This window comes from Lycium ferocissimum, chromosome 5, assembly GCF_029784015.1.
Source record: "Lycium ferocissimum isolate CSIRO_LF1 chromosome 5, AGI_CSIRO_Lferr_CH_V1, whole genome shotgun sequence".
Taxonomy (NCBI): Eukaryota; Viridiplantae; Streptophyta; class Magnoliopsida; order Solanales; family Solanaceae; genus Lycium; species Lycium ferocissimum.
In genome coordinates this window covers 13,641,082-13,706,852 of record NC_081346.1, presented here as the reverse complement: position 1 = coordinate 13,706,852, position 65,771 = coordinate 13,641,082, and the positions used below count along the sequence as shown (strand labels likewise).

The 65,771-nt window shown below is 35.3% G+C and overlaps 1 long non-coding RNA gene and 1 pseudogene across 1 annotated transcript; one reads left to right on the top strand and one right to left on the bottom strand.

The window, feature by feature from the left end:
* Positions 1-10,395: 10,395 nt before the first annotated feature.
* LOC132057577 (ABC transporter G family member 11-like) lies at positions 10,396-17,284 on the bottom strand (annotated as a pseudogene).
* Positions 17,285-22,236: 4,952 nt separating this feature from the next.
* On the top strand, positions 22,237-22,957 carry LOC132058232 (uncharacterized). The gene is made up of 2 exons (XR_009415227.1): positions 22,237-22,467; positions 22,572-22,957. It is a non-coding gene; the product is annotated as an uncharacterized LOC132058232 (long non-coding RNA).
* The last annotated feature ends 42,814 nt before the right edge of the window (positions 22,958-65,771 follow it).

Here is a 65,771-nt window from a genome sequence, read left to right as displayed (position 1 = left end):
ACCCGGGCCCCTTCGAAGGGGGGAGCCCCCGCCGGTCCACTCGAGAGTTGTAGGTCTCGACCCTTTTCTCGGTTGAGTCTACCCGCTTTGCCAATGTCTCCGCATCCTCAACACCTCGGTAGACGAACCGCCCTCCGGACCATTACTTTCAACCATTTGGGCTTCTTCTCGGGGGTTCGGCAACACCCTACCCTTTCCGTGAGCCGAATCTTCCTTCATGTTTTTGCAATTGCGCTATCGCAACTCCTTGCTCGGAAGAATAGTCGCTCTTTGTTCCTGCGTAACATTTCAAAAAAATAAGACGCAAATTAATGTCATCCGGAGATCCGGCCTTGTACCCGGTCAGTAATTGAAACTAAAAGTATTTAAGGGATCGTGGCCGGCCGAGCGTTCTCACGGTTGACGGTATTTTGTCGGTTGAGGCCCTCCCTTGAATTGACAGGGTCGATAGCCGGGATTCGCCGGCAACCCCCGCAACCCGATGTTATCATTTTCGGCCACAATTTCGTTGTTGACGTGACCCGCATTCTCCGACGTGGGGCCATTTCGTCCGTTTTCGCAGTGACGAACAGTAGAACTGAAATCTTTGTATGAACGAGTAGAGCGAGATCAAGGACCACAATAATCCTAGCCCCACGGTGGGCACCAAACTGTTTTCCCCGAAATCGGATAATAAGTTGAATTTGTAAATGAGGTATAGGGTATGTGGCACTTTAATCTATTTTTTGGTGAACAAAGATGTATATGTATATTTTGCTTATGAAATGACCTAAATATGAGTTCGTATGCTAAAGACTGGATAATGATATTGGAAATTATATGCTTAAGTTAAGATCTTATGTATATTCCAAGCAATGTTTGAATGAAGTGATTCAATGAATTGTTCAAGCTGTAAAACCGGACCAAAGCCTCAGAAAACCAAAGAGAGAGAGGTTTTATATATATATATTCAAAGTACAAAGTTCTTGGATCTGAAAAGCCAACCCTAAAAAATGAGAGAATGCGCCCTATTTATAGTTTTTCTCTATGGGCCTTCTATACATCATGGGCCCTTTTTAGGATAAAGAAAACCTAATATGGATAAGGTTAGGTCGTACGGCCCCCCGACACCCGTACGACCGTCGAGAAACCGTGTGGCGATTCCACACGTGGCGGGCAAATAACCGATTATCCAGACCAACGGCCACGATCAGAATGGTCATGAAGAAATCGGGCTAACGGCCACGATCGATTTCGCTATATTCGAGCCGGGAAAACGGCCACAATCAACTCGGCCATATAAGGATCGGACACCGGACCAACCACGATAAGGAGTTATCTCCGGATACAACGAATTCATGCAAAGCTTCTTCGGATCAGACACTACCTTCCTTTTTACCGATCCCGAGTTGCACCGGACAACTTTACCCGATTTTTACCGTATACAATGTTAGCTATAGTGGATTGCAATTAGGGTGCTTTCTCATCGTTCTTCAATAATAACTGTGTATTTGCAAGTTGCAACTTGCAAAGAAGAAAAAAGATACATTCAATTGGTAATTGGCTGCAAATTAAAGTAGACAAGTATCTCTACGGCAGGAGTACCGGTCTTAAAAGCTAGTGAGAATGGTCAATGGATTCTCGAGAAATTAATACTAGCGACATCGAAAATTGGCTTTCTTGGTTACACAAGATTACTTTTTTTTTTTTTTAAAGCAACCACTAAGGAAACTTAGTGGAGGGATATTATTAAAATATAATAGTTCAACAAAAATAAAAACCAAGACAAAAAAAAATAGCTGGAACAAGTCCAGCCCAAATGAAGTTCAACAAAAACAAATAGTAGCCGACATATACCCTCTCCTCTCACACAAATTAGGAATGTTCTAGAGTGGGTGGCTTCACCGGAGTAAAAGCCACTGCACTTTCACCACGGCTGTGCGATCTGGTTTTCCGATTTGGATTTACGTCATCTTCGCACCCAAGCTCTCACCGGTGCAGCAAATTCATATACAAGGAGTTATAATCTCGGAACAAACAGATCGTCTTCCTTCAGGTAAGAGGTGCTCCCAAACTTTAATTTCCTTCATCTGAGTGAGAAAACGCATGCTATGTTCGCTATCTTCTACTGTATTCTCCAATGTGATGGAAATGACCTGTTATATTCTTGGAGATTGTTGATCTGTTATAAGTGTTGGGATTTGTGCTGCAAACGATCTCTATAATCCTAATCACTTAGGTGGATTGTAGTCCTCAACTTGCGATTGAAAAGAAACATCTTTGAAAATTCACTGATTTAACTCAATTTAGCTAGAATATGTTTGTTACTAGCTACAACTAAGTCTCCTCCATTTAACCCAGATGGTTAATTTCAGATCCAAAGTAGTAGCTTGGTAGTGACCCACATACCCAATAAACTAAAGAGTTAAATATGTCAATGACATTCCCATCTTACTCTTGTAATAACTGTACTTTTGCTGCTGCACATTTATTGACTCAACTTCAATGGGATGAGCCAAAGCTAATACCACTATTAGAAGTTTTATCAATATTTGTGTCACAGAGTCAAAGTACATCAATGCCTCTTGAGTTCTTAGCATTCCTAATCCTGAGGTTTGAGACTTGATGTTTATCCAAATTTAGGATCTTCCTTCCTGCACTAGGTAAATCAGTAAATGAATTAAAGCTTACTGTACCTGCAAAATCAAAAGCTAGGTTAGTTAAAAAATCTGCCAATGTATTCCCCTCCCTGTATACATGCTGTATTAGTACATTGAATTCAGCCTTCATTCTTCTAATTCTCTCCACCTCTGTGATAATACACCATGGTATCTCCCATATTCCATCAACCACATTCTTCATTAGTAAAGAGTCCGTTTCGAGAATCAGTGGGTGAAATTCATGATTTACACAATATACCAGACCCTCCATCATTGCTTTTGCCTCTGCAACCACATTAGAATTAAGTCCCAATTCCTTGCATTCTGCATATATCAGATCTCCATGCCAATCTCTCACACAAAAACTATAAGAACTAGGACCAGGGTTGCCCTTTGATGCTCCATCGGTATTACATTTATACCATCTCTCATAAGGCAACCTTTAATAGACAATCTTAGAAATCAAAATAGGTTTATATCCTTCAAGAAATACCACCAGTTCAGGCCAAAGAAACGGAATGTTTTTCAACCATGGATATCTGCTCTTTGTTAAGTAGTACAAGTTCCTATTTATCTCATGAATAACTCTATTGAAACTCATCCGTCCTCCATGTTTAATAGTGTTTCTTCTCTTCCACAACTCCCATGTGATCATAGCAGGCACAACATGTAGGATAGGTCTGAATTTCTCTGCACACTTAATCTTCCACCAAGTTCTGATAACTTGATGGATCGGAATGAGATTCATTTGAATTCCCACTGCCTGTTTAAAAAAATTCCACACATCTATTGCAAACTTACTTGTTAAAAAGAGATGTTGCATAGTCTCCTGCTGTGAATTAGTACAACAATAGCATCTTGACACAACAGGAATTCTTATCCTCCTTAGAGTATCATCTGTAGGAAGGACAGCTTTCCATAATCTCCATAGAAAAAAAGATATTTTGAAAGGCACCCCCTTAATCCACAAATGCTTAAAGTCTGCTTCTTCATGCTTCCTCTGCCTCAAAATGTTCCATGCACTATTTACAGCAAACTTTCCTGTACTAGTAGGCATCCACCAAGGTATGTCCCAATTTCCTTCCAGTTCCCCTATTTGAATTTCTGATTTGATGTGCTCCACTATATCTGTTGGAAAAGATTGTATAAGCAATTGACCTTTCCAATCTCCCCCATCTATAAGATCTGCCACATCTTCTAGTTCTTCATTTAAAGGGAAATCAATGGGAATTACATAGTGTAAGGCACCCAACTTAGTCCAATTCTCATACCAAACATTGGAAGTACCTCCTTTAATCTGCCACCAGATCTCGTGCTCAATTGCCTCCCTTACTTGAATCATTTTCTTCCAAACTTGTGTCCCCCCTCTCCATTGAACCAATGTAGGTATCACCTTCTTACAATACTTATTCCACATGTAATTTGCCCACACAGAAGATGTGGTTCTGAATCTCCACCATAGCTTAGCAAATAGGGCATTAGATACATCAAAGAGAGATTTAAATCCTAGTCCACCTTCCAAAGTTGGAAGACATACATCCTTCCAAGATACCCAATGTCTACTCCTCCCTTCTTCCTTTCTAATCCAAAAGAATCTAGCAAAGATCCTATGAAGTTCCTTTATTACACACTTAGGAGGTGCAATCACTGAGAGAATATGAATTGGCATGCTTTGAAGAACACTGTTGATCAGTACAGCTTTTCCTCCAACAGAAAGTAGCTTTCCTTTCCAAGAGTGCAATTTCCCTTTCACTTTCTTGAATAGATCAGCATAAAAAATCTTCTTCTTTCTGGAATGGCAGATAGGGCAACCTAGATAAGTAAAGGGGAATTGCCCCTTAGTAAAACCAGTGATGTTCTCAACTGCCTGCAACAAGTTACTTCCCACCTTAGAGTACATAAAGAATGAACTCTTGGATTTATTAATTAATTGCCCAGATGTTTGTTCATATTGCTTCAAAACCTGCATAATTCTCCCTAGTGAATATGGATCAGCAGAAGCAAAAATGATTGTGTCATCAGCATATGCCTTTGTTTTTTCATCTTTCCTAAATCGATCGATCAAATTCTTCATATCCGAAGCGCAGGAAGGATCTGACTAGAAAGTCATCTTGCTGATGCGATAGTGAACCTATTCGTCGCAGACCCAAAACCAAAATAACCCCCCTAATTTTTCTCGGTTGTGAGACACATTAAATTTGAATCTACAGGTGATTCAGAGGATTTGTCCACTTTGGCATCCCATACCTAACATACTTATCATCATCAAATAAAGCATTAAGAGCCCTTGACAGTACTTTTGCTGAGAGTAGGAATAAAACAGGAGAAAGTGGATCCCCTTGTTTCACTCCTCTTGAGGAATGAAAAAATCCAGTAGCTTGCCCATTTAATAACACAGAGTACCAATTGATCTCTATCAGCCTTCTGATCAAATTAATAAGATGTTCTGCAAAACCCATCTTTCTTAAAACATGCATTAAATATTTCCAAGATACCCTGTCATAAGCCTTGACCATATCCAATTTAATAACCATATTTGCAGGCTTACCCCTAATCCTGATATCTGAGACTATTTCCTGAGTGAGTAGGATATTCTCAAATATACTCCTCCCTTTTACAAATCCAGATTGATTTGACGAAATCAATGTAGGGAGAATGCTTTCCAATATGTCATGTAAGACCCTTGATATCACCTTATTAATGAAATTAGATAAGCTGATAGGTCTCATATCTGAAAAAGTGTGAACTGATTGTTTCTTAGGAATTAGAACCAGTTTAGTGTGGGTAATAGATTTAGGAAGCTCTTTGCCATCAAAGAAGGCCAGAACTATAGCATGGACATCATTTCCTACTATTTCCCAACACTGTTGATAAAATAAGCCTGTAAAACCATCTGGTCCACTAGCACTGTCTCCCCCCAAAGCAAAGACTGCCTTTTTTACCTCCTCCTTAGAGGGATAAGAACATAATGCAACATTTTGGTCATGTGATACCATTGCTGGGACATGTTGGAGAATTTCAAAGTCTACAGTATCACCCTCTTGTTTAAATTGATTGTTGAAAAACTTAACTGCTTCCTCTGAGATCTGTTCCACTGATTCCAGCCACACCCCATTGCTATCTTGAATTCTATTTAACTGTAACTTCTTCCTCTTACCATTAACATGATTATAGAAGAAATTTGTGTTTCTGTCCCCTTCAATGAACCAACTAACACCAGCCTTCTGCTTCCAATATTGTTCTTCAATATTTAAATACTTTTTCAATTCAGCTTGTGCCTTCCGAAGCACAATTCCATTGATTATGCTAGGATCTTCTTCAAACAAATGCTCCTTCACCTTGACCATCTCTTCTCTGATAGATAATTGTTTGAATATATCCCCATAAGTCTCGTTACTCCACTTAGATAATGCCCTCTTAACATTCTTCAATCTCTGTTTAAATGCTAAGAAAAGAGTCCCAACAAATTCTGTCTGCCAGTGCAACTTGACTACCTCCTGAAATGACTCATGTTGAGTCCAAAAATTCAAAAGGCTAAAAGGTTTCATCAGATTGATATCTTCTTCACCACATGAGAACAACAGGGGGGAGTGATCAGATCCTGTTCTGGTTAAATGTTCCACTTCAATCTGGGGAAATATTTCCTGATATAAAGTATTTACCATTATTCTATCCAACCTTTTGAAAATACAGTCCTCAGCAGCCCTACCATTCCACCAAGTGTATGGACTTCCTTTAAATCCCATGTCAAATAGGCCACAAGAATTTACACAAAATGCAAAATCTTCACATTCAGTTAGAGTGACAGGTGAACCCCCTAGTTTCTCATCTTCTGATAAAATGACATTAAAATCTCCTCCAATCATCCATGGCAAGTTCATAGAACTTGCAATTTGGTACATGTCATCTCACAATGCTAGCCTCTCTCCCTCGTCACATTTAGCATAGACAAAGGTAGCAATGATATCCTTACCTATGTCTTGGTGATGAATTTTCAAAGTAATTTGCTATTCTTCATCCATTAAGACTTCCCATTGTACTGCAGCCTTCACAAAAACCCAAATTTTATCATTTTTATTAGCAATAGCAGCCTCCATGCCAAGTCTTCTTTTGTATTTTTGCAAATGCCTACAGTTCTGAAAAGGTTCCAATAGAGCAACTATGAAACATTTGTATTGATTCTGTAGCTTGATGAGCCTCTGAAAAGCCTGTTGAGTTTTAACAGACCTAATGTTCCAAATTAAAGCTTTAATCATCATTTAATTTTTGAAGAGCCTGTCCTCCTTGAAGTTCTCTTGGTTTGAGTTACCTCCTGAACTTTATGTTTCTTCCCACGTTTAGCTAAGGCCTTTGGTGATAAACCAGCTGTTCTAGCTACTTCATGGATGTTGTTGGCCCTGTCTTCCATCCCTTTATCCTCTTCTATATGCTGCATCCTCGCTGAAGCTTCTTGAATTTTAGTTTGTAAACTTTATGAGAGACAATATCTTGGAGATTAGCATTAGGATGTGGGCTATTATGTTTTATTGCTGACAAATTCAGATTTTTGGTTTCAGGCACATAATTCTCCTTTTCAAAGCATTTAACCAACAATTTGTAATGAAGAAGACTATCAACCTTTTTTCATTCAAATCAATCTTCATATGTTTTTGTGCTTTATCATTTGCATTTGACTGTGTGACCTTTGTATTATTGTTTGGTAGATTAATGCATTTTGAACTAGTATGTACCATGACTACTTCCTGATTGCTATGCTGAAAATTATTATCTGTATCTTCAGTCTCATCTACTTTAATTTCCTCTGACCTACTGATGGGTAACTCTGATTCATCATCAGGAGGTTTCTTTTCAAGTTCTTGAATTCTCCCTGTATTGATCTCCTGACTATGCTCCCTTTCATTTTTCTCTACATATTGCCCTTCTATACTATCTGAAGAAGATGCACATGTGGAAATCTCCTCTCTATGTTGTGAAGAGTTACCCTCTATCTCTGTCCTCTTCTCTATACTTAAATCATTTTGCTCTGATGAAGAAACATCTTGTGAAATGCTCTCTGTTTCCTCATCTTCAATACACTCAGGTTCCTCCACCCTATCACCCCATTTAGTCTGCTTTTTCCCATCTTCAGAAATTGAGTCAGTCACATTAACCTTGTCAACAGTATTTCCATTCCCCTGCTTCCCATTTGTTGTCTCTTGTACTTGCCCTTGCTTTTGTACCTGCCCGTGATCCACTACACCTTTGTTTTCACTAACCTTTGTAGTATCCACATTTTTTTTTAAAATTATCTCTAGCTTCAGCTTCCTTCTCTATCAACCCATTATTTTCAGTGTGTTCCTCCTTGTTCTCCTCTGTACCGTCAGTCAATGCATCAAATTTATTATGAGTTTGAATGGTATTTTTTGTCTGAGTTGCAGGTGTGACAGTCTTCTTCCCATTATTCCCTTCCTCTCGTATCCTCAACCTTGTTCCTCATATCATTCTTTGCAGTCTAACTTTGCAATTTTCCAACTGTTCTTCCACTTGACAAAATTTTAGCAGGATAGTTCTTCATGTACCTTGATGATGTTTCACCTTTTGTTCTGCAACTTTTATGCTAACTGATTCCTCAGGCTTGGCTTTCTCTATTGGTGCATCTTTCATGTGTTCACTGCAGATTCTTTTTTTTCCCCCTCATCAAACCTTAATTCAGGATTTAAGATTCTATATTCCTTCTCATCATGTCCTTGCAATCTGCATTCAAAACAGTATTTAGGTAGATGATCATACCTAATGGCTACTGTTATAATTCTCTCCTGTCCAGTGTCCTCATTAACAATAACCATCTGAACATACTCGGGAAGTTCATCATTTAGATCAACAAGAACCTTTACCCTAGCACAACTAGGGCATGTTTTATTAATCGTTGCCATATCCAAGTGTAATGGTTTACCCACTCCTGAGGCCAAGGAAAATAGGGATTCCTTGACAAAATATGTGGGTAAGAGATTAGGAAAAGAGATCCGCGCCATTACTTTGGTAGTTTCTTCCTCAACTTTGAAACTAGGGTCATATATTAGAGGCCTCATTTGATAATAATAACCATCTCTCGAATTGATAAAATATGATCCTTTAGATGTAAATTTTATAAAAACCTCTCTTGATGAAAGTCATATTAAAACATGTCGAAATCTAAACACTCCAATCCTGCATTCTCCTTGATACCACCTTTGTGCTGGTATTGCTGTTCTTAGTTCCTCAATATCGGGCCATCCATAGGAGAATTTTCCTACAACGACATCTTGCGCAATTTTTCAATGACATTCATTCTTGCAACTTCACCCTCCATCCATTGAACCCTTGGTATCCCAATAACATATGTAACGGGCTTTTGTTCAATGGGATCAACTTTAACAACAGTCTGAATAATATCCTTCAATAGCGCAGGTTTTTGAGTATTGTCCTGACCTATTGTCAATTGATTGGCATTATGGGTATTCAGCAAAGGAAACTCTGATGTAGAATCCAAATTCAGTGGCTGATCAGTCCCCGGAGGAAGCTGGCCGCTGGCCATGTTGGCCATATTGACGGCAATTAGTTGCTAGGATTAGGGTTTTGGTGCATTAGTTTAGAGAGCACAAGATTACTTTTAAATACTCGACGTCGATGTAAAAGAAATTGCAAAAATTAAATTCATTTTCTAAATAAAAGTGATTTTGTTCACCTACTTCTTAAGTAATGAATTCAAATGAGTACAAGACACTTAGTAAGCGTTTGGACATGCGATTTCATCTCATGAGATGAAATTAGCCTTTGGACATGCGATTTCATCTCTGAGATGAAATCAGCCTTTGGATGTGCGATTTCATCTCTGATTTCACCTCATCAGATGAAATCTCAAATCATTCAAAAAGGCATGATTTGGGATTTAAAATCATGATTTCAAAAAATATAAATGTAAAATTTGACCCATACATTTATATTTTATAAAAAAGACCCATAAATTGGTAGATATATTTACCAATCATGATTACCAACCATTTGTATTAAACATTAATCAGCAAGTTGGTAAAATATATTTACCAATCATGTTTACCATGTGGGAGGATTATATTAAACAGTAGTTACATTACTATTCATGTTAAATTTTCCTTTTTATTGAACTAAAGTTTGATCAATTGATGTTGTAGTTTTTAGAAATGCCTTCTAGTAGCGTATTAATTTTATTATGAACTATGATTTACTCATTTGGTAAGATTGTATAAGAATTGGGAAAATTTTGATGGTTTTCACAACTTGTGGGGTTTTTATGTTTATAAAAAAAAAAAACTACAACTTAAGAAATCCAAATTGCATGTCCAAACATGATTTGAGATGAAATCATGTCCAAACGGCTCCTTAGTTAAACATAAAAGCCGAACTTAGATTAGACAAAATGACTAGCCAGACGTATACATAGAACTTGAAAACAACAGCAAATGCCAGTAGAAATGGGGAGCAGCGATGTTTTTAATATCCACACATAGACACGAAAAAAAAAAAAAAAAAAAAAACACACCTCTTCACATATAAAATGAAGAAAAGATACCACAATGTGGTATAATGAAAATAACACCCAACAGGGGTGTGTGTGCCATGAATTCACACCCACAATGGGTGTGTTAGCATTCCAACAATTTGGACATCTCCTGAGTTTGAAATTCTGGCTGCGCACTCAAATTGCCCATCCACCATGGGTGGGCTTATTTTAAAAAAAAAAAAAGGAAAAAAAAAAAAATGAAGAAAAGATTTCTCTTGCATAACCCGAAAAAGAAAAAGCAACATTTGGCAGCTGATAATTCATACTAGAACATATATTTAAAGCACTAAGCTGAAGAATGGCTAAGAAGTGGCAAAAATACTACCATCATCTCGTATACAATTTGGTACAAATTTCTTGGAATTAACCACTCGTCAAAAGAGGTTTTAACAAATATTAAGCCTTCATATTTTTTCTTTGACTTTATTAACATTGTTATGTCTTGATTTACCTATTGCTATTTGGTCCATTGTTTCCAACATAGGCCCTGAGAGAGCGTGATTGAGTTAGACCATAAGGAGAAATAGTCTGTTTTTGATTCCCATTCTTCTGCTGCATTTTTCTTCTGGCAATGTAACCTCTGACCCAAGGTGTGACATCCTCGTTGATCTTGATCACGAAAAAGAAGATAATCCGGTAGGCATCATCACGAATAGCACACTTACGTCCACCCATTTTGATCTGTTCAGATCGATCTGGAATATCTGGTCTAGTATGAATTCACCCGGGATTTTGGGAAGATCAGGACTCGTGTTATCAAACATCAACCCCATCAAATCGTTTTGATATTGCCCCTGCACCATCAACAATTCAAATAAGACGTGCTAGTGACACTGTCGGTGTAAATAAGTTAAACGCTTCTTACCTGTAGGGCCCAAAAGTGGAAACTGAGGTATGACATAGGGTAACGCCAGAAAGGCTTTGGGATGTCATTGGGGAGTCTAAAGTATCCAGAGACTAGCATAAATATTCCCTAGCACCAAGATGAAAACACAACACAAGTTAATTAAGACTATTGGAATTAAATTGATCATTTGGTTGTAGTTTTGGACTAATTGAAGGGGAACTGATGAAATTTATATATTACCTGAATTCCAGCACCAATAATGATACCCATGAGGAAATTAGGGACAACACTAGCAATGACCATCATCAAGCTTTCGACAACAATAACACTGCCATAGAGGCGGATCACAAAGAACAAATAGTGTGTGAAGCCCGGGTGTAACCAGACCATGAAATAGCGAGACGAGTGCCAGAAAGAAACGTGATCAGTATTAGAAATGGCATTGCGGATAAGGTATTGCTCACTACAAATGCACAAACACCATAATGCCCATTCATCCTCTCCCTTTGAAAAACCTGTTCTCAATCGGGAAAAATTGAAGTTCAGGTTGTTATATTGCGTTGTAAGAAAATTGGGTAGCTTTTTCAAGATTATGATACGAGGGGGAAAACTTTCATATCTTCAGCAAAAGAAGGGAATCCTCCAATTGACATGAATGTCACAAATCCAAAGACGAAAGACGCACATGCTCCTCTTGCCTATTTCATAGCAGTTGAACATATAGCAAATGGGAGGTTAATTTCTTCTCATTTATCACAAAGGAACAAGTTAAAATCTTTCAACTCTGTGGTTATGTTGCTTATGATGTGTAAAAGAGTGTATTTTAACCTGTCTCTGGTTATCTTTTAGATGACCTGATAGTACTATCAGTATCTAAAAGTTAAACGCTTAATTACATTAAATACCATGATGGAACTATAACCGGTTCCGACATTAAGATAGATAGTTCCAATGCAGATAGTAACCACCAAGTAGATAACAAGCCTGAACCAGTAATAACCGAAGTCTCTTGACATGTTAATAAAGGAACGTTTGGTTAAGGTGCAAGACTGCATGAAGAAACTAGCCTGACTTCCTCCAGAATCTAGCACTGTTCCTTTCTGTTATACACCAAAAAAAACATAATGAACAATCATGTTTGATAACAGAACATGATTAGACGATGACATTAGTAATGAATATTGATCAAAGTTGGAATATTAGAACTACCAACTTTTGACATTTCTTCAACCCTTGCGTTAGCTGAGTAACTGTACAGAGATCGACGATAACAGTCTACTAGGATGCGCATATCTTCAGCAGTCGTCATTGTGTCAAGAGGATCCTCATTGGACTCAAACTGATTAGACTGTTAAAAAAATACAAAGTTAAATGAAGTAAACAATGCTAATATTGCTTAAAAGTACGTTACTTTGGTTAAAAGAAACTAAGAATTGGCCACTGGGTTAAAGAACAGAAAGGTGCAGTTTATTAGTATATAGTTTATTGATTATTATATTGCACTTTATCGGAAACAAAAGCACATGGTACGCATACTTCAATTGTTCCCCTCCGTGGAACAGGGCAACAATTGCAATTGAAAAAACATATTTTGTAAAACACTAAGCTAACAGTGATTTGGAATTTTGAAGGGAAACAACATGATCAAAGGTGAAAATTTACCCGTAGCTTCATTGACCCTTTCAGAGTTGCCTTAAGTTTGTCGAAATTAGAATTGATACATCGTAAGAAATGATCCGATGGGTTTCTCAGAGCAGGACAGTGAAATCCAGCTTGTTCAAAGAATTGCAAACACAAACAAATTTTTTTAGACTTTTCCGGTTCTTGATCGAGTGTTATCAAAATTCAAAAATCTTTATATTATAAGAAATAAGAGTTTAACTGCTATATGATGTCATTGTTTTCGCGAATTTTTTTTTCGCGAAAATTGTATTTCTAGAAAATATTTTCCATAAAAAAATGTTTTTATAGAAAATATACCCTTCAAAAAAATTGGGTTAAAATTGGGGGGGTCGCGGCCTAAAAAACTTTGAGGCAATGTTATCAGCGAATTGCCCTTCTTTTGGGGTGGTCTTTAAATTTTTGCCTTTCATATTTGAAATCTTTAAATTTTGCCTTTGGCTAAAACATGGGTTCCGAGTTCAAATCTTACTCAGTCAAAAAATTTAAAAAAAAATCGCAAGGCAGAGTTTGAATTTCGCTCTGCCCATAAACTTGTGAAGGAATTATCAAAGTTATGCCGGACGTCCTTATGCCTTATGGGCAGACTTGGTATAAGTATGCGGGTCGGACTTTGATAATTCCCAAACTACACCATCTTATGGGCAAACTTTTAATGGGCAAACTTTTAGTTAAGCCTTAACTAAAACTCTTTTCCTAGTTATGCTTTATGGGGCAAACTTTTAGTTAAGGCATAACTAAAAGTATGCCCCATAAGGCATAACTTTTCCTCAAGACATAGACTTTATCTTATAACGCAAATTTTTAGTTATGCCTTAAGGAAAAGTTCCGCCTTAAGGGGCATACTTTTAGGTATGTCTTATGAGGCATATTTTTAATTAGTTGTGCCTTAACTAAAAGTCTGCCCTATAAGGTATAACTAGGAAAAAACTTTAAGTTAAGGCTTAATTAAAAGTTTGCCCATTAAAAGTTTGCTCATAAGTATGCCGGACCGGGCATAAACTTGTTAAGGATTTACCAAAGTTATGTCGGCTACTTGCCAAATAAGGCATGAGTATCATGTGCATAACTTTGATGTAACAAATGTATCTTGAGTCCGGCATACACGCGACAAAACCTTGCCTTGTAATTTTTTTTAAAATTTTATGCTTAGCGGGGTTCGAACCAAATATTTACGCGTGAACGCTCTTTACGACACGAAGGGGCAAAAATTAAAATGACAATATGAGATTTAAAGACCACAAATATGAGGAGCAAAATTTAAAGACCACCTCAAAGAAGGCAATCGCGCAAAAAAATGACCGATTTATTCAATTTTGATTTAATTTAACAACTATTTCTAGTCATGCCAGTTATCAGTGAAACTAAAAGAAACTCAAGAAGGAAATAGAATTTGGTGTATAATCATCTTTATCATGCACACATCGAGCCACTCCTTTGAAGTGCACCAAGCAACATCGGACAGATTCCCAAAACACAAAAAACAGAAAAATTCGATACAGAACCATCATCCATAAGATAAAGGTCATAAGAATTTTGTAAGGTACAATAAAATCAACGTTTTTCCCTTCTACAAGCTCATGAAGGAACACTCATCCAATTGAAATGTCAATTAACAGCTTTCTATGCATCCCAAAGTTTTGCTAATGCCAAAGACCATGTGATGGATAGTTTTTAATAATCAAAATGTTTCATTAATAGTACAAATATTGTGTCATAATTCTTTACGAAATGAATAAATGGAGAGATTTCACGCCTCTGTCCGAGCTACCTATACAAATTTAATTAACAGCCAAAGTTTTGCAAACTTAGATGTCACATCTGCTGAAACGATCACTTTTTCCATCTTAAACCTAAGTTACAGCACAAGATTACCTAAGAAGCTATAGTAGAGAGAATTTTAACAATGTAAAGGGAAAAGAACAAAGTTAAGAGGTAATCTGAATGCTTAGAAAAGCACACAAGAGATTATGAGCTTGTGGTTACTCTCTTCTGTTTTCTCTACATCTACTGCTCCTTTCAAAGAATAAAAGATAATTGTAATATCATATATATGCATAATTAAGATCTAGAAAAAACCCAACTCTTTTGATTGTACTCTTTAGAGCTTCATTCTTATTTTCCTTTGTGGTAAAAAATTAAGTGGGGATTAAAACGTCAATCCGATCCCTCCTTCATTAGCAATTTTTTTTTTTTTTTATATAGTTTTTCTCCTGCTCTTTGCTCTTCAATACCTTCTACGCATTCATATTGTCTTTTGCAATCAAGAATCAAATAGAAGAATACAAGTTAATGTAAGATTTTGCCACACAATACAGTTCCATCCTAATTTATGGCACATTCACACATTCTTTTATGCATATAGCCTATTTCACATCATGTGAATTATGTGAGTCTTTATGTTAAGAAAAGTCTAAAATTTCAATAGTCATAATCAACTATCCACACGCTAAACTTCTGTTTTGTCGACCTAATTAACACCCAGGAAGTTCTCACAAGCAGCAGTTCGGCAGATAAAGCAGCAGTTATGCACCGAAGAAATATCAATTAAGCTAAAGCAACAGCGATACCGTAATATAAAAGTTTTAAGAATTTCCGTTTAACCAAAATATAGAAATACCGATTGCATAAAACCCAAAATTGAACTTTCAAAAAATCAAAACCAAACCGAAGAACCAAATTAAATCCGATCCGGTTTTTTAATGTTTCGATTATTATGCCGACTTCTAATCTTACCTGTTATTAAACCCGTAAAGAAAGTCCATAAAGGAAAAAAGAAAGAAGTTTGTTCTAGGTCGCCAATTAGTTAAAAAATGTATTCACATAAGGTGACCAGATCGCGTGTAATGCATGAATAGAAAAACAGAAGCTTTTTTGAGTTGCAAACAAAAAGAAACAAGGCACTTGTAAGTCAATCCCATTTAACATTTAGATCATTACAATTTGCTGAATCCAATATGTATATACATCATTTACTTTTCCAGAATAAATCTATTTGGAGGTACTGCATTAGGAGAAGTTCTAAAGAGAGACTATAAGAGGGACAAACTCCTCCGAGACACAAGAAAATGTTAGTAAATGGAACAATTACATTCCCATACAATCAACTAGTGCAATATAAATAGCCTTCTGAATTGCCATGTCTAATTGGTCCAAGACCAATAATAATAAGAGTATTAACTCTATACATTAAATTTTTGCTAATAACAAAACTGAGCTGAAAATTGAGAAATATACCCATCACCACGACACTGCGAATTCTCAAGTTTCTTAAGCTTTAAACTAATATTGATAATAGTTGTAAGTACCAACATAACTTGGGTCACCTTGGCCAAAGATCAGAAACAAAACAGAAAAGATGTCGGAGTGCCAAGAAACCAGAAAATGGTTGTCAAGAAGAGTTGTTCACATTTACCAGAGTTAAAATGTGAATCGAGTATTGAAAATCTAGAATTAGTATTAGTTAAACACAATTCAACAAACAATCAATAATTTAAGCAGTGACACTGCAACAACTCACCTACTATAATACTGGTAGATAATCAACTAAATTACTTCCTCATAGATGGAGAATTCTTGTTAGGAAAATGCAAAAACAGAACTAATAACTAATCACACTACTATAAGAAACACAGTGGGGGATTTTTTAGGGAGAGATCAACCCTTAGGGAAAGCAAAACACATAAAAGAGGTCAATTACTACTATGAAATTTGAGGCCACAGTACTCTCAACGGTTGCTGCCTCCAACTGCGTTGTTGAAATATATATGGTGCGACTTACCTTTAAAGAGAAACTCCACAGCCCCATTATCAATTAAACATTGCTGAAGGGTCCGTACCCATTCGACTCCTAATACCATGTCACAGTTTGCCGACAATGGAAGTAGATAGAAATCCAAACTAAACACGGTGCCTTGCAGTGACAATTGAAAGTTTTTGCATGCTCTGGAGGTCACAAATTTCCCAGAAGGCGACCTAACATTTCGGGGCTTGATTGGAAATGAGTCACAACCTAGCTTATCAGCAAAGGATTCATCAATAAAATTGTGCGAAGCCCCATCTAAACCCATTAGGACAGTCAAGGATTGATTCCCATGAAACCCAGTCACACAGCAACCTTGTACTAGAGCAGCATCAATTGTTATCGCCATGTCTATTTCTTTTTCGTCTGCAGTTAGGGTTTTTCCACGCCCCTGAAATCAGCAACAATAAACACAACAGAGCAAAGATTTAAAGTCATTACAACGAAAATAAACTCTAGATAAGGGAGTTTAGGATTGCACCTCTTCATCATTCATGGCGGATTTCTCTTGAACCCTAGAAGATTGCTTCAATCATTCATGATCAAATTTCTCTTGCATCCAACCTGAAAGAAGATCAACTTGTCCTGATTGCATTCAACTCTGAAAGTGACTGATCAAACTTGTCCTGTCTTGCATCCAACTCTGAAAGTGAGCGATCCAACTTGTCCTGTCTTGCATTCAACTCTGAAAGTGGCTGATCAAACTTGTCCGGTCTTGCATTCAACTCTCTAAACAGCTTCTCGATCAGAGCACGCATTTCCTTAATCTCCTTAGGCCTTAGCAGTGTTTGTGCTTTGCTTATTTCCTTTAAAAAAAACCATCTTGACGATGAAGAAGAATAGACAGAGGACTAGGGTTTTCTCGGACTTTGCAAAAGATCGAGAGCAAAGCATGGCTATTTGTAGCTCTCTATTAGTTTACAATTCACGAAAATGCCCATGCAGTTATCAATAATTACCCCAAAACATACCTATTACTCCTACAATTTATAGAAAATTATTTACTATATCCAACAGTTATCTATGTGGTACTGATCTTATATTAAACTAGCAAAATGGTCCGTTTCGTGAAAAATTCAAGTGAGTTTTCAAATTATTTGTTGGCGTAAATTTACACTGAGATGGAACTTTATTAAATTGCATTCATCTATTATTGTTTCTGTTTCAATGAGAAATATTAAATTGAATTATTTTCTTCCCGTCACTCCTCTATTATTAGCCATAAAAATTCATTGAACTTACAAAATGATATTTTTCCTAATATCCCAATATTAAGAATAATAATAAACATAGATTCCTAAAATAAACTCAAAAAAATAATTGAGCCCATTTGACGTAAATTAGATGAAAAAACCATAATACTTAAAATGTGGTAAAAAATTGGTATAAGATAGAAAATTTTTTTCCATTTATGTGAAACATCGACTGGAATCAATGTGTAAGCCCATCCAAACATATATAGTTTTTTCTAAGATTCCCTTTTCCCCCCTCTTTTATATTATCACTTCCCCAGAATATTTTCTTCTTGATTCTTGATTTCCTTTCTGGCCCTCTCGGTTACTATTATAGTACCTCATTTAATTTTATTCAGTCAATTGCGTGGAAACGTACATCATTCTATTAAAGTTTGACAGTTACTATATAAGCATTTCAAATAGAAGATGAGTAAGTTCAAATTTGAGGAAAATGCAAGAAAAAGGACCATAACAAATTCAAATTCTAATTATTGACTCAAATTTGTAGGTAAAAAGTAATCTGATGTAATTACAGAATTATTATTCTTTTGAAACAATATACTAAAACCCAGATATACTAACTCACAAAATCATACGACAACATATAAGCTTGATTAGTAAGCACAGGTATGGGTGTTCATGGTTCGGTTTGGGTCGGTTATTGATTACAACCATAACCAAACCAATTTAGTCGATTTTTAAATGTCTAAAATCATAACCAAACCAAATAAAATAATAACCACCGGTTTGGTTCGGTTTGGTTGGATTTTTCGGTTTATGACTAGCAGCCATGAGACTTATCAGTAAAACATTAAAAAATTGAAAAAGACATGTCTTTTTTTTTGTTCAAACGATATCTTTTATTTATAGTTTAAGGTGGAACATACTGTTGACAATAAAATTCGCGTCGAGAAAATAATAATCCAGACAGAAAAATATCGCAACAATCGTTGTATTTGATTTCAGAATATGAGTGTTACAATCTCTATGATTCCTCCGATTCGTTTTTCAACAATAAATTCAAGGGCTTTTGAGCTTGATCTTGAACTTGATGGATTTGGTTTGACTTGGACTTGAATTCAAGGGCTTTTGAGCTTGGTCTTGAATCTTCCTCTAGATCTCTAGAACTTCTAGAGAAATACTTGAGTGCTTGAATGCTTTCAGCTTGTAGAGAAATCTGCGGCGTTTGATCCACGAACTCTCCCTGGCTTCTTGTTAGAACTTCTGTGTCCCTTTTCTGAATTATGAGAGCCCTATTTATAGTTGTAAGATGGAGGAGTTGTGATAAGGACAGGCTTCTTTCGACCAATCAGAATTAAGCTGACATGCCAATATTTGATTGGCCGGAACACGTCACTTGTACACATGGCGCATCTCCATTGGCCTTTGATTTGACTAGGCATGCTGCATCATTTTGACACGTGGCATGTCCCTATAGGCTGCTTTATTTGATTTGGCGTGCCACGTCATTTGACATGTGGCACCAATTTGGGCCTCTTGAATAAGATGACATCTTGGGCTTGACAAAGTGGGTTCATCATATGTAGCCCGATTAAATGGACTAGCCCAATGAAATTGAACCATTACTTAAATCCATATTTATTGACTTAAATAATTAACCCAATTATATTAGCCCACAATTTATTTGGACTAATATATCTTGAATTTAATTTAATCAAAATTTCTTGTAATTTAAACTTAACAAAATTTCATTGTCCACACATACATCATAGAAACATTTTCACTATTAGTGATAGTGTAATACTCAAGTTACCCAAAGTTGCTAAACTATTAGATCATCAACAACAACAACAACAACAACAACCCAGTGAAATCCCACATCGTGGCGGTAGAAGGGAGGGTAGAGTGTACGCGAGATCTTACTCCTACCAAGGTAGGACGGCTGTTTCCGAAAGACCCTCGGCTCAAGAAAAGCAGAAAAGCATAAAAAAAAGTCAGATAAGGCTAAGAAATTCGAAGCGACATGGAAATGTAATAATATAAAATAAACTAATGCAATCGACATAGATACTTGCTAAACTATTACATATAAAGCTAAAAACTAACTAAGTAGTGGTTGCACCATTTTTGTCATCTTAATATACATACCTGGAAATAAAGTAGAGCATAGGAGCTTTTAGCTGTTGTTACAAACATACATATTAATTAAACATAAAGACTGCCTAAAATTAAAATGAAAATATATGAAATAAAAAAACTTTGTGTAATGATCCCAAACTTTGGGACAGTACTTGCATTTTACCCTCAATTCTCCCATTTTATTAAAAAAACTTTCTGTAATGATCCCAAACTTCAGATGTTTTTCTATCATTATCCCCAAGGTTAGGGTCTAGACTACAAGGAGCTGTTCTTTTATGCTTTTTAGGAGGATTATCCATGGAAGAAGTATTAGGACATTACCATGTGCTTGAGTTGCGACCAATGCGATGTTGTTTGAAAAGTATCTTCTATAGGAACCTCCAAATCTACAACCTCTGTCCTTTTCATATAAAAAATATTAGAAGTTTAGGACCCATTCAGACAAGAAAAAAAGAAAGGTATAAATTCGGGAAAAAAAAAACAACCTAAAATTAAATGACTGACAAAGAAAGGCTAAAAATTTAAGTTAAAGACATTAGACTCTAACGTGAGCTTCTGTTAGTAGGTTTACACTTAACACTTAAAGAGTTAAAAGACTTAAATACATAGGCTTGAACATATTCTTAAAAACACGGGCCTTAAACAATCATGCGAAATAAGTACACCAGAAATCAAATTAATGATTAAATGGTATAAAATATTTATAATTATTTATGAAAAACTAATATTATATATATAAATAATTATAAAATTTATGTATATAATTTATCGGTTTGGTTCGGTTATTTTTAATATAACCATAACCAAACGAAATATTATCGGTTTTCAAAATTTAAAACCAAATCAAACCAAACCAAACCAAATGTCAGTTTTTTTATTCGGTTTGATTAAATTTTTGGTTTAGTTTTGGTTTTAACCAAAATCATGAACAGCCCTAAGCACAGGCAACGCTAGAGCAGGGCTGAATGTTGATTTAATTCTATATATAGCACTACAAAATAACTGTAGTTAGTTACAAATTTCATCGCTAACCGTCGCTAAATTGCTCAGCTAACAAATTTTTTTGACAATCTGTTGCTAAATAGATTTAATGACGGATTTTGTTATTTAGCTACATAATTTATCCGTCGCTAATTCCTATTCTTTTCATAGTGCAGTGGTCAAAGCATATGAAGAATCACTTATATTAAGATGCCAGGGAGGGACGAGAACACAAAATGTATTGTAATCGTGGAGTATATATATCTTGAATGTATGAGAAATTTTAAACGGAAATTTATATCTATATATAATATAAAGTTAGGCATAGATAAGATGATGTGGCACCTCTCTATGGTCACAATTCCTATTTATCTTTTATCTCCTTTTTTTGAGTTTTTATTCTCTAAATATTCATCTTAATTAGTCTATTCTCCTTTCCTTATTATTGATGTGATAATTTCTATCCTCACAATCAATGTGATTAATTTCTGTTAAATGTAATAGTAAAAGCAAAGAATTTTACATCTCCCCACGTCCAGGATTAGTAACGCTTAAATATTTCTTTAAATTTGTTACTAAAGAGTTTAGCTTTATGTTACATTCCCAAAGGTGTCCCATAGCATAATCTTCTTCAGACTAATTTCACGTGAGGATTTTCTTTGTATTTTTATCCTAACCATTTTTATCAGTTTGTCCTTTTAGATTAACAACCAAAGTTTTGCAAACTTAGATGTCACATGTGCTGAAACGATCACTTTTTCCATCTTAAACCTAAGTTACAGCTCAAGATTACCTAAGAAGCTATAGTAGAGAGAATTTTAACAATGCAAAGGGAAAAGAACAAAGTTAAGAGGTAATCTGAATGCTTAGAAAAGCACACAAGAAATTATGAGCTTGTGGTTACTCTCTTCTGTTTTCTCGACATCTACTGCTCCCTTTAAAGAATAAAAGATAATTGTAATATCATATATATGCATATGAAACTGAACAACTGCTATTTAACCAGAATAGTCATGTAGGATAATTAAGATCTACAAAAAACCCAACTCTTTTGATTGTACTCTTTAGAGCTTCATTCTTATTTTCCTTTGTAGTAAAAAATTAAGTGGGGATTAAAACGTCAAGCCGATCCCTCCTTCATTAGCAATTTCTTTTTTTGTTTTTGTTTTTCTCCTTCTCTTTGCTCTTCAATACCTTCTACGCATTCATATTGTCTTTTGCAATCAAGAATCAAATAGAAGAATGCATGTGAATTTAAGAAAAGTCTAAAATTTCAGTAGTCATAATCAACTATCCACACGCTAAACTTCCTGTCTATGGCACCTCTCTATGGTCACCATTCCTATTTATCTTTTATCTTTTTTTTTTTGAGTTTTTATTCTCTAAATATTCATCTTAATTAGTCTATTCTCCTTTCCTTATTATTGATGTGATAATTTCTATCCTCACAATCAATGTGATTAGTTTCTGTTAAATGTAATAGTAAAAGCAAAGAATTTTACATCTCCCCACGTCTAGGATTAGTAACGCTTAAATATTTCTTTAAATTTGTTACTAAAGAGTTTAGCTTTATGTTACATTCCCAAAGGTGTCCCATAGCATAATCTTCTTCAGACTAATTTCAGGTGAGGATTTTCTTTGTATGTTCATCCTAACCATTTTTATCAGTTTGTCCTTTTAGATTAGAATTGATTTTTCTTACCAACTTGATTATAATTCCATTTTTCAGAAACTCTGATCTGTTTTGTTTTTGAGAACAAACAATATAATATTTGCAAACAAATAGACCAGCTAAATTCGTGCCTTTAAAGATAGGAGGACAAGTTCAAGACGCACGCCGTTCGAGTGATGCCGCTGCTAACGATCTCCTGTATTAGTGGTGGTTATGGTGAAGGATTCAATCTCTATGTACATGGCTTGGGATGATTATGAGAGTCCTTGAAGAAGAAGAAGAAGAAGAAGACGCCAAGCACTCTGATCTGATCTGTTTGAATAATCAATTGTTGAAGTTTTTGCCTCCTTTTTTTGGCGTTTGTTTCTTAATTATCTTATGTTGCCCATAAAGTTCTTGTATATAAGGTAGTTTTATTATATATAAACTCTTCATTAGTAGGATGATTGTTTTTGTCTTACCTTTCTTTTATTTCTTTTGTTTTCCCTGAGAGAGTTGGTGCTTATTAATTAATGCAATCTTTTATCTATTAGTAGCATTACTACTTTGAAAACAAATTCATCATTATTCATGGCAGATGGAATAATAAAGAAAAATGAAGCCACAAAGGAAAGAACCTGCCTTCTTTTTCTGGTAAGCATTTTGTTTTCCTCTTTTCTCCCCACTTTCGATTTTTGTATTTATGTGAATGAACATAGTCAAATTTTACCTTAAAGAGCTCATTTACTTAAAAGATGACGAAACAAATAAGAGAAATAACATGCTCACACACTGCATAATGGAAGCACCCAACACTCCTTTCGGACATTTCAATTTTATTTTTGAGAATTGACTACGAAAATGGAAGAGAGTACAGAAGGTATTGAGTTATACTCTGATCCTTCTATGAAAATAGCTAGAGGCTGACCTCTTCTTTTGTGTTCTCATTCATTATACATATCCTTCTTTCTCAGAGATATACTTATCCAAGGTAACTATAAAAATATTTATTAGGAGTATAAAAATGTAATGAAACTAAAATTTGTAATAATGATTTTATATATTTACTATAAGCACGTAATCCAAAGTTTATATGAAATAATAAGGTTGATATCAGTCAAAACTCGACAAATGTTAGACACACAAGATTTTATATTTGGTTGAAGGGAAGAATGGGGTTGATATCCACCTCTTAAAATTGCAAAAAAATTGTACCGTAGGATATTTATGGTCTGATTTTAATTTAATTTTTATTGTGATTCAATATTGTGCAATTTTTTTTCCTGAGGCATGAACTATTTTGCTTTCACTTTAGCCTTTTTGATATTGTACCGTCGTGATTACTTCCTTTTTTATTTTTACTACTCATAAGTTTTGTTTTTAAAAACATTTATTGCAAAATACCTTAGCATTAGAGTGTTAAACTTGTATGTTTGGAATATCTTTTGAAGAAAGATTAAAAATAATTGTAGTTCCCGCGAAAGTTATTTTGGTTGTTTTTAATAATCAGATATTAAAATGTATTTCGTGAATGATACAATAACAAGTATTATGTGAATGATGTGATAATATTTCGCGACCGTGTGAAGCGCAAACAAATTAACTAGTAAACAACTAATGAGGAACGGAAAAGAATAAAGGAAGAGTGGAAGCTATTAATTGGCTGAACGCCTGGAGTTGGAAGAGCAAGAGATTCTGAAGGCCAATTACGAAAATTTAATGAAACTCAACAAATGGGGTATAATATGTTCATTCTTTAATTAGATAATAAGGAGAAAATAGAGAAAAATGTCAAAACAAAGGAGATACAAGATAAATATGAATGTTGGCCATAGAGAGGTGTCACATCACCTTTTCTATGCTTAACTTTATATTATGCTATATAGATTTGATTGAGATGTAAGAGACAATTTTTGTGCATGCGTATAAATACGTATATTTACTCAAATTAACTCCACAACTCTGCATATCATCAATTTTAAGTTTATTTCATTCAAATCCTAAATGATTATTGTGATTGATGATCATGCATACTGCTATTCGTGTTACACATCTGGATCACCTACTATATGATGCACATGTTACGATGCAAGTTAATATAAACTTAAAATTAATCAGATACTGAATATATAGCTTGTAAATTTTGTAAGCATAAATTTTTTTTTTCTCTAAAATGCAATGAACCCGGGTAGAATACATTCCCCCAATGATTGGGAGCTCGGAAAATGTGTTTCCATTCTAGTCCTTTGACAATCAAAATCTTGTTTCTCTTTTGCTGCGTTGATTATCTAGTATGATTTCCATATAATTTTTATTCTGTTAAGTAGAAGGACAAAAAAAGCATGCACATGCCAGTCACATTTTAAAAGGAAGTATACTTGCTCAAATATGGTGTTTGCAATAAAGGTATTTACTTATTATTGTGAAGTGATTAAGTGAGGTAAGAATAATAAGTGATTAATAAAAGGATTTGTGTACTAAGGGGTACTCTAAGTCTAATAGTTTATAATATCTCAGTGTACTTCGCCATCTCTCGCAACCGTCCAACATCCTAATCCTATGCAAATGGAATTGTAACACAGATTCAAAATCTTCAACTAATTAAATGAATGTCGAAACCTACCACTCTATTCTACAAACAGAAATAAGGTAAGCGTTAAAATAAATTAAGAGACATTGGGAGCAACATATCTTTTTTTAAACTCTATAGTTTTTTGTTCAGAATCAGCAGGCTCTGGTCCTCTCGTCCTTCCACTCCCTTTTTTCTATTGCTATATCATGCGGCCTTCAACAAAATTTCATAGGATGCTTGGAACGCCATAGAACCATATTGCTAAAACTTTCATGAATCTTCTTCTGCGATCAAGACACGAAAATAAAGACCCATAACCTTACCCCAATCAGATAAGTCAGGTTCTACAATCAGAGAGAGCAATAGTTATTTATTATAAATAAAGATAGGAAGAAGATGATGAATGATGAAGAAATATGGAAATTAAAACTAACAAAAATTATAAGTCCAGCCATACATAAAACGTATGAGTTATGGAGGAAAAAACCTTATAGTTAACATGTATACTGTCTTGGGATCATACTATGTTTTCCCCACCTTAGTTATACACCTAAAGGAAAAAGATAGTGGAACAACATTTTATGGAAACAAAAACAATAGGAGTAGCAGAAAGGAAGAAAAAGTGCGGACCTACGACTAAAAATCACCGAGGGAAATAAGAAACAGTAGCCCTTGAACTGGCTCATTCTTCTATTACCGATAAAGAAGTAAATAACCACTGCTGGACCTGGAAACTTTCAAGCTTCTTCCAAAATATTTGTAACAATTAATAATGGGTTGCCGTAGTGGGTTCCTCCTCATTAATAATGTAATTATTAGCCACTTTAAAAAAAAAAAAAACAGAAAATTAGGAGAAAAAGGTAAAAAAAATCACAAAAAAGATAAATAGCAATGCTTTGGCCATTGGAGAGATGTCACAAAGACCTTATTTACTTACAGCTTTATATATATATATATATATATATATATATATATATATATATAGAGTTGTCAACTATTACTTGTCCAGTTTAGAAAACTAAGAGATAATGTACCATTTTGTTCCTATTATACCCTTAGTATCAATAAGTCAAATTTTGCAAAAAAAAATTCCAACACTTTGGAATTATGAAATGATTTTTCAATTCATTTTTTCATCACTTTGTAGAAGATGAAAAGATCTGAAAATTTTGGCTCCAAAACTTTTTTATTGTGGGGGAATACATGAATTGTTGGAACCAATATTCAATTAGTTGGCTACAAATTTTCTGATAAGTTTTTTAATTGATTTCAATCATTAGGATACTTGGCAATAATTAGGGGTGATGTGGCAAAATTGTCATTTTATTTTGCTCCTTAATAAGTGTGCCAAGTGAATATACATGATAAGTAAAACTGGACGGAGGGAGTAACTTATAAGCTATTTTTAAAAAGTCAATCCAAACAACCTCTTAGTCATAATACTAATCTCTCCTATAGTTTATGATTAGTTTATTTTCTTGTTTTAATTTTTAACAATTCTCTTAATGTATTTATTATTAATATAAAGGAATTGTGATTCAAAGCATCGATCCTATATATATATAGGATTTTTTTTATTTTTTATTTTTGTAGAGCAGTCTTTTAATGAATCTTTTATAAAAAAGAAAAACGTATATACATTCATGCAGCAAATAGAAAAACATAAATATATAGGCTAGCTCTGTGTTTTGAGGTGGTTCTTCTATTTATTGTTCGTGGAAGGAAACGCTTGATGTAATGAGATATTTAATAATTCAACTTGTAAGCCGTTCAAAGGAAAATGTATATCTAATTTAGCGATCAAGAATGTTACGTTTTTGAATATGAATTATTGATTCCTTACAAGTTGTGATTTTGACGATTCAATATAGAATAGAGGTTGATATTCGAATTAGGCTTCACTTGTGTTAGCTAGTGGATTGCAATTAGTGTGCTTTCGCATCGTTCTTCAATTACTATTGTATAGTTGCAACTTGCAAGGAAGAAATAAAACACACATTCAAATTGGTGATTGGCTGCAAATTAAAGTAGACAAATATCTTTACGGCAGGAATACCGGATCTTAAAAGCTAGTGAAAATGTTCAATGGAATCTCGAGAAATTAATACTTGCGACAACGAAATTTGGCTTTCTTGGTTACACAAGGTTATTTTTGCATACTCGATGTCGATGTAAAAGAAATTGCAAAAATTAAACGAATTTTCTAAAGAAAAGTGATTTTGTTCACCTACTTCTTAAGCAATGAATTCAAATGAGTACAAGATAGTTAAACATAAAAGCTGAACTTGGATTGGAGAAAATGACTAGCCAGACGTATATATAGAACTTGAAAACAACAGCAAATGCCAGTAGAAATGGGGAGCAGCTATGTTTGTAATATCCACACATAGACACGGAAAAAAAAAATGACACCTCTTCACATATAAAATGAAGAAAAGATTTCTCTTGCATAACCCGAAAAAGAAAAAGCAACATTTGCCAGCTGATAATTCATACTAGAATATATATTTAAAGCACTAAGCTGAAGAATGGCTAAGAAGGGGCAAAAATACTACCATCATCTCGTATGATAATGTGATATAAATTTCTTGGAATTAACCACTTATCAAAAGAGGTTTTAACAAATACTAAGCCTTCATTTTTTTCTCTGACTTTATTAACATTGTTATGCCTTGATTTACCTATTGCTATTTGGTCCATTGTTTCCAACATAGGCCCTGAGAGAGGGTGATTGAGTTTAGACCATAAGGAGAAATAGCTTGTTTTTGATTCCCATTCTTCTGCTGCATTTTTCGTCTGGCAATGTAACCTCTGACCCACGGTGTGACATACTCATTGATCTTGATCACGAAAGAAGATAACCCGGTGGCGATTATCATCACGAATAGCACACTTACGTCCACCCATTTTGATTTATTGATGCGGAATATACGGTCTAGTATGAATTCACCCGGGATTTTGGGAAGATCAGGACTCGTGTTATCAAACATCAACCCCGTCAAATCGTTTTGATATTGCCCCTGTAGCATCAACAATTCAAATAAGACGTGCTAGTGACACTGTCGGTGTATAGCGATTCCTTACCGTAGGGCCTAAAAGTGGAAACGAGGTATGACATAAATTAACGCTAGAAAGGCTTTGGGATGTCATTAGGGAGTCTAAAGTATAGACTAGCATAAATATTCCCTAGCACCAAGATGAAAACACAACACAAGTTAATTAAGACTATTGGAATTAAATTGGTCATTTGGTTGTAATTTTGGACTAATTTGAAGGGGCCCTGATGAAATTTATATATTACTGAATTCCAGCACCTATAATGATACGATGAGGAAATTAGGGACAACCCTAGCAATGACCGACAATAACACTGCCATAAGGGATCACAAAGAACAAATATAAAGGGTCCATGATGGATTTAAAAAACGTGATTCGAAATGGCATTGCGGATAAGTATTGCTCACTACAAATGCACAAACAGAGAAAACCTGTTCTCAATCGGGAAAAATTGAAGTTCAGGTTGTTATATTGCGTTGTAAGAAAATTGGGTAGCTTTTTCAAGATTATGATACAAGGGGGCAAACCTTCATATCTTCGACAAAAGAAGGGAATCCTCCAATTGACATGAAAAATCCAAAGCAAGATAGCTCCTCTTGCCAGTTTCAGAGCAGTTGAACATATAGGAGGTTAATTTTTTTCTCATTTATCACAAAGGAACAAGTTACAATCTTTCAACTGAGTGGTTATGTTGCTTATGATGATGTAAAAAATATTTTTAACCTATCTCTAGTTATATTTTAGATGAGTCTTGTCGATATATAAAAGCTAAATGACTTAATTACATTTTTATTCAAGGGGAATGAGGATATTACGAGGATGGAACTATAACGGTTCCGACATTAAGATAGATAGTTCCAATGCAGATAGTGACCACTAAGTAGATAACAAATCAACCCGTAATAACCAAAGTCTCTTGACATATTAATAAAGGAACTTGGTTAAGGTGTAGGGCTGTATGAAAGAAATTAGCCTGACTTCCTCATCACTGTTCCTTTCGTTATACACCAAAAAAACATAATTAACAAGTCATGTTTGATAATAGAACATGATTAGACGATGACATTAGTAATTAATATTGATCAAAGTTGGAATGTCAGAACTTACAACTTTTGACATTTCTTCAACCCTTTCGTTAGCTGAGTAACTGTACGGAGATCGACATAACAGTCTACTAGGATGCGCATAGCTCACAAAGGATCCCTCATTGGACTCAAACTGATTAGAATATTAAAAAAATACGGGTTAAATGAAGTAAACAATGCTAATATTGCTTAAAAGTACATTACTTTGGTTAAAAGAAACTACGAATTGGCCACTGGGTTAAAGAACAGAAAGGTGCAGTTTGTTAGTATATAGTTTATTGATTATTATATTGCACTTTATCGGAAACAAAAGCACATGGTACGCATACTTCAATTTTCCGTCGAACAGGGACACTTGCAATTGAAAAAACATATTTTGTAAAACACTAAGCTAACTGTGATTTGGAATTTTGAAGGGAAACAACATGATCAAAGGTGAAAATTTGTAGCTTCATCGACCCTTTAGACTTTGTCGAAATCAGAATTGATACATCGTAGGAAATGATCCGATGGGTTTCTCAGACAGGGAAATCCAGCTTGTTCAAAGAATTGCAAACACAAACAATTTTTTTTAGACTTTTCCGGTTCTTGATCGAGTGTTACTAAAATTCAAAAATCTTTATATTATAAGAAATAAGAGTTTAACTGCTATACGATGTCATTGTTTTCGCGAAAATTGTATTTCTAAAAAAATATTTTTCATGAAAAAATGTTTCTATAGAAAATAGACTTTAAAAAAATTGGATTAAGTTAACACCGAATTTCGGCCCAATTAATTTTTGAAGCCAACGTTATCCAATACATTTATTTTCGTAAAATTTCATTTATCACGCACATCGAGTCCTTTGATGTGCACCAAGCAACATCGGACAGATTCCCAAAACACCAAAAATAGTGATACAGAACCATCATCCATAAGATGGTCATAAGAAATTTGTAGGTACAATAAAATCAACGTTTTCCCCCTTCTACAAGCTTGAAGGAAACTCCTCCAATTGAAATGTCAATTAACAGCTTTCTATGCATCCCAAAGTTTTGCTAATGCCAAAGACCATGTGATGGATGTTTTTTATCAAAATGTTTCATTAATATCAAAATATTGTGTCATAATTCTTTACGAAATGAGTAAATTATCAGACCGATACAAATTTTTCAACAAAGTTTTGCAAACTTATATGTCACATGTGCTGAAAAACTTTTTCCATCTTAAACCTAAGTTACAGCTCAAGATACCAAATTTCTATGAAAGAACAAAGATGAGTCAAGTAACTCTGCTCTCGCACAATTTGATGATTTCTGTTTTTACATTTTAGTTAAATGAAATTGAAGAATTTAAGTAATGTATATCTCATAATAACTATATCAGATCATCATTTATTTATTTAAATTTAAAAAAATACTAAGTGTAAAATAAATATTTACGTGTCATATTTGGGAGCTCAGAGAAATGTGTTTCCATTCTAGTCCTTTGACAATCAAAATCTTGTTTCTCTTTTGCTGCGTTGATTATCTAGTATGATTTTTATATAATTTTTATTCTGTTAAGTAGAAGGACAAAAAAGCATGCACATGCCAGTCACATTTTAAAAGGAGTATACTTGCTCAAATATGGTGTTTGCAATAAAGGTATTTACTTATTATTGTGAGTGATTAAGTGAGGTAAGAATAATAAGTGATTAATAAAGGATTTGTACTAAGGGGTACTCTAAGTCTAATAATTTATAATATCTCAGTGTACTTCGCCATCTCTCGCAACCGTCCAACATCCTAATCCTATGCAAATGGAATTGTAACACAGATTCAAAATCTTCAACTAATTAAATGAATGTCGAAACCCATCACTCTATTCAAACAGAAATAAGGTAAACGTTAAAATAAATTAAGAGACATTCCTTAATAAGTATATTTTGACTCAGCCTGGCAGACTTAGACCATCATTATTTTTTTTTTGAACGAATATTGGTAGTATATATGACTAGTAAAACGTCCTAAGTCTCAATTTTTTCTAATATTTGAATAAAATATCAAACTTAAACATAGTTTGAATTTTCCTAATATAATTTTAGATATTAAAAAATATTGTGATATTTTACAAAAGGGAAAAAGCAACAATAAGTTAACTATAATCCGATAAAATAGCAAAGAAAAATACCTTTAAATGCTTTCCATGTAATCATTAAGCAAGAAACATAAGCATATACTAAGACAGATTCTTGATAGCCTGATTAAATTTTTTGGATAACATCATCAAATGAGTCATTTTTATTAGCTTTTAACATGGTAGGTGAAAAATATTTGCTTAAATTTTCTACACTTTCATGTTTATTTCTGCAATCGATAACTGAGACATTAATTATTCCGACAATTAAAAAAAATAAGGAGAATTGGCATGAATTCAGAATTCTGAGGATAAAAAAAAATTACGATTTTTAAAACAAAATAAATAAATAGATTTCTTGAAAGAGAAATGAACAAATGTTTAGATGAAATGTTCTTTATATTTCTTTTTTGGCAATGAACAGTAAAATTTAAACTTTTTAATGTTAGAAGCATGGGAAAATACAAACCTTGACGACAAAGAAGGGATAAAGATAAATCCAGATGGAGGATTTAAAGGGAAGGGAAGAGAGAAAATAAAAAAAAATAAAAAAGTGCGTAAAAATTAGAAAAAGAAAAAAAATAGCAAATAGTTTGTCTCTACTGGAGCAGGTTAATATTATCTAATGGTGTAAAATTTCGGTTTAAAACAAATCAAAAAGAAAACTTTTTCGTCAATATAGCTTTTAAGTGAATGCATCATCCTACTAATCCAATTTCTGAGAGCAGTGATTTTTCTCCAAAACCACACTATAGCTCCACAAAGGATTCTATGATGGTTCATTGGCTTCTTTGCCCGGTCAGAAGTTTCGGCTTTCTTTTTTTAAAAGAGACTATCAATCAAACCCTATATTAGTTCAAATCTGTTAAATAATCGATTCGGCTATTTCGATTTTGGTGTTTTTTTGAAAATTGAAACCGAACCGTTCGATTTTAATTCGGTGTTTATGTGTGAAAGAACTGGGAAAATAAATCCTTTGAAGAAGCATAAGTTACTTTTAATTTTTCTCAACAAAAATTTAATCAATATTTATATAATTTCAACGGTCATACATTGTTGATACCAAATCTATAATGAAGTCAAGTAATTTCACACAATTTGATGATTTCTGTTTTTACATTTTAGTTAAATTTATTTAAGTAATGTATATCTCATAATAACTATATCAGATCATCATTTATTTATTTAAATTTAAAAAAATAGAGGTAAAATAAATAACACATATTTTGTAATTTGCAAATAGGATAAGCCAAACAAAAATATTTTTATAATTCTAAGCACATAAACAAAATTTCATTTTCTGAAATTACTCCATTTGAATTCAATTCTACAAAAAAAGTTTTTTTCCTTAATAAGTATATTTTGACTCAGCCTGGCAGACAGCCATCATTATTTTTTTTTTGAACTTAATCACGTCCTAAGTCTCAATTTTTTTTCAAAAGAAGAAGAACTTCTAGTTTTTTTCCCAAATATTTGGGTCAAACAAGTTAACTATAAGTAATAGCTACCTTTAAATTTGCTTAAAAGAAGCGTTACTAAGACAGGAGTAAAAGGACTCTACTATTATATTTAACACTTTCCTTTTGAAATCTTAAAAAGAAAATTAGATTGAAAGAGGGTTTGGGTTCTATTTCTTTTGGGCTTAAATTTAATGGGCGGGGCGGCTTTTAATATTTTTAATAATACTAAAATTTGGGTTTAAAAACCAAAACAGAAAAAAAACATCCCCCCGAACCCGGCCCGTTTTGAAAATTAAAACCAAACCCCGAACCGAAAATCCGAACACCGAAAAATCGAATTAATTCGGTTCGGTCCGATTTTTCAATTTTCGGTATTTATGCCCAGCTCTACTGTTAAAAGAGGAAAAACACATAGGCAAATAGTATTATAAACTTGATGGCCCATCTGCCGATAAATCGGCAGCCCGGACCACTAAGAGGTGTAGAGGTGGGCTAGGTGGGACTGTTGAAATTTGCGGACAGTGGGCAGATCACAGCCTTTGACCTCAAAATGAAAAAAAGAAAAAAAGAAAGTTAAGTTCTACATTTATTACTAATAATAAGTATTTTAAAAACATTGTATCCCAATAAATTATGAGCCTCTTTTTACGGAGCACTTTAGTTTTCTTTAAAATTGTATTTTAAAGCTAGACAATCTTGTTTTCTCAACAAATATACCTTTGATACATTTTCAGTATATAGTATATATTAGATTGTGATAGTTTTATATAAAAGTAAAATTTCATTAGCATGTCATATATCTTGTGAATACATAGATTATATCAAATATAATACTCTCCGTTTCAATTTACGTGAACCTATTTCTTTAAATTAGTCCGTGATAAAAAGAATGACCCCTTTAATTGGAAATAATTTACCTTTATGCAATGATTTATAGCCACACAAAATATATGTGACTCATTGAACACCGACCAGTTTTGAAAGTCTTCTCTTCTTTCTTAAATTTCGTGTCCGATCAAGTAGACATATCAACATCTACATAAATAATTTAAAATAAAACTTAAAACTTAAATTGATAACATTGTAAATTCAAAACATACAAACTTGAACGACGAAATATTGCAAATCAAAAGCTCAAAACATACAAATTAAACGGCTAACATCGATGGACAAATTTAAAGAAGAGATAAACTTCAAAGTTCAATTTCGTGCCTTTTCACAAGTGTCTACGCAACACCGGTACCCCCCTCCACCCCACCCCCTAATAGGCTAATCCCGCCTCCGGACTTGTGGAGATATATGTCACCACAATATTGACATTTAACATGTTTCTCATTTACTCGCTCAAAATGCATGCACACCGCACTTGAAGTTGATCTTCGAACTCGAGGAGAAGGTGGAGGTGAAGTAATGAAGGTGGAGGTGAAGTAATGCACACTAGTTGAATAGCAAATTTAGATAAAGAGAGAATTGTGTGAAAATGAAGAAGAATGGAGGGGTATTTATAGTTAGAAAATATGACCAAAGTGCAGTTATTCATAAATTTAGGGGTTCAAATAAAATTGGCAACGACTAGTTTTTTAAATTTACAACGGCTAGCTTTTTGAATTTGATGACAACTAAACTTTTTTTTAATTTAGCAATTTTATCATTAGTTGTAAATGTTAATTTTATTATTAGTAGTAAATGTAAATGTCTATTTTTTTGTATTAGAACTTTAAAAAAAAAAAAAAAAAAAAAAAGAGCCGGCCCACTAACTATAACTTGGCCCATTGACTAGCCTAGTGTAGCCCCTATCCCAGGTGAAATTTGGGCCGGACACCCTTTACTCTCCAAGCCCGGCCCCTAGCACGGCCCACCTTAACTTATGACCCGATCCCGATCCCGGCCCCTTGTGGCCCATGTTTTAAATGGCCCGGCATGATCCATGCCCACTTGGTGACCTTAGGGTATTAGTGTGGTATGTGTTGAGGAGGGAAAATAGCAAATGAGTTTGATTAAATTAAGACAAGATGGACTTATGAGCAGTTTCTTTTAATCTTATATTTTAAGGTAAATTTTTCTTTATAATCAATTCTATTGTTTAAGTGTAAATCAGTATATGTTGTTTGACTTTAGTCACTTTGCTAATGTAGTGTAAATGTCGATACTATGAAATCTCAAGCATCATAGTAGGTTGTTCCAAATGTTAATAAGGAACTAACAGTTAGATCGGTCAAAGACTTATATTTGTGTGATCACCACCACTCAACCAGATACCTTTAGCAAAAGAATTGTTTTATCTTAAATGAGGTGATTGAATATTTTTTTTTTTTAATTGTCAGTGAATAAAACCTCAAACACATTTAGTAATAGTAATTAAGAGCCTTTTTTTTTTTGAGTATCTATGATGGTTTTTGAATTTTAAAGCTCTAAGAGATCAATACTACTTTGTATTGTAACACAATTATCTATTTTGGCCAATTCAACCTAATAAGTTCTGTGTTGAATCTTAACTATTTGACAATAGTTTTAAAGCTATAACTCATATTGACCCAAACTAAATGTAAATGGTCGGACTAGAACATTTTTTCGCCCCCCACGCATTGGTTCACGACAAAAAATATACAACACAGGATGTGTGATAGGCTCATGTTTCAGGTTTGAATTCCAGTAGGAAACCATGACCGGTATCAAACCCCGAGTTTCGAAAATGTAAAAAGAAACTTTTTTCTGGACCAAATCATGTTGTTCTTATAAAAAAGAGAAGGCAAAAAAAAAAAAAATTCCCGTAAAACCTAGAATAATGTGGACGAAATGAATTTAAAGCACATATCTAACTTAAAAAAAAAAAAAACATTATGTGCAAGTGTATTTCCATTACTACCGATGCTGGATGTAATCATGTTACATCTCGTGTTTTCATGCGTTGGAAAGCGTGCGAGTTAAATGACAATAGTAACGGAAATGAGGTTATGCCCCAAGCTTATAGGTGGTTAGAGTAATGATATAGATATGTCATAAGGATTAGAAGTTAAATAAATCAAAGAAAATAAGTTTCGTCGAGGTTCGAAATTTATTTGAATGAAATACGGTCAAAGCTACAATAACCCGGGCTTTCGGGCATTGGTTTGAACCGCTGGATGTATGTAAATAGAGCTGAGTCTCGAAGAATGTTGTTCATATTCAAGTATGCAAATAAAGAGCTCAGTGTATTAAAAAAAATGAAGTCCCAAAATGATTTCAGATTAAAATATGTTGGTGATGGTTGGGAATAATATTTTATGTGTGTCAAAAAGAGCTATGGACTACTGCTATATCTCGTGACCATAATAACGAGTATATGAAGTGTGTGAAAAATATTTCATTATTTAAATGAATTGAGATCAAGAAATTAACTAAGTGTGTAACTGGTTAAATGTTGAACTAGTGAGAGATCTAGTAATTAAATTAGGGATCAGGGGCTAGTGCCATGTGCACACCACCTGGCAGCAACTTGTGACTAAGCCACCTTAGTACCTAGGAGGTGGCATCTTTAGGAGGTTATTAGTAATTCTTAAAGAGGGCCCACAGTCCATCAAGATGAACTCTATTTCACCGTAAGTGAGACATTTCTTGAAAGAAATATGATGACCAGTAGAATAATATATATCGGACGTGTATTTCCTCTGTGAGAAGGCGAAAAGAATTACTTTTTCAATGTAAGATACAAAGAGCTATTATGAAGCATGTTCCTTGCCAGCAACGTATGCAAATATACATTCACAGCAACATATGGACTGAACCTATATACTGCCATGTTATTCAATTTTGTATCCAATTTCGCTCACCGTTCGATTTCATTATTTTGCCGTGTTATTGGATTCGGACTTTCTTCAAAGTGGAGTAAGGTGGAAGAAGAGTAATCCTTTGCATATAAGGTAAGAATTCCTCTCTCCTAGGTATGTTTAAATTCGTCTAGGTTGTAGTTAAATTAAGAGACGGGAACTACGAAATTAATTGCGGAAAATCGGATAAATGGTTATTGTTATCATATGGACTGTTTGGTGGTTGTTATAAATTGTTTGGTGTGCTGGAATATCATGAAATTGGCTGTAGTTATTGTTATTGTGCTTGTTGTTATACTATGTATATACGAAAATAAAGAAGTGTATACAAGTATCGATATAGGAATTGATGAAATAAACGCGAACTTACGAATAGAATTGTCATTTGGTGTCTTTGGAATATCATGAAATTGGCTGTAGTTATTGTTATTGTGCTTGTTGTTATACTATGTATATACGAAAATAAATAAGTGTATACAAGTATCGATATAGGAATTGATGAAATAAACGCGAACTTACGAATATAATTGTCATTTGATAGTTGGAGTTGTGGGCTGTTTTTCTTGTTGTAATTATATGATATAAATCTGAGATTTGTGGTAAATGATGCCCTTATCATATTGAGAATATTTTTAAGGTTAAGAAGGAAACATACGAAAAGGTGCCATGGAGTATACGGATTGTAATTCGAGCTGGTCACTCGTTATAGAGTATTATGAAGTTGGTATGGACATGCATGTTGTGTTTTTGGGATTTATTTGTTGTTGGGATGTTGTGGTAATATACCGAATTGGGAGATACTAATGATATAGGGGAGATGCTACCCGTTTCGTTTTAGAATTAAGTTATCAATTAATATATATGATATACGAAAGCCTTCTTAAGTCACGTGCATATTCTTACGATTATAGGTTTGGCATATTAATTGTGGAAGTTCGTGGTTGGACTGAGTTCTTGAATGACGTAAGGTATGTAAAGTTATCCCTTCCTTCTTTTTGGCATGATCTTTATGAAACAAAAAGACGACGAGCATATAACTCCACAGAAGCTCCTATTCTTAGAGACACTAGGCTGGCTAATGTTCTTGATTTCCAGAAGCTATTTCATTATGTCCTGATCAGTGTCTATGATTCCTGAAGTTCTATTTGACATAATCCATAGTGATATTCGAGGGGTACTTGACATGACTGTTGTCTTTGATTCTCAAGTGTTAGTTCATTCTAATTATTATATTGAGTCTCAGATAATGATTTAGTTTGCATATGGTTGCTCACTACTCTGCTCGTGCATGCCTTAATATATCTTTCACCGAGTTTCGGGCCGGGGTACGTTCTCGTGCACAGTTTCACTGCATTGTTCACCGAGTTCCTCACTAGAGGGCCGGGATACGGTATATATATATTGATGATGTGATTATGGCGCCAAGGATGGTATATGATGACTTTATTCACCGAGTCCCATGATGGGTCGGGTATGATATATGATATTGATATGCGTGATTTACATTTCATAAGGCAAGTGTATTGGTATCTCTGATTGTCATACTTGTCTCATGTAATCTCTATTTCGGTCATGACCCTCTTTATTGTATTTCATGCTTTATATACTCGGTACGTATCTCATGATTATGACCCGCTTTCTTCAAAAATGGCTTGCGTTTCATGCGTTTTGGTACGGATACTCGATTTGGTGATCCTCCAGCTAGGGGTGTTCATGGTTCGGTTTGGGTCGGTTATTGATTAAAATCATAACCAAACCAATTTAATCGATTTTTAAATGTCTAAAACCATAACCAAACCAAATGAAATAATAACCACCGGTTTGGTTATTGTCGGTTTGGTTCGGTTTGGTTCGATTTTTCGGTTTATGGCTAGCAGCCATGAGACTTATCAATAAAACATTAAAAAGTTGAAAAGAACATGTCTTTTTTTTTGTTCAAATGATAACTTTTATTTATAGTTTAAGGTGAAACATACATCATAGGAACATTTTCACTATTAGTGATAGTGTAGTACTCAAGTTACCCAAAGTTGCTAAACTATTACATATAGAGCTAAAAACTAACTTAGTAGTGGCTGCACCATTTTTGTCATCTTATATACATATGGAAATAAAGTAGAGCATATGAGCTTTTAGTTGTTGTTTACAAACATACATATTAATTAAACATAAAGACCACCTAAAATTAAAATGAAAATATATGAAATAAAAAAACTTTGTGTAATGATCCCAAACTTTGGGGCAATAATTGCATTTTGCCCTCAATTCTCCCATTTTATTAACAAAACTTTGTGTAAAGATCCCAAATTTCAGATGTTTTTCTATCATTATCCCCAAGGCTAGGGTCTCGATTACAAGGAGTTGTTCTTTTTTGCTTTTTAGGAGGATTACCCGCGGAAGAAGTATTAGGGCATTACCGTATGCTTGAGTTACGGCGAATGCGTGTTCGAAGTATCTTCATAGGAACCTCCAAATCTACAACCTCTGTCCTTTTCATATGTAAAATATTAGAAGTTTAAGACTCATTTAAGCAAGAAAAAAGAAAGGTATAAATTCGAAAAAAAGAAGAAAAAACAACCTAAAATCAAATGACTGACAAAGAAAGGTTAAAAATTTAAGTTAAAGACATTAGACTCTAACGTGAGCTTCTGTTAGTAGGTTTATACTTAACACTTAAAGAGTTAAAAGACTTAAAGACATGGGCTTGGACATATTCTTAAAAACACGGGCCTTAAACAATCATGTGAAATAAGTAGATCAAAAATAAAATTAATGATTAAAAGGTATAAAATATTTATAATTATTTATGAAAAACTAATATTATACATATAAATAATTATAAAATTTATGTATAGAATTTATCAGTTTGGTTCGGTTATTTATTCGGTTATTTTTTATTAGAACCATAACCAAACCAAATATTATCGTTTTTTAAAATTTAAAACCAAATCAAACGAAACCAACCCAAATGTCGATTTTTTTATTCGGTTCGGTTAAATTTTCGGTTTGGTTTTGGTTTTAACCAAAACCGTGAACAGCCCTACCTCTAGCCTAGGATTTCCGCTCAGCTGTTTGGAGAGCTCCATTGTTTCGGAGCCTATCTTATATTGGTACAGATCTTTTGATGTATACTTATGTATATACAGGGGTACGGCGGGGCCCTGTCCCATCATATTTCACTACGTTTCATGCCCGCAGGTACGGATAATCGATTTGGTGATCCTCCAGCCTAGGATTTCCGCTCAGCTGTTTGGAGAGCTCCATTGTTCCGGAGCCTATCTTATATTGGGATAGATCTTTTGATATAGACTTATGTATATCCAGGGGTACGGCGAGGCCCTGTCCCGTCAGATTTCACTATTGGTACTCTTAGAGGTCTGTACACATATGTGTGGGTTGTGTATAAGTTTTGTTCAGCTGTGTCTATATGATTTGCTATGGACATTCCCGTCTGTAGTGGCAGCCTTGTCGGCTTGCGTATTGTATCGGTATGTAGTGGCAACCTTGTCGGCTTGCGTATCATGTTGGTATGTAGTGGCAGCCCTGTCAGCTTGCGTATCGTATCACGTTTTGATTAGTTGTGACTCCTCAGGAGATAGGTTATCTTGATATATATGACGTTGTGAACCTTTAGTGTTTTTGCAAGTTTTCATATCGTCCTTACTGTCAGTCTGACTATAGCTAACAGGTACGTATACGAGTGTCCAGCTCGGGCACTAGTCATGGCCCACGGGGTTGGGTCATCACAGAAGTGCCATTTGAATAAATGATCAGCTTTTTCTCACGAGGAGGAATATCAATAGGCAGTAACGTAAGTTCCAACATACGGACTTTTGCGCCTTTGCTTCGATCTCGTTGTTGAATTCGGGCTTTCTTCGAAGGAAAGTAAAAGGAAAAAAGATCATTTATTTGCATATAAGGTAAGAACTATTCTCTCCTAGGTATATTTAAATTCGTCCAGGTCATAGTTAAATTGAGAGACGGGAACTACGAAATTAATTGTGGAAAATCAGATAAATTGTTATTGTTATTATGTGGACTGTCTGGTGGTTGTTATAAAAAATTTTGTGGGATGGAATATCGTGGGATTGGTTGTAGTTTCAGTTGTTGTTATTTTTGTTCCTGTTATACTATGGATATACGAAAATAAAGAAGTGTATACAAGCATTGGTATACAAATGTATATTGGGTTGTTTTGGAAGTAGTTAATAATGGATTTACTTTTAGTTTGATATGAAATTATTGGTATTGTTGTTGTTGGTATAATGATTGATATTTTGGCTAAGTTGGGATCACGAGGATTGTTGCGTTTAGGGAAGATGCTGCCCGAATATCATTTTCTAAGTAATTAAGTATTGGTTTGAAAGAGTATCCTAATTTCATTATTGGCATATTTGGTATTGTTTGTAGATTGGCGAAGCCCAAGACCTAGGTTATGGTTAACTTGAGAAGCGACAAGGTATGTAAAGCTATCCTTTCTTTCTTTTGGCATGGTCTTTATGAAACAAACAGACGACGTGCATATAACTCCAAAGAAGCTCATATTCTTAGAGACACTAGGATGGCTAATGTTCTTGATTCCCAGAACTTATCTTGTTATGTCTTGATACGTGTCTATGATTCCAGACGTCCTATTTTGATATAGTCCATAGTGATATTCGAAGGGTACTTGATATGACTATTGTCTTGATTTTCAAATGATAGTTCATTTTGATTATTCTATTGAGTCTCAGATATGACTTAGTTTGCATATGGTTGCTCACTACTCTGCTCGTGCATGCCGTAATATATCTTTCACCGAGTCCGGTCCCGGGTATGTCTTCGTGCACAGTTTCACTGCATTATTCACCGAGTCCCTCACTAGAGGGTCGGGTACGGTATATATGATGATGATGTGATTATGGCGCCGAGAATGGTATATGATGACTTTATTCACCGAGTCCCATGATGGGCCGGGTATGATATATGATATTGATATGCGTGATTTACATTTCATAAGGCAAGTGTATTGGTATCTCTGATTGTCATACTTGTCTCCCGTAATCTCTATTTCAATCATGACCCTCTTTATTGTATTTCATGCTTTATATACTCAGTACATATCTCGTACTGACCCTCTTTCTTCGAAATTTGCGTTTCGTGCCGCGGTACGGATACTCGGTTTGGTGACCCTCCGGCTTAGGACTTACGCTACATTTGTTTTGGAGAGCTCCATTGTCCCGGAGCCTAGATTAATTTGGTACAGATCTTTTGATGGCGATTTATGCATATCCAGGGGTACGGCGGGGCCCTGTCCCGTCATATTTCGCTTTTATACTCTTAGAGGTCTGTAGACATATGTGGGTTGTATGTAGGTTGTGGTCGTCTATGTCGATATGGTTTTTTTGGAGTATTTCCATATATAGTGGCAGCCTTGTCGGCTGGCATATTATGTCGTGCTTTGGTTAGCTGTGACTCCTCAGGAGACAGGTTATTACAATATATGGCATTATGAATCTTTTAACTTTTACACAAGTTTCCATTGTCCTTAGTTTTTGTTTGATTATATTTACGGTATGTATATGAGTGTCCGGTTCGGGCACTAGTCATGGCCCATAGGGTTGGGTCGTGACAAAAGTGGTATCACGTGGGACATGTGTCAAGTGGACGACTTGCATCTCTCTCTCTCTCTCTCTCTCTCTCTCTATATATATATATATATATATATATATATATATATATATACACACTTGATGACTAATGCATTCATATCATCTTCTGTAAAAATTAATTGAAAGAAAGAACCAACAACCATGGCAGCAAGCTCACGGCCAGCTCCAATATGGTGAAATAAAGGGAATTTTAATTCCATAAAAGTGTTCCAAATCTCCCAAAGAAGGCAGCAACATTAGAATTTGAGTTGAGGAAGAAGGAGCAGTGCAATTGGTGCAAGTGAGTATAGGACCTGCTCTAATCAATTAAAGGTAAGATTTCTTCTTCTTGTAATGTAATGGAGAGATATTAATGATATTGTAATGGAGAGATTAAAGTGTATTAGACGAAATTGGAAGTAAGAAAATTACATGATTATTGTTGGCGTTGTAAGGGGGCAGAATTGGAGTTGTTCTAATTGGATTAAGTTTGATTAGTGTTGTCATTATCATGGCATTGCATTGAAGGTAATTTGTTATGTTGAAGGGCTGGAAATATAGTTATAGATAAGTATAGGTGCTGTTGTTCATGGCCATATTATGCTTTTTCCGTGTGTTTGTAATTTTGCGAAGTAAAGATCGAAAATCGTATTTTTGATGTCGTAGTTTTGGTGGACTGTTTCGAGCTTGTTATTAATGATATTGAAGTAGTATTATTGTACATGGATGGTGGTTGATGTTGTTGTCGTGTTGCTTTTGATATGGTTCGTAAATTTGGAAGAAAGAAAAAGTATAAGGTATCGTATAAGGAGCGTATGTTGGTCTGTTTGGTGTATAATCTTAAATGTTAATGACTTGAATTGAAAAAGGATTAGGAGAGGTTATTGGGTTGTTATCATTGTTGTTGGTGTTGCTGTGCTAATCGGAGATTAATTGGAAGTTCGGGTTAGGCGAGTTATATAGAGAAATCTTGCGATTTAGTTAAGTTCTTAACTAATCAAAATGCTAATCAAGAAGTGTGAACTAAGAAGTGATTCCCATAAGTGATTGGCTGTAGATTTATAAGTTTGGGAAGTCGTAGTTTATTAACAATAGTGTTACTCTCATATTAATAGGCTAAAGGGGCGACGAAGCAAGCTTGGTTACGGTTGATCTACGACAGGTATGTAAAGCTATCCTTTCTTTCTTTTGGCATGATCTATGTGGTACAACCGATGACGAATGTATAAATCCCAAAGAAACTCTTATTCTTAGAGAAACTAGGATGGCTAATGTTCTTGATTTCCAGAAGCTGTTTCATTAAGTCTTGATATGTGTCTATGATTCTAGAAGTTCTATTTTGATATAACCGATAGTGACATTCGAAGGATACTTGATATGACTATTGTCTTGATTATCAAATGATGGTTCATTTTGATTATTCTATTGAGTCTCAGATATGACTTAGTTTGCATATGGTTGCTCACTACTCTGCTTGTGCATGCCTCAATATATCTTTCACCGAGTCCCGGGCCGGGGTACGTTTTCGTGCACAGTTTCACTGCATTGTTCACCGAGTCCCTCACTAGAGGGCCGGGATAAGATATATATATATGATGTGATTATGGCGCCAAGGGTGGTATATGATGACTTTATTCTCCGAGTCCCATAATGGGCCGGGTATGATATATGATATTGATATGCATGATTTACATTTCATAAGGCAAGTGTATTGGTATAATGATTGTCATACTTGTCTCCTGTAATCTTTATTTCAGTCATGATCCTCTTTATTGTATTTCATGCTTTATATACTCAGTACATATTTCGTACTGACCCCCTTTCTTCGGGGGAAATTTGCGTTTCACGTACCCGCAGTACGGATACCGATTTGGTGATCCTCCACTTAAGATTTACGCTTTCAATTTGTTTGGAGAGCTCCATTATTTCGGAGCCTAGATATTTTGGTACGCATTTTCTATATAGACTTATATATATATCCAGGGGTACGGCGGGGCCCTGTCCCGTCATATTTCACTCTTGTACTCTTAGAAGTCTGTAGACATATGTGTGGGTTGTGTATAAGTTTTGCTCAGCTGTGTCTATGTGATTTGCTATGGATATGTTCGTCTGTAGTGGCAGCCTTTTCGGGCTTGCGTATCATATTGGTATGTAGTGGTAGACATGTCGGTTTGCGTATCGTATAACGTTTTGATTAGTTGTGACTCCTCAGGAGACAGGTTATCTTGATATATATATGACGTTATGAACCTTTAGATTTTTTGCAAGTTTTCATATTGTTCTTAGTTTCAGTCTGACTATATCTAACAGGTATGTATACGAGTGTCCAGTTCGGGCACTAGTCATGGCCCATGGGTTTGGGTCGTGACAAAAGAAACTGAAACCAAGGACAATATGGAAACTTGTAAAAGCAATCGAAGGATTCATAACGCCATATATCATAATAACCTGTCTCCTGAGGAGTCACAGCTAACCAAAGTACGACATAATATGCAAGCCGACAAGGCTGCCACTGTATATGGAAATACTCCAAACAAACCGTATCGACATAGACGACCACAGCCTACATACAACCCACATATGTCTCTGAGACCTCTAAGAGTATAAATGTGAAATATGACGGGATAGGGCCCCGCCGTAACCCTAGATATGCATATGTCCACATTAAAAGATCTGTACCAAACTAAGATCGGCTCCGGAACAATGGAGCTCTCCAAATAGCTGAGTGAAAATCCTAGGCTAGAGGATCACCAAATCGAGTATCCGTACTGCGTAAGACAAACCAGCTCGAAGAAAGGGGTCGCACGAGATATGTACTGAGTATATAAAACATGAAATACAATAGAGAGGATCATGACTAAAATAGAGATTACAGGAGACAAGTATGACAATCATAATGCCAATACACTTGCCTTATGAAATGTAAATGATGCATGTCTATCATATATCATACCCGGCCCATTATGGGACTCGGTGAATAAAGTCATCATATACCATCCTTGGCGCCATAATCACATCATCATATCATAATATCATCATATATAGTGCACGAGAACATACCCCGGCTCGGGACTCGGTGAAAGATATATTGAGGCATGTACGAGCAGAGTAGTGAGCAACCATATGCAAACTAAGTCATATCTGAGACTCAATAGAATAATCAAAATGAACCATCATTGGATAATCAAGACAATAGTCATATCAAATATCCTTCAAATGTCACTATAGATTATATCAAAATAAAACTTCTGGAATCATAGACACATATCAAGACATAATGAAACAACTTCTGGGAATCAAGAACATTAGCCATCCTAGTGTCTCTAAGAATAGGAGCTTCTTTGGAGTCATATGCACGTCGTCTGTTTGTTTCATAAAGATCATGCCAAAAAGAAGGAAAGGATAGCTTTACATACCTTGTCGCTTCTCAAGTTAAGCATAACTTAGGTCTTGGGCTTCACCAATCTACAATAATACCAAATATGACAATAATTATATTAGGATATTCTTTCAAACCAATCCTTAATTACTTAGAAATCTAACGATATTCAGGCAACATCTCCCCTAAAACACAATAATCCTCGTGATTCCAAATTAGCTAAAATATCAATCACCATACCAACAACGATATCAATAAATACATATCCAAATAGAATCAAATCAATTCTTAAATCACCTCCAAAACAACCCAATATACATTCCTACACCGATACTTGTATACACTTCTTTATTTTCGTATATACGTAGTATATCAACAAGCACAACAACAACAACCACAGCCAATCCCACGATATTCCAGCACACCAAACAATTTATAAAAACCACCGAACAGTCCACATGATAGCAATAACAATTTATCCGATTTCCCGCAATTAATTTCGTAGTTCCTGTCTCGCCATTTAATTATGACCTGGACGAATTTAAATATATCTAGTAGAGGATAATTCTTACCTTATATGCCAAGAACTAATCTTCTTTCACCTTACTTCACTTCGAAGCTATCACATGGAGGAAACCGAAGTGGGCATAACCCTTTTAAAATTTTTCACATTTTTATTCCGTTGAAGGAGAAATGTTCTGTCATGACCCAATCCCATGGGCCATGGCTAGTGCCCGAACTGGACACTCGTATACATACCTGCTAGATATAATCAAACTGAAACTAAGGACAGTATGGAAACTTGTAAAAGCAATCGAAGGATTCATAACGCTAAATATCATAATAACCTGTCTTCTGAGGAGTCACAACTAACCAAAGCACGACATAATATGCAAGCTGATGAGGCTTCCACTATATATGGAAATACTCCAAACAAACCGTATCGACATAGACGACCACAACCTACATACAACCCACATATGTCTACAGACCTCTAAGAGTATAAAAGTGAAATATGACGGGACAGGGCCCCGTCGTACCCCTGAATATGCATATGTCCACATTAAAAGATCTGTACCAAAATAAGATCAGCTCAGGAACAATGGAGCTCTCCAAACAGCTGAGTGAAACTCCTAGGCTGGAAGATCACCAAATCGAGTATCCATACCTACGGGCATGAAATGCGGCCCACGAAGAAAGGGGTCGACGAGATATGTCTTGAGTATATAAAGCATGAAATACAATAGAGAGGATCATGACCTTGAAATAGAGATTACGGGGAGACAAGTATGACAATCAAAAATACCAATACACTTGCCTTATGAAATGTAAATCATGCATATCAATATATCATCATATACCATCTTTGGCGTCATAATCATATCATCATATCATATATATATATATATATACCGTATCCGGCCCTGTAGTGAGGGACTCGGTGAACAATGCAGTGAAACTGTGCACGAGAACGTACCCCGGTCCAAGACTCGGTGAAAGATATATTGAGGCATGCACGAGCAGAGTAGTGAGCAACCATATTCAAACTAAGTCATATCTGAGACTCAATAGAATAATCAAAATGAACCATCATTTGATAATCAAGACAATAAGTATATGCTATACGCTTACTACAGTAGCCCTGGAGTATGACAACTTATGAATGTAATAAAATTGCTGAATGAAGGCGAAGCTTAGTCTCCGGTACATTAGGCCTTACGAGATTGTATGCAATAATCAATTTGATTTATGAATTAAATCTACCACCCATAACTCGATGCCTCGTAAATATGTTAGAAATCTTACTAGAATCGCGTCAATGAATGATGCTCAAGCGACAGGGATGTTGATCTATGAAAAAGGTACCCATTGCCACAGTAGGTAGGCAAGTGCGAGGACTTCTAAATAAGGAGGTAGCTTCAGTCAAAGTTTTGTGGTGAAACAATAACCGGAAAGAAACGACTTGGGAAGCGGAAGAGAATATGAAAGCCAAATACCCGCACTTATTTGAATCTCCAAAAGAGGGTCATGATCATACACCAAGATCATAAGGTAGGTATGCTTACTTTTTACTCTTTTGGTCGTGTGTGGCCATAAATATGTTGATATTATGTTGCAACCCTGTGGGGCAATGATATTATGGGTTGTTGTGACAGGTTAGTAGTGTCATGTTACAGGGGAAACTCTGGTGAAATTTTTCTAGAATTCCCGAGTGTTTTAACATTCGAGGACGAATGTTTTAAAGGGGAGAAGAATGTTACACCTCAAAAAAATTTCGTTCATGCACAGTGGGTTGACTGACGAAAGTTGTTAAGGAAAGCAAGGTATATGTTGTGTGTCGGGCAAGAATTACGAGTATCGAATTAATGATGGATTAATGACATTTTGGGGAAGAGTTATGATGTCCCTTATATTGGTAATGAAGTGTTAAGTAAGTTTCAAGAACGACCCATAAGCCAAATATGGGCATAAGCCATCCAAAAGGGTGATTTAAGGAAACATTTTCGGATAATCGACTTAGAGAGGACAAAACGTCATTATAAGTTTGGAATCTGGAAAAACACAAAGAATTAAAGTTGTAGATAATTGAAATATATTTCCAACCGTAGGTCATGGGCCCTCACAGCTTATCGGGATCAAAAGTTATGGCTATTCTACGTCAGACTGTCTGAGCAGGGAATTTTTACTGACCATTTGACGGTCCGTCAAATATTATACGGTCCGTCAAATTGACACGAACCGGCGTCAAATGGTCACGAAACCCGTTTTTTTTGGGGGTTTACGGACCATTTTGACGGTCCGTAGAAATTTATACGGCCCGTCAAAATGGCGTATAATTGCCCAAACAGGACTGATGTTGGTTATTAATAAGGGACCTCCTTACTTTATTTTCATTTCATTCCCACTCCTCACTTCAAGAACAATCTCGAAACCACTCCAATATTCATCCACAAGAAAAATCAAAGGGAAATCAAGATCAACAACACAACATTCACGGAACAAAGTGTATGAAACTTGATTGAAAGTTCATCTCTTTCAAGAAATCCCAAGGAAGGTGAAGAAGGGCTTTGGTGCAAAGGGAGGAATTCTACTCCAAGCTTGTTTCACTATCATCTAAATTAAATTTCATGACTTTGTCATGTTATTTAAGGTATTGGAAAGCTACTATACTTGAATTGTAGAAAAGCATGGAAAATGGGTCTTGAATGGATGATTAGTGCCACAATTGAATAGTAGTGGATGGGAATCATGAATGTTGATATGTTATGATTATGAATGCGTTATAAATGACATTTAGACCATGGAATGGGTATTATATATGCGAAAATGTGATGATAAGCTAAAACTACTAAATGTGGAGAAATTGGTGGATTTTGCTAAATGCATATAAATGATGATTGTTGATTGCAATGTTGTGAATGTTTGGGAGCTGAAAATGAATATGGGAAATGTAGTAGAAACAAAGGAAATCTTTGTCCAATTTTCCCTAGAAATAGTCATCCGTTCTTATAATTGCTTAGCTAATGACGACATGACTTTTCTTGAAGGTATACACGAGTGCATTAAAGGAACACGAGTAAGCGATAAGAATAGTAAACGTCAAAGGTATGTGAGGCTATGTCCTTTCTTTCTATGGCATGATTCCTATGTTACGATTTCATAAATGCTTCCATAACTTCCCTATTTTAAAAAGTTAGAAGTTTATGATTCCAAGGCATGATTCCTTTCTTGATAACCGTAAATATTTTCCAAATGTCTGTATCTTTCCGAAACAAAGGTTTATGATTTTGTAAGTTCTTATGACGACAAGGATGGACATGTTTTTATTATGATGACAATGATGCCAAAGATGAGAATATTTTTCGATGGTAATTATTATGAGAACGATTTCATGCTTAAAGGTTCCAAGTTTATGATTTCAATGAAGATACGAGATTTATGATCTTATTCTATGTTCTCTTAATGATATTTCTTCATTATAGTCTCTCCTTATAATGATTGTCCCTTCAAGGTGAGATATGACGATCATGATTTGTTTCATAATATAATCGGAGGTTACCGACCTTACATCACTCCGATAGAGTTATAGTTTTTCTTTGGGCTCTCGTGTATGCTACGTATATCATAAAAGTATATGTATATAGGGGATATAGGGAAAGGTGAGACGCTATAGACGCATAGCCACCTGATCAGTTGGTATCAAGCCGGTGGTAGGGCAAACCCAGTGGTGGGGCAAACCTCAGCAATGACGCTGAGTCCCAAAAGAGGGGTGAGTGTAAGGCTTGCCTTAGGCGAATCCCACATTGGTTTAGGTGAATCCCACATTGGTTTAGGCGAATCTCACATCGGTTAATATCATCCCGGACGCGGGATGCCCGGACGCGGGATATATGGGTAATGGATCGGGTCGTTCATTCCGCGGGAATATATTGATATATGATGATATATGGATCGGGCTGCACGTTCCGCAGCAATATATGATATGAAGTAAGCCAGCATGTACTATCCTCTTCTATGAGTTACAGTTATATACAGTTGTGTTCCTTATTGATGATTTCTTTATGTCATTGATATCTCATTATTGTTTATGCCTCTCATACTCAGTACAATATTCGTACTGACGTCCGTTTTCTTTGGACGCTGTGTTCATACCCACAGGTAGACAGGGACACGACTCAGACTCGTAGAAGCTACCAGCTGATTGAGGATCACTCCATCTTCCGGAGGTGTTTATGTTTATGTTTTTTGCGCATATACTTCTAGGCATGGCGGTGTCTTGTTCCGTCTAGATATACAGTATGTCAGTAGAGGCTCGTAGATGCGTAGTGTGGGTAGATGGTCTCACAAAACGATTCGGATATTGTGTATATATGTTATTTTAGTAGCCCAAGGGGCATATATGTATATAATAGCCTTGTGTTTCAAATGAAAGATGTTTGTTCTTCGATCATGATATTATGGAAGATAAATATAGATAAAATGTCTATGACGAGTAAGGAAAAGAGTGGTGCTCGTGGTTAGCCTCGGGTGCCCGTTGTGGCCCCTAGCTGGGTCGTGACAATATTCGAGGGGTACTTGACATGACTGTTGTCTTTGATTCTCAAGTGTTAGTTCATTCTAATTATTCTATTGTGTCTCAGATAATGATTTAGTTTGCATATGGTTGCTCACTACTCTGCCCGTACATGCCTCAATATATCTTTCACCTAGTCCTGGGTCGGGGTACGTTCTCGTTAACAGTTTCACTACATTATTCACCGAGCCCCTCACTAGAGGGCCGGGATACGGTATATATATATATATATATATCTGATATGATGATGTGATTATGGCGCCAAGGGTGGTATATGATGACTTTATTCACCGAGTCCCATAATGGGCCGGGTATGATATATGATATTGATATGCCATAATCACATCATCATATTATCATATCATCATATCATCATATCATCATCATCATATATATATATAGATGACTTTATTCACCGAGTCCCATAATGGGCTGGGTATGATATATGATATTGATATGCATGATTTATATTTCATAAGGCAAGTGTATTGGTATTATGATTGTCATACTTGTCTCCTGTAATCTCTATTTCGGTCATGATCCTCTTTATTGTATTTCATGCTTTATATACTCAGTACATATCTCATGCGACCCTTTCTTCGAGGGGGGGGGGGGGAGGGGCTGCATTTCATGCCCGCAGGTACAGATACTCGATTTGGTGATCCTCCAACTTAAGATTTACGCTAAATTTGTTTGGAGAGCTCCATTGTTTCGAAGCCTAGATATTTTGGTGCGGATCTTCTATATAGACTTATATATATATCCAGGGATAAGGCGGGGCCATGTCCCGTCATATTTCACTCTTGTACTTTTAGAGGTCTGTAGACATACGTGTGGGTTGTGTATAAGTTTTGCTCAGCTGTGTCTATGTGATTTTATATGGATATGTTCGTCTGTAGTGGCAGCCTTGTCAGGATTGCATATCATATTGGTATATAGTGGCAGCCTTGTCGGCTTGTGTATCGGATAACGTTTTGATTAGTTGTGACTCCTCAGGAGACAGGTTATCTTGATATATATATGACGTTATGAACCTTTAGAGTTTTTGCAAGTTTCCATATTGTTCTTAGTTTCAGTCTGACTATATCTAACAGGTATATATATGAGTGTTCAGTTCGGGCACTAGTCATGTCCCATGGGGTTGGGTCGTGACAAAAGCAAAATAGAACTTCTGGAATCATAGACACGTATCAAGATATAATAAAATAAGTTATGGGAATCAAGAACATTAGCCATCCTAGTGTCTCTAAGAATAGGAGCTTCTTTGGAGTTATATGCTCGTCCTCTGTTTGTTTCATAAAGATCATGCGAAAAAAAAAGAGAATTCCTTGAGTTGACACTTTGCAACGTTAGTTCTCCTAAGCTGGCAGCAACATGCTATATTCTAGCAATACTTTCACTTTGGAATTCATACTTTTACCTAGACAATTTTGTTGAAGGCCAAAGAAACGTTCAGCAATATTCTTGATATATAGAGACATACGTATATTTCCTTCAACATCTCAAGAAAAGGGCAGCAGCATGGTAGGGGAAACATTTCTCCTTCAACGGATTCAAAATGTGAAAAATTATAAAAGGGTTATACCCACTTTGGTTTCCTCCGTGTGATAGCTTCGAAGTGAAGTAAGGTGAAAGAATATTAGTTTTTGGCATATAAGGTAAGAATTTTCCTCTACTAGATATATTTAAATTCGTCCAGGTCATAATTAAATTGAGAGACGGGAACTACGAAATTAATTGCGGGAAATCGGATAAATTATTTGGTGTGCTGGAATATCGTGGGATTGGCTGTGGTTGTTGTTGTTGTGCTTGTTGTTATACTATGTATATACAAAAATAAAGAAGTGTATACAAATATCGGTATAGGAATGTATATTGGGCTGTTTTGGAGGTGATTTAAGAATGGATTTGATTCTAGTTGGATATGTATTTATTGATATTGTTGTTGGTATGGTGATTGATATTTTGGCTAATTTGGAATCACGAGGATTATTGTGGTTTAGGGGAGATGCTGCCTGAATATCGTTAGATTTCTAAGTAATTAAGGATTGGTTTGAAAGAATATCCTAATTTAATTATTGGCATATTTGGTATTATTGTAGATTATTGAAGCCCAAGATCTAAGTTATGGTTAACTTGAGCAGCGACAAGGTCTGATATATGTCCTAAAGGAAGAAAGGTGTAGAGAAGTTTTACGTTGCAAACTATAAGACGAGCTTGCCGCTCGATACACCGTCTATTGCACTCTTGTTATTGCTGGAGTATGGACTATTCATGATGGCTGTCCTAATATTATTAAAGGGGCTGGATTAACATAAGAAATAGGTTTATTAATCATTTTTGTTGTTGTGGTTGTTGTATTCCATGGATGTAAAGAGAAAGAATGTATAACAATGGTGTATATAGGGTATATGGGACTGATTTTGTTATGTCCTTGAGTTGTGTCTTGTTATTGATGTTGTTGACCTTGTGTGTGAGTTGTGGATGTGTGCAAGTAGTGGAAGTGCTACCTAATTATTTTTATATAAAAGCGAGTTATCATTCGATATATAACGTATACTAGTAATCACAGAGTTGACGGACATGTTACCATTGTTATAGGTTGAAGTGCTAATCGAGACGAGTTTAAATTATTGAGTTGGTACAGACGACAAGCGGTATGTAAAGCTATCCTTTCTTTCTTTTGGCATGATCTATGTGAGACAAACTGATGATGAGTGTATAAATCCCAAAGAAACTCTTATTCTTAGAGAAACTAGGATGGCTAATGTTCTTGATTTCCAGAAGCTGTTTCATTTTTTCTTGATACGTGTCTATGATTCCAGAAGTTCTATTTTGATATAATCTATAATGACATTCGAAAGGTACTTGATATGATTATTGTCTTGATTATCAAATGATGGTTCATTTTGATTATTCTATTGAGTCTCAGATATGACTTAGTTTGCATATGGTTGCTCACTACTCTGCTCGTGCATGCCTCAATATATCTTTCACCGAGTCCCGAGCCGGGGTACGTTCTCGTGCACAGTTTCACTGCATTGTTCACCGAGTCCCTCACTAGAGGGCCAGGATACGGTATATATATATATATATATGATATGATGATGTGATTATGGCGCCAAGGATGGTATGTGATGACTTTATTCACCGAGTCCCATAATGGGCCGGGTATGATATATGATATTGATATGCATGAGTTACATTTCATAAGGCAAGTGTATTGGTATTTTGAATGTCATACTTATCTCCTGTAATCTCTATTTCAGTCATGATCCTTTTTATTGTACTTCATGCTTTATATACTCAAGATATCTCGTAAACCGACCCGCTTTTCTTCGGGGCTCCGTTTTTTCCGTAGGTACAGACGATCAGTTTGGTGCTCCTCCCGCCCTAGAATTCCACCCGATCTTTAGCCGTTTGAAGAGCTCCATTGTTCGAGCCTAGATTATTTTGGTACGCATCTTTGATGTAGACTTATACATATCCGGGGGGTACGAGCGGGGCTGTCCGGTCATATTTTACTATGATACTCTTAAGTGCCGTCAAGCACATATGTGGGTTGTATATGGGTTATGGTCAGGTTTGTGTCGATATGGTTTGTTATGTGGATATATTCCATGTATGTGGCCGATGCTTGTCGGCTTGCATATTGTGTTGTGCTTTGATCAGCTGTGACTCCTCAGGAGACACGTTTACGACATATGGCGTTATGAATCTTTTGGTTGCTTTTACAAGTTTCCATACTGTCCTTAGTTTCAATTGATTATATTTAGCGTGTATGTATATGAGTGTCTAGCTCGGGCACTAGTCCCGGCCCATGGGTTTGGGTCGTGACAAAAGTGAAACCTTTTGTCACGACCCAACCCCGTGGGCCATGACTAGTGGTCGAGCTGGACACTCGTATCGCACCGTTAGATATAGTCAGATTGAAACTAAGAACGATATGGAAACTTGCAAAAACTCCCAAGGTTCATAACGTCATATATATATCAAGATAACCTGTCTCCTGAGGAGTCACAACTAATCAAAACGTAATACGATACGCAAGCCGACAAGGCTGCCACTACATACCAAAACGATACGCAAGCCGACAAGGCTGCCACTACAGACGAACATATCCATAGCAAATCAAATAGACACAGCTGAACAAAACTTATGCACAACCCACACATATGTCTACAGACCTTTAAGAGTATCGATAGTGAAATATGACGGGACAGGGCCCCGCCGTACCCCTAGATAAACATATATATACACCAAAAGATCTGTACCAAAAGTCTAGGCTCCGGAACAATGGATCTCTCTAAGACAGCTGAGTAAAAGCCCTAAGCTGGAGGATCACCAAATCGAGTATCCGTACCTGCGGGCATGAAATGCAGCCCCCCAAAGAAAGGGGGTCAGTACGAGATATGTACTGAGAATATAAAGCATGAAACACAATAAAGGGGATCACGATTGAAATAGAGGTTACAGGAGACAAGTATGACAATCATAATACCAATACACTTGCCTTATGAAATGTAAATCATGCATATCAATATCATATATCATACCCGTTTCCGTTGGGACTCGGTGAATAAAGTCATCATATACCATCCTTGGCGTCATAATCACATCATCATATCATCATATCATATATATATATATATATATATATATATATATATATATATATATATATATATATATATATATATATATATATTACGCGCATGCACGAGCGAGTAGTGAGCAACCATATGCAAACTAAGTCATATACGAGACTCAATAGAATAATCAAATGAACCATCATTTGATAATCAAGACAATAGTCATATCAAGTATCCTTCGAATGTCACTATGGATTATATCAAAATAGAACTTCTGGAATCATAGACACGTATCAAGACATAATGAAATAGCTTCTGGAAATAAAGAACATTAGCCTTCCTAGTGTCTCTAAGAATAGGAGCTTCTTTGGAGTTTATACACTCGTCGTCCGTTTGTCTCACGTAGATCATGCCAAAAGAAAGAAGGGATAGCTTTACATACCTGTTATAGATCAATCGTAACCAAGCTTGCCTCGTCGCCCCTTTAGCCTATTTAATATGAAAGGAAAACTATTGTTAATATTACGACTTTCCAGCTTATAAATCTACAACCAATCGCTTATAGGAATCATCTCTTAGTTCACACTTGTTGATTAGTATTTTGATTAGTTAAGAACTTAACGGAAATCGGGCAGCATTTCCTCTATATAACTCGCCTAACCCGAACTTCCAATTAATCTCCGATTAGCACAGCAACACCAACAATAACGATGACAACCCAATAACCTCTCCTAATCCTTTTTCAATTCAAATCATTAACATCTAAGATTTTTCACCAAACAGACCATCATACGCTTCTTATACGATATCTTATACGTTTGCTTTCTTCCAAATTTATGAGTCATATCAACAACAACACGACAACAATATCGACCACCATCCATGTACAATAAAATTACTTCAATATCATTTTAATATAAGCTCGAAACAGCCCACCAAAACTATGACATCAAAATACGATTTTCGATCTTTACTTCGCAACATTACAAATACACGGAAAAGAGCATAATATTGCCGTGAACAGCAGCACCTATACTTATCTATAACTATATTTCCAGCCCTTCAACATAAACTAATTACCTTCAAATACAATACCATAATAATGACAACACTAATCACACTTTAATCCAATTAGAACAACTCTAATTCTATCCATTTACAACGCCAACAATAACCATGTACTTTTCTTACTTCCAATTTTGCCTAATACAATTTAATCTCTCCATTACAACATCATTAATTCTAGTTACATTTCAAGAAGAAGAAATCTTACCGTAAATTGATTGACAGATCCTATACTCACTTGCACCAATTGCACCATTTCTTCTTCCTCAATTTAATGCCCTTATGTTGCTGCCTCTTGAACGTGTAAAGCACCTTGGAGATTTAATCTAAATTTTTTTTAAGCCAAGGCTGGCCGTGAACAGTGGCAGCCATGGTTGTTCATGCTCTTGCTTCATTGCGCTTGTGAAGATGAATGTGTAGTAAGTGATTAGTCATCATATTGTAATATATAGGCAGCCCATCCTTAGGACACATGCCCCACTAGCATGAATCATCCAAGTTTTTTTTTTTTTTTAATTTATCATATTTGGTGGGGCCCACTTAATGGTCTGATTTGGTTAATTAATCATTAATACCCATTTAATAATCTAATCATGGTTAATTAATCCCTAATCTCCACTAATATTCCCACACTAATTGTAATTAATAAGCAAACCGTGCATTATTAAAATCGGGATTAAAAGGTCCCAGTCTCATATCTCAAAAATAACCTTGTCCTTAAACTTATGTCGATTAGCTCACGATTAACCCAACGTACAAAATTCGGGATATAACAATATTATTCTCAATCACTGTCGTCACACTTGTTAAGTCCTAATTAATTTCGGGACCTCATCCTTTTATACACCAATCTCGTTATTATGCTTCAATTTCATTCTTAGTGAAGTGTAAAAATATTATAAGTGCCACCTATTCTCCCTTGACACATGACACTTGTAGACCAAATCTCCTAATAGTCGTCACTTATGTGGAAACCTTAGCTTTATGCATACCTATGTTGTACATGCTGTCCACTTACTAATTTCCCATAAATTCCAAATTAATATCCTAAGCTAGTAGGTCACTTCTTTGTGCAATATTCCATTTAAGAAAAATCTGATCCACCTTAACTTGTATGTATCACTTATTGCATAATCGGAATCTTCGTATTTAGGCTTAAATACAATCTTGTTCTCCTAAGCTTACGTTAACTAAGTTATGACGCACTTTAAAATATGAAAAGAATGTGGGGTATAACATCCTTCCCCCCTTTGGAACATTCGTCCTCGAATGTTAGACTAGTCCTGCACTTCCAATATTTCCTCTTAAATGTTCTTTTATTGAATTATGCCCTTCACGTGCCTTTTTCATTAGTCGATTCCCTTCAATTTATTATAACGCATTCCAGATCTCTAAGGGGTCTTAAATCTCATTTAAATCCCATAATGCATCCCTCGTGAGCACTCTTATTGAGGTAAATACTTGTCTCACATCGTGAGTGGACACTCGTATACATACTTGCTAAATATAATCAAACTGAAACTAAGGACAATATGGAAACTTGCAAAAACTCCAAAGGTTCATAACGTCATATATATATCAAGATAATCTGTCTCCTGAGGAGTTACGCAAGCCGGCAAGGCTGCCACTACATACCAATACGATACGCAAGCCGACAAGGCTGCCACTACAGACGAACATATCCATAGCAAATCACATAGACATAGCTGAACAAAACTTATGCACAACCCACACATATGTCTACAGACCTCTAAGAGTATTAATAGTGAAATATGACGGGAAAAGGCCCCGCCGTACCCCTGGATATGCATAAGTACACATCAAAAGATATGTACCAAAATAAGATAGGCTCCGGAATAATGAAGCTCTCCAAACACCTGAGCAAAAATCCTAGGCTGGAGGATCACCAAATCTAGTATCCGTACCTGCGGGCATGAAACGCACCTAAAGAAAGATATCGCACGAGATATGTCCAGTACAGAATTTAAAGCATGAAATACAATAGAGAGGATCATGACTGAAATAGAGATTACAGGAGACAAGTATGACAATAAAAAATGCCAATACACTTGCCTTATGAAATGTAAATCATGCATGTCAATATCATATATTATATCCGGTCCATTATGGGACTCGGTGAATAAAGTCATCATATACCATCCTTGGCGCCATATATGATATGATGATATGATGATGTGATTATGGCGCCCAGGATGGTATGTGATGACTTTATTCACCGAGTCCCATAATGGGCCGGGTATGATATATGATATTGACATGCATGATTTACGTTTCATAAGGCAAGTGTATTAGCATTATGATTGTCATACTTGTCTCCCGTAATTCTATTTCAGCTTCAAGTGATCCTCTTTATTGTATTTCATGCTTTTATATACTCTCAGACATATCTCGTACCGACCCCTTTCTTCGGGGGGGGGCCTTCATGCTCGTTATGTGTACCTGACACTCGATTTGGTGATCCTCCACTCTAGGATTTCCGCTCATTCGTTTAGAGAGCCTCCATTGTTCCTAGAGCTCATCTTGTATTGCGTCGCATCTTTTGATGTAGACCTATGTATATTAAGGAGCACGACGGGGCCCCGTCCCGTCATATTTCACTATTGATACCTTAGAGGTCCGTAGACATACGCGTGAGTCGTGTATGCGTTTTGTTCACCTATTAATATATAATTTACTATAGATACATTCCACATCTGTGGTACTTGCTTCTTAATAAATTTTTCTTTATGTTATATAGGTATGTAGTGGCATTTTAATGCGACTTCTTAGCATTGTCGTATTTATTATGTAATTAAGCGACCTTGTGCAAACTAGCACGTGTCATTATCCGCGTTTTTGATTAGTTGTGACTCCTCGAGGAGGATAAGGTTATCTTGATATATATGGCGTTGTGAACCTTTAGTGTTTTTGCGCAAGTTTTTTCATATTGTCCGTACTTTCGACCGACTATAGCTAACTGAAATGATACGAGTGTCGGCTCGGCACTAATCATGGCCCACGGAGTTGGGTGTGACAAATCAAATATTAAAGTCTTTCATACATTCTGTTGTTCCTCCAGAGAAGTTTTGTCCTTTGACATGTTTTCATATTGATTTCAAGTATGTCTTTATTAGGTCATATCTTAAGCAATTGGGCAAAGGCTAACAGTAACTCCCTTTATTTTAAAGCTGGATATTCAGAAAATTGGAACCTGTTCTCTTTGATTTGAGTACTACTTAATCTAAATTTATCAATAAGGTCAGATAAAACTAATAGTGAAAAAGATAGAGGTGGGCACAATTTCTGTCTCTTCTCCTTGTTGGGTGTATAATAGTCGTGGAGCTTATGATAGTACTTACAATTGTATTACTCCAATTGGGAGAGCAGACGAACACTATATGAAAATCAAATTAATCAAAACACAAACTGCAATAAACATGGCGGGTGTAGAGTTGCAAATTAATGCACTTGCTTATCCCAAACCTAGTAGTTTTTGGACTCTGAGCATAAATTTGGTGTAAAAAATTCAATCCAAATTGCAACAAAGGGTAGGTTTAAATCTACATAATTTAAAAAATATATTGATGTTAAACTAAAATGGCAGGAACTCATAAAGTTTGAATTCCCGATCTGCCTATCCCAAGTGGCAGCTAGCATAGGATTTACTGAGTTAGGCGAACCACAAATAACTTTAATTTATAAATTACATTTGCTAGAACCCAATATATTAACAATGAATTAGAATGTAGGCAAAAGAACTTTAAATCCACGGCTCTCTCTATGCCTATGGCGTGATCAATATAATGGCAGAAACAAGAGACTAGTACCTTTGCATGTTTAAAAAATTGCAAAAGCTTCTTGGAAACGGAAGTAAACATGGTTCATGGCTGTTGATTTGTTTCAAAAAGCAAAAAAAACAAGAGAGGCCAAAACAAAGAGGAGATAGGAGAGAGAGAGCTTATCTACCTCAGCAAGGAAGTTGGTGTGAATATCCAGGTCAAATAAATTCTTGTTCACATAGACAACACGTGCATACACAAATATTCATATCTAATCATATTAATATATATCACTTCAAATAATAAGGAAATAAGGTAAACATATAATTGAAGTGTATGCCAACATAATAAGCATGTGGCTTATTAGAATTCATTATCAGGCAGTAATTACTCTCTTCACATTCCTTTGATTGTTTGACCTGGGTTCGATACCCATTTGATCAATTTTTATTTTTAAAACTTACAACTCATTTTTCAAAGAAAAAATCCAAGCCAATGTATAACCAAATGTCATTTTGATTTTCATTTTTCTTGAAATAAGTAAAAACATTTATGTACAAATGGATCCCTAAGATTACTACCCATAGTTTGATAGCGTTTACCTTATCACTTACTCATTTTTAAGTTTAAACTCAAATCGGTTAAACTTTAATGTCAAATTAGGATCAATCAAGTTATACATCCTTGTATTCTTTTAAATGTAATAAACTCACATTATTATAATATTTGGTTGGAATAATAAATAAAAAGATGTTTAAATGGAGTGATAGGGAAAATTGAAAACCTTTTGCTCAGTATATATAACAAAACCGAAGATCAAGTAAAGATAAAAATGGGCGGATAAAAGGAATGGTGGTCACGTGGGTACATAATCTCTTGTTGTCATAATTTGGACAAATTCTTTGACATTTAATGACTACGGCAAAATTTTTGTTTTGCATGAAAAGGACAAACAATTGCTACCACTATTATGCCGATGATGATACCCGATTACCGAAGAAAGGCAATGGGAAAATGACAGCTTAGTTGGTTTTGTAAAAAATATACTACTGGTAATATTTATTCTAACCGAAAATTGGAAAGAAGCAACAATTGTGTTAACTAAAAAATCATTACGGCAACTCCAATCTTAACCCGTCAACTCCACTCGCTCGTTCACCCGCATTGAATATATACACTTAATTAATTAATTTAACTTGTGTTAACTAAAAAATCATGATTAACTGATAAAGGTATCGTGTGAAACACACATATTCTTTGTATTCATTATTGGGTGTAAATATAAATTAAAATAAATTAACATGTACATAGACAACACGTGCATACACAAATATTCATATCTAATCATATTAATATATATTACTTCAAATAATAAAATAAGGTAAACATATAATTGAAGTGTATGCATAACGCAACAAGCATGTGGCTTATTAGAATTCATTATCTACATTAATTACTCTCTTCATTCCTTTGGGTGTTTGACCTAGGTTCAATACCCATTTGATCAATTTTATTTTTTAAAACTTACAACTCATTTTCAAAAGAAAAATCAAACCAATGTACAACCAAATGTCATTTTGATTTTCATTTTTCTTGGTAATAAGTAAAAACATTTTATGTACAAATGGATCCTAAGATTACTACCGTTTGATATAAGGGTGTCAAGTGGGGCGGGAACCGAACAACCCGGGAAATAAACCGAAACCCTGCACCCGGCAAACCCACTAAAAAGTGTAGGGGCTGAGCTGGTTGGGAATTTGAGCCCGGACAAGGTGAACAACCCCTGTTCCACCACATTAGCCGGTTGATGGCCCTTTGCCCGGCACGAGCCAGCTTCAAATTAAAAAAAAAAAAAAGATAAGTACTACATTTATTACTAATAATAAGTATTTTAAAAATATTATATCCTTAAATTAGGAGTCTCTTTTACGGAGCACTTTAGTTTTCTTTAAAATTGTATTTTAAAGCTAGACAATCTTGTTTTCTCAACAAATATACCTTTGATACATTTAATTATATAGTATGTATTAGATTGTGGTAGTACTTATCTCAACAAATATACCTTTGATAAATCATTAGGTTCAATTTCATGCCTTTTTTCACAAGTGTCTACGCAACACACCGGTACCCCCTCCCCACCCCCCCTAATAGGCTAATACCGACGCTCAGTTTGTGGAGATATATGTCACCACAATGTTGACATTTAACATGTTCACGTTACACAAGCTCAAAATGCATCCACCGCACTTGAAGTTGATCTTCGAATTCGAGGGAAAAGGTGGAGGTGAGTAATGTACACTAGTTGAATAACAAATTTAGATAAAGGAAGAATTGTGGAAAAAATTATTGTGAAAATGAAGAAGAATAGAGGGGTATTTATAGTTTGAAAATATGACCAAAGTGAAGTTATTCATAAATTTAGGGTTCAAATAAAATTAGCAACGACTAGTTTTTAAATTTACAACGGCTAGCTTTTTGAATTTGACGACGACTAAACTTTTTAATTTGTAATTTTATCATTAGATGTAAATGTTAATTTTATTATTATTAGTAAATGTAAATGTCTATTTTTTTGTATTAGAACTTAAAAAAAAAAAGCCCGGCCACTAACTATAACCGGCCCGGCCGGTTAGCCTAGGTGTAGCCCCTGTCCGGGGGTAGGGCGGGCAGTTTACCCTACTCTCTCAACCCGGCCCCCTGACCGGGGCCCCCTAACTTACGGCCCGGCCCGGCCCCTTGTGGCCCACCTTAAAATGGCCCGGCCCGGCCCACTTGACACCCTTAGTTTGATAGCGTTTTACCTTATAATCACTTACTCATTTTTAAGTTTAAACTCAAATCAGTTAAACTTTAATGTCAAATTAGGATCAATCAAGTTATACATCCTTTGTATTCTTTTAAATGTAATAAACTCACATTATTATAATATTTTGGTTGGAATAATAAATAAAAAGATGTTTAAATGGAGTGATAGGGAAAATTGAGAGAAACCTTTGCTCAAGTATATATAACAAACCGAAGATCAAGTAAAGATAAAAATGGGCGGATAAAAGGAATGAGTGGTCACGTGGGTACATAATCTCTGTTGTCATAATTTGGACAAATTCTTTTGCAGCATTTAATGACTCTGGCAAAAATTTTGTTTTTGCATGAAAAAGGACAAAACAATTTGCTATTCATTTCTTTACCACTATTATGCACGGAGGCGATACACGGTACCGGAAAGAAGACGAGCGGGGAAAATGGCCGACTTAGTTGGTTTTGTAAAAAATATACTACTGGTAATATTTATTCTAACCGAAAATTGGAAAGAAGCAACAATTGTGTTAACTAAAAAATCATTACGGCAACTCCAATCTTAACCCGTCAACTCCACTCGCTCGTTCACCCGCATTGAATATATACACTTAATTAATTAATTTAACTTGTGTTAACTAAAAAATCATGATTAACTGATAAAGGTATCGTGTGAAACACACATATTTTTTGTATTCATTATTGGGTGTAAATATCCGGTCCAAATAAATTCTTATCCACATAGACAACACGTGCATACACAAATATTCATATCTAATCCTATTAATATATATTACTTCAAATAATAAAATAAGGTAAACATATAATTGAAGTGTATGCATAACGCAACAAGCATGTGGCTTATTAGAATTCATTATCTACATTAATTACTCTCTTCATTCCTTTGGGTGTTTGACCTAGGTTCAATACCCATTTGATCAATTTTATTTTTAAAACTTACAACTCATTTTCAAAAGAAAAATCAAACCAATGTACAACCAAATGTCATTTTGATTTTCATTTTTCTTGGTAATAAGTAAAAACATTTTATGTACAAATGGATCCTAAGATTACTACCGTTTGATATAAGGGTGTCAAGTGGGCCGGGAATCGAGCCGGCCGATAAGTGGCAGGCCACCACCCGACCCGGCCCAAACCCACTAAAAAGTGTAAGGGGTGGGCTGGGTGGGCTTTGATTAGAAATTTGGCCGGACAAGGTGGACACCCATAGCAAAACACCAGACCTGGCAGGTTGATGGCCAGCCGGCACGGCAACCCCACTTCAAATTAAAAAAAAAAAAAAAAGATAAGTACTACATTTATTACTAATAATAAGTATTTTAAAAATATTATATCAATAAATTGAGTCTCTTTTCTGAAACTTTAGTTTTCTTTAAAATTTGTATTTTAAAGCTAGACAATCTTGTTTTCTCAACAAATATACCTTTGATACATTTCGATTATATAGTATGTATTAGATTGTGGTAGTACTTATCTCAACAAATATACCTTTGATAAATCATTCGGTTCAATTTCATGCCTTTTCACAAGTGTGTGTCTACGCAACACACGGTACCCCCTCTACCCCCCACCCCCCTAATAGGCTAATACCCGGCGCTCCAGTTGTGGAGATATATGTCACTACAATGTTGACATTTAACATGTTCCTCATTTACTCGCTCAAAATGCATCACACCGCACTTGAAGTTGATCTTGGTCGAGGAAAAGGTGGAGGTGAAGTAATGTACACTAGTTGAATAACAAATTTAGATAAAGGGAGAATTGTGGAAAAATTGTGTGAAAATGAAGAAGAATAGAGGGGTATTTATAGTTTGAAAATATGACCAAAGTGAAGTTATTCATAAATTTAGGGGTTCAAATAAAATTAGCAACGACTAGTTTTTTTAAATTTACAACGGCTAGCTTTTTGAATTTGACGACGACTAAACTTTTTTTTAATTTAGCAATTTTATCATTAGATGTAAATGTTAATTTTATTATTATTAGTAAATGTAAATGTCTATTTTTGTATTAGAACTTAAAAAAAAAAAAGCCCGGCCCACTAACTATAACCCGGCCCGGCCCGGTTAGCCCTAGGTGTAGCCCCTATCCGGGGTGAAATTTGGGCCGGACACCCTTTTCCTCTCCAAGCCGGCCCCCGGCCCGGCCCCTAACTTCCTGAGCCCGAGCCCGGCCACGTGGCCCCACCTTAAAATGGCCCGGCCCGGCCCACTTGACACCCTTAGTTTGATAGCGTTTTACCTTATAATCACTTACTCATTTTTAAGTTTAAACTCAAATCAGTTAAACTTTAATGTCAAATTAGGATCAATCAAGTTATACATCCACTGTATTCTTTTAAATGTAATAAACTCACATTATTATAATATTTTGGTTGGAATAATAAATAAAAAGATGTTTAAATGGAGTGATAGGGAAAATTGAGAGAAACCTTTGCTCCGAGTATATATAACAAAACCGAAGATCAAGTAAAGATAAAAATGGGCGGATAAAAGGAATGAGTGGTCACGTGGGTACATAATCTCTGTTGTCATAATTTGGACAAATTCTTTTGCAGCATTTAATGACCTACGGCAAAAATTTTGTTTTTGCATGAAAAGGACAAAAGCAAGGCTAGGCACTACCACTAATTATCACGGATGATACAGTCGGAAAGAAGACGAGCAGGGAAAATAGCATTTAGTTGGTTTGTAAAAAATATACTACGGTAATATTTATTCTAACCGAAAATTGGAAAGAAGCAACAATTGAATAACCTTAAAAAACCCCCTTTAAAACTTATTTAATGTCCCCCAAGTTTTGATTTTAAAATTGTAATTAATTTTTCTTTTTAATTAAAAAACATTTACAATAAAAGTTAAAAA